This window comes from Callospermophilus lateralis, chromosome 7 (genome assembly GCF_048772815.1).
Source record: "Callospermophilus lateralis isolate mCalLat2 chromosome 7, mCalLat2.hap1, whole genome shotgun sequence".
Classification (NCBI taxonomy): Eukaryota; Metazoa; Chordata; class Mammalia; order Rodentia; family Sciuridae; genus Callospermophilus; species Callospermophilus lateralis.
The window spans coordinates 127,762,166-127,832,211 of NC_135311.1; the positions used below are offsets into that span (position 1 = coordinate 127,762,166).

The 70,046-nt window shown below is 49.2% G+C and overlaps 2 protein-coding genes across 3 annotated transcripts; both read left to right on the forward strand.

Annotated features, from left to right (window-relative positions):
• The first annotated feature begins 13,479 nt into the window (after window positions 1–13,479).
• Window positions 13,480–15,054, forward strand: Id3 (inhibitor of DNA binding 3). The gene is made up of 3 exons (XM_076863248.1): window positions 13,480–13,850; window positions 13,958–14,040; window positions 14,557–15,054. The coding sequence occupies exons 1-2, from the start codon at window positions 13,551–13,553 to the stop codon at window positions 14,015–14,017; spliced, it is 360 nt and encodes a 119-aa protein (XP_076719363.1). The 5' UTR covers window positions 13,480–13,550; the 3' UTR covers window positions 14,018–14,040; window positions 14,557–15,054.
• A 20,728-nt stretch (window positions 15,055–35,782) lies between these two features.
• E2f2 (E2F transcription factor 2) lies at window positions 35,783–54,151 on the forward strand. Of its 2 annotated transcripts, none has more exons than XM_076863249.1 (7): window positions 35,783–36,034; window positions 41,388–41,493; window positions 44,733–44,952; window positions 45,706–45,864; window positions 47,021–47,135; window positions 48,938–49,130; window positions 53,886–54,151. In XM_076863249.1, the coding sequence occupies exons 1-7, from the start codon at window positions 35,783–35,785 to the stop codon at window positions 54,149–54,151; spliced, it is 1,311 nt and encodes a 436-aa protein (XP_076719364.1). The 2 variants fall into 2 exon arrangements, with proteins under 2 accessions (XP_076719364.1, XP_076719365.1); XM_076863250.1 differs by having other exon boundaries at window positions 48,938–49,122; window positions 53,866–54,151.
• Window positions 54,152–70,046: the final 15,895 nt, after the last annotated feature.

A 70,046-nucleotide genomic window follows, 5' to 3' on the forward strand; every position in this document is an offset into this window, starting at 1 on the left:
TGTAACCCCAGTGACTCAGGAGGCTGAGACAGGAGGATTACAAGTTCAAACCCAGTCTCAGCAAAAGTGAGGTGCTAAGCATCTCAGTGAGACCCTGTCTCTAAATAAAATACATAGAGCTGGGATGTGGCTCAGTGGTTGAGTGACCTTGAGTTCAATCTCCAATAACCCACCCACCAAATTTTTTTTAAAATATTTATTTTAGTTTTCGGCAGACACAACATCTTTATTTGTAAGTGGTGCTGAGGATCGAACCCGGGCCGCACGCATGCCAGGCGAGTGTGCTACTGCTTGAGCCACATCCCCAGCCCCCACCCACCAAATTTTTAAAAATACAATAGTTTGTTTACATTATAGGTGAAAATATGAAAGCAGCTGTCACGGTGACTCTATGGTACTGCCATGAACGTGGTATGTGCTCTTGTTGCAGATGATCTAGAAATGCTGAAATGCTCACAGTGTTGGCCAGTTACTCTGTCATCGAAACCCATGGTTGCTTTTCCTCGTCCTCAAACAGCAGGACTTGAATAAACCATTCATTTTGAGTGGCACAAGGCTAAGGCTCTGGAGTCCGCGGACCTGCCCTTTCCATGTTGTATGATCTTGAGCAACACACGTAAGACTCTCTCTCTCTTTTTTTTTTTTTGTTGTGCTCGGGATTGAACCCAGGGCCTTGTGCATTCGAGGCAAGCACTCTACTAACTGAGCTATATCCCCAGCCCACACGTAAGACTCTCTGAGTCTCAGTTTCCTCAGCTATAAAATGAGAGGGATAATAACCCCTACTTCATAGGGTCGTTGTGAAGATTTTAATGAGTGACTGTGTGTAAAACTCTTGCACAGTACAAGAGGAGTGCCCATCAGTACCAACTCTTCATATTAACTATTTTCACTATTTTCTTATTTTGAATAGGGAAATTATTAAAACCCTAACAATTTAAAGGTGAGCTAAAGTTAAGCGAATTTAACTTCTGTTCCCTTAACCCTTACATGGACCCTCTAAGGGGAGAGTCATTGCCTCTGTTTCATAGAAAGGGAAATTGAGGCTTGGAGAAGATAAATTTCCCCCAGGACACTGAGTTTGGAGAAAGAAAACAGGACTTGAACTAGGTTTTCTTTTTGGTGTGTGTGGGGTGGGGGGGGGGGGGGATACTGGGGATTGAACTCGGAGGCACTGGACCACTGAGCCACATCCCCAGCCCTATTTTGTACTTTATTTAGAGACAGAGTCTCTCTGAGTTGCTTAGAGCCTCACCTTTGCTGAGGCTGGCTTTGAACTTGTGATCCTCCTGTCTCTACCTCCCAAGTGGCTGGGATTACAGGCCTGCACCACCATGCCTGGCTTGAATTAGGTTTTCAAGACTCCAACTCCCATGGTTTTCAACTTGCCCTGTTCTATGGAATGACTATAAAGTAACAAGGCCAAGGGGACAGTTGGTTTTCCTTGGTTAGTTTGGTTTGGGGTCAGCCCCTCCCCCTTCATGGTCCCAGATCCAGCGGATTCCAGGGTGGGGGTCAGGTCAAGACTCTGGTTTATATTCTGGCCTCAGTTTTGGAGCCAAGTTCCTCTCTCCCTTGGGAGACGGACAGTGTTGGGGAAGGGGGTGTCAGATCGTGGAGCTTGCCACAGATGACCGCTGTGCAGCTGCGGCCTCAAAGTTCTCATGAGGGTTTCCCAGCCTCCCAACTCTACCCCGGGCCCTCTGCTGCCTCCCCTGACCAACCCTCGCCTCTAAGAAGCAGGTGATTTGACTTGAAAATATGGCTGGTGCCAAACTTGTGAGCTGAGAGACAGAAGGCACCGCCCCAAGGATTCCAAGGAAGAACAGAGGTCCGGGGCACAGGTTTGCAGGTTTGAGTCCAGTGGTGTCAGCTTTCCCAGGTGCCCACAGCTGTGATAATAGTATCCATCCCAAAAAATGGTGGGGGAATTCTTCTTTTTTCTGGAGACAAGCTCTCCCTGGGCACAAACTCCTAGGCCCAAGCCATCCTCCTGCCTCAATCTATCAAACAGCTGGGACAGTCCATTGGGCCTGGCCCTTCCTCCTCTCTTGCCTTCCTTTAAAAAAAAATTATTGAGCTATAATTTACATATCATAAAACATATGCACTATAAGCACTATAAGTATACAATTCAGTGATTTTTAGCATATTTGCAGAGTTGTGCAACCATTACCACATCAATTTGAGGATATTTTCATCATCCCACACAAACTCCGGGCCCATTAACAATCACTCTGCTCCCCAGGCAGCACCAGGCAACCACCAATCCACTTTCCATCTCTCTAGATTTGCCTTTTATGGGAATTTCACATAAATGGAACTATTATTACATGATCCTTTGTGTCTTGCTCCTTTCGCTTTGCGTATTTGTGAAGTCCATCCACGCCATTACCTGTTTCAGTAGTCATTACTTTTTATGGCTGAATACTGTTCCATTGTATGACTATCCCATAGTTTGTTGATCCGGTCATCCACTGATGAACATTTGAGCCATTTCCACTTTTTAGTCATTACAAACAATGCTGCTATGAACTTCCCTGTTCCAGTCTTGGGGTGGACAGGTTTTCATTTCTCTTGGGTAAATGTCTGGCAGGAAGATTGCTGGGTAGAATGTGAACCTTATGTTTAAACTTTTATAATTTATCTATCTATCTATCTTTTTATTTATTTATTTTTGAGAAGTACTGGTATTGAACCCAGGGGTGCTTTACCACTGAGCTATATCCCCAGCCCTTTTGATTTATTTTTTGTTTTGATACAGAGTCCCTCTAAGATGCTAAGGGTCTCCCTAAGTTGCTGAGGCCAGTCTGGAACTTGCAATCCTTCTGTCTCAGTCAGTGAGATTACCAGAGTGCATCCCTATGCTCAGTTAGGTTTAACTTTTTGAAACATTGCCAAAATGTCCTCCAAAGTTTTACATTCCCATCAGCCATGTGTGAAGGATTATTGAGAGAAATCAATGAGAAATACAAAGTGCTCAGCATAGTGCCTGGTTATAGTAAATCCTCAGTGAACGACAGCTAGTGTTAATCGAGGTCTCCATAGTACCTGGTAAGTTACAGACCCAGACTGGCTTCCGTGACCATCTTCTCCCTTCCCATCCTGGATACTCACAGACTTTACACTTTTTAATCTGGCATTCAAAGTTCTCCAGGTACCCCACCTCCATCTATTTATCCATCCCTGGCCATGTCCACCCCACCCCCTCACTTCTGCCCAGTCCAGCCCGACAGCACCTTACCTCATGCCATTCTCTCCCTGCCCCCTTCTGTTTTCCTCCTGCCTTCTCTGTATCAAAATCCCAGCTGACTTCCAAGGCTCAACTCCTCTCCTCCCTAATGTCTACCTTGCCTTAAACCAAAGAGATCAACACTGTCCAATCTCTAGCCCCTATCCCTGTGTGGCTATTGAGCACCTGAAACGTGCCTAGTTCAGACTGAGAGATGCTGAATTATATAATGCATACCAGGTTTTAGTGACTTACTGGGAAAATGAATGTAAAAATAAAAGCCTTTTGCAACAATTGCATGCTGGAATAATAATGCTTTGTGTATATACAGTTAGGTAGAATATATTATTGAAATTAATTTTACTGTCCTTTTTTTTACACATGTGTCCTTTGAATTACTCACATGGCTTGCATTGCTCGGCTTTTCTGAGCACCTGTTGCTTACATTTTTGGTATCTGATGCAGCACTCACCATAATCCTGAGGGGTGGATATTTTGAATATCTCCTTTTTTACAGATAAGGAAAAGGAAGGTGGATGTGACCTCCCCAAGGTCATTGCTGGACATTGGTAGACTCAGGAATTAAACCCAAGTTGTCTGACTCCAAAACCTGTATTCCCCCATGGGATCTTGCTGCCCAGCCTAACAAAACCCAAGAGTTTTGGGGTATCATTGGCCAGGGTTGGGATATCTCTGGAGGTCTGTCTGGGGTGTCTTAGTTCTTCAAATCAGATCAGCTTTGCAGGGTAAATGAATCATGCTAATCCGAACCACTGACTGAATGCTTGTCTTTCATGAATAACAAAATGAGAAAGGAGATTAATATAAGCAAGATATTTGGAATAAACTGGACCTTGGGATCTGTGGGTAGAATAAAAATCGGAGGACCACTGATATAAATAAACATCTCATTTTACAGGTGGGGAAAATGATGCTCAGAGAGAAGAAGGAATTTGCACTGGTGTGTCAGCAAGTGACAGAGCCAAGTGCACAAGCTGGGTTTCCCGGATCCCAGGTTTAGCTTTCCCCCAGGACCTCCCGGTCTTGGGTCTTGACCCAAGATCTCTGCCCTTGGCCACCTGGAAGCCCTTTGTCTTGCACCCATCCCTTCCTCCCCCAAGCCAGTTCCAAGGACTAGAGAGGAGGGGGCCAACTCATTTCCCATAAGGGTCCCAAGGCCACCATCCGGTCCTGAGCCAGGAATTCCTTTCAGAGACTTAAACTGATTTGAAAATAATTCTGAACCCTTGGAGGCCTCCAAGAACCCCTATTCCCGTTCTATTCTGGTCTAGCGACCAGGTCTGCCCAAGTCTCCTCCCCGCAGTGGTCCTGGGTGCCCGAACTTTCACGTTGGGCTCTCGTCTGTGCCCACACTGGGGGGGTGTGTGTCGGGGGTGTGAGCAAACTGCCCCGATTCCGGGCTCCTTCTTCCCAGCCCTCTCCAAGGAGCCAGGAGAAAGGGCGGCGGAGTCGGTGCTAAATCCGTCACCCTCCGAAGCCACCCAGGAAACCACAGAAAGAGGCTGAGAGGGAGCCACCAAGAAATAAAGAGAGACGCGGAAACAAAGAGACACAGAGAGACTGTCCCAGACAAAGAGAAAGAATGGATGTATAGAGCCAGATAAAGACCCGAAAAGGGAGGAAAAAAAAAAAAAAAAAAAACCGAAGGGAACAGAAACGAGAAAAAAAAAAATGGAGGAGAAAAGAGGACCCGCGACACCGCGGAGAATCAGGAGAGGGAAGGAGATGGAGGAATTCGACTTTGAGAAAACCGATCGAGGGGGACAGAAAGGCCAGAGCCGATGGGCGGAGACCCTCAGCCCGCGGGGGGCAGCGAGCGGGGCGCGGGGACCGCAGGGGGCGCGCGGTCCCCGGGGTCCCCGGGGACGGACCCTCCTCCCGCCCCGGCCCCGCCGCGGCCATCCGCGCAGCCACATTCCTCCGGGTTTCCCACACATTCGCCATCAAAGAGTCCCCAAAGCCCCAGCTTTTCCCGCGCCCCTCCCCCGCCGGCGGCTGGAGAAGCTATTTTTCACCCCCTCCGGGTCTTTAATCTGTTGTGGGGAAAGAAAGCGGCTTTTGTTGAACGAGGGGCTGCGCGGGGGGCGGGGCGGGGCGCGGGCGATTGTGTGTCCCGCAGCTGCGCGCCGGGGACCGCCGGGGACCGCCGGGGTGGGGGTGGCCGCGCGGGGCGGGAGGGCCGGGGAGGGCCGAGGTGGGGCAGCCGGGGCGCTGCCCGGCACCATAAAGGTCGGCGGAGCGAGGGCGAGGAGGTCGGGCAGGGCCCGAGTGGGGGCAGCCTGGGCGCGGGGTGCAGGCGGGGAGGGTCGCGGGGTGAGGGAGTGGCGGAAAAGGCCACCCGGGCGCTCGGGCCTATTGTTCTCTTGGCCCTGTGCTGCACCTGGCCCGGAGATTGCGGGAAGATGGACTTATAATGAGGTGGGTACTTAGCAGAAGCTGCACACCCCGAGAGGTCATGTGATGGGAGGGTGGGGGTCCTCCCAGCACTCAGGGACACAGCACATATTTAAGTGGGCTGCAGCCCCCTGGGAATACTGCACACACCCTCACCTGGGCCCAGACACACTACACTCAATGAGGGTCCCACACCAGAGAGTTGAAGAACACACACACACCCAGGGATGGGGACACACACACACACACACACACTCCTGACACCACAAGGTTCTGTGGAGCAAAATGAATTTCAAATGAGTTTCCTTTCTTTTCCTTTTCCACCCCCAATGTATTAAGACCATTCCTCCCTCTGGTTGACAGCCCTGTTCTGCCTCCAATCAGCTATGTGACCTTGGGCAAGTTAGCTCACCTCTCTGAGTCTCAATCAATATGAGGATTCAGAGAAATAATTACATGTAAGATGTCCTGTTCATGGTTAGCACTCAGTAAAAGTTCTCCTTCATGAGCATGCTGACACTTGGGCTGCTGTAGTGATTAAGCCACTTTAGCCTGCAGGAGGCTCCCAGTGAACTGTGTCCCTGCCTCAGCCTTCTGGCACTCCTGCGTTTCCAGCTTGCTGCAGAGCTCTGTCCTCTTTGGGGGTAGGAGAGCCCTCTCCTCTCTGGCAGCTTCAGCTCACTCCCCAGCCAATAACTCCCCTCCCACCCAACCTTCCTCCCCTGCCAGCATGTGAACTGCTGCTGGGACCTCTGCCAAGATAAGACAATATTTGGGCAGAGTGGCCACTACTCTTCAAGGCCTTTTTTGGCCTTCCATCGCTTCTGCCTCTGAACCCCATCATCTTTCCAAGGCCTTTCCTGAACTCCCATTGGAGGGGGCATAAATCCAGCTGTGGGCATCTGTCTATAAGAAAGCACATTGTACCCAGGGTCACAGAGCCTTTCAGCACAACCTGCATTTGGATATTTTATTTTTATTCAGTTTTCCCCCCCAGTACTAGGGATTGGACCCAGGGTGCAGTACTGCTGAGCTGCATCCTTTTTATTTTTTATTTGGAGACAAGCTCTTGCTAAATTGTCCAAGCTGGCCTCGAACTTTTGTTCCTTCTGCCTCAGCCTCCAGAATAGCTGAGATTAGAGGCATGCACAGCCAGACGGATCTATTTTAAAATTATTTATTTACTTTTTCAAAACTGGGGATCAAACCCAGGGCCTTGCCCATGTTAGGCAAGCACTCAACCCCAGCCCTACATTTGAATTTTAAATCTCTGCTGATGTCCCAGAAATGGTTACTGCAATAGAACTTGCAGTAGTCTGTAGCAGGTACAGTGAGGGACACTGAGACCAGAGAGACAAATACAACTTGATTTCAAAGCAGGTCAACTCTGGGAGGTGTTTGGGATGCTCAATGAAATATTTAATGAAAGCGATTTGGAAATAGTAAAACCTTTACAATATATACTCCCCCCCCCCACTTTTTTAAAATTTATTAAGTAAGAGTTAAAAATCCCTCATAACCTACCAATGTTCTCCAAAATCTTGATGTTCCAAACTTCTTCCTAACAGAGAAATGAGGTCATGGCTGTCTTCCTCTGTCCTCAGCCCAGAAGTGCTGGGGTGAGGGAACTGGTCCTTTTTTGTCTGGACACTGCAGCCTGAATGTCTCGGTCTCTGTTTCAGTGTTTGAGTTTCAGGCCTAGGTTCAAATCCTAATTACTGGGCTTTCCCCCCATCAGCCATGTGGAAAAATCCCTTTGAACTTTAGTATCTTTCTCTAGACAATGATCATAATAATACTAATCCCCAAAATCTTGAGGAAAGATTATACAAGATAGAATTGATAATACACCCAGGATGGGACAGTTCTTTGGGAAATGACTCCTTTCCTGCTTGCCATAGGTACCCAACCCTCTACTCCAGATGCCCTTGGATACCCGATGGTCACAGCCACAGCCTACCTGCTGGAGTAAGGGGTTGATCAACTTCAGGGCAGTATGGCTGGACAGAGCTAGGCTGGCTTTGGGTTGGAGGAGGGAGGGAATAGGGAACTCAACTCCAAAGCTGACTCACAGGAGTTCATTCTGGGCTGGACACAACAGTGCATGCCTGGGAGGCTGAGGCAGGAGGATCCCAAGTTCAAGGTCAGCCTCAGCAACTTAGACACTCAGCAACTTGGCAAGACCCTGGGGATGTGGCTCGGTTGTAAACCACCTCTGGGTTCCATCCCCAGTACCCCCCAAAACAAGAGCAGTCATTCTCTACTTTAACAAAAAACACGGGGGTGGGGGGGATATTTAATGGTACACTGTGTGCTTAGCATGTGCAAGGGCCTGAATTTGATCCACAGTGCAAAACAAACGAACAAACAAAAACCAGAATAAATGTCTCCTGAAGCACAGACAACTTGAAATAGGCAAGAAATTTCCCATGCTGAGTCTCTACATAGAAAACAAAGTCTCCCTGTTACACCCCTAAACTTTATTTGTCTGCCTCCTACCTAATGTTTTGCCCTTACTGTTTTCTGTCTGATAGAATGAAACCCTCTTCGATCATCAGTGCTACCTTCCCAGGAGGTCCTTTGGAGGAGTAGAAAGAAAAGCACAGGGGACAGGAATCAACATGCTTTGGAGACAGGCATACCTAGGTGCAAACTTTGGATCTGCCACTTACTAGCTATGTGACCTTGGACAAACACAGTCACCTTTCTGAGCCTCTGTCTCATTGTCCATAAGATGGGTCAATGAGAAAACACAGGGCTTGGGGTGTAGCTTGGTTGTAGAGTGCTAGCCTAGCACGTTTGAGGCCCTAGGTTCTATCTCCAGAACTGGAAACCAAACAACACCCAACTGAAAAGTGAAACAGGTCTTAGCAAATGAGACTCAATGAATAATGATGATGATGATGTTAATAATAAGAGCTGAGTGCTTACAAGCTGTAGAATATTCAACTTGAAGACAGCTGAAGTCTCCATCCCTGTGAGGACTCAGGTCTTAGCCAGGTGTACACATCTATAATCCCAGTGGGAAGCTGAGGCAGGAGGATCCCAAGTTCAAGGACAGCCTTGGCAATTTAGCAAGAGCCTGTAAAAAAAGAGCTGGGAGTGTAGTGTAGTGGTAGAGCATCCCTGGGTTGCATCCCCAGTACCAAAAACAAACACAAAAACAAATAATAATACAACGAAAGGACTTGTGCTTTAGGTTCCTATGTTCCTACACTACCTTTCTCAGTGTTGCCCACATTCCTGAGAGCAGCCTCAGCAGGAGCCACTAAACTCACCTGGCACCTCCTATCCCACTCAACAGGGGCTGCATTCACATAAAAACAACTTCTTGGCTCTTATAGCACTTTCCATCCCTTGTCCCTTGGGATCCTCCCAGCTGTGAGGTACATGGGTTTTATTTTCCTTTCAATTTTACAGAGGAGATAACTGAGGTGGAGTGAGGCTGGGCCTGGTAGCTCAATATTTCCTTGGTGGCAAAGGTTTGAGCCTGGTCTTGACTTAGAATCTCCTGTGCTTTCCTGGTATCACCTGGGTCTCAAGCTGTACTTTGGGGTCCAGACTAACCAAGGTGTTTCTGGTTGTCAAATCCTCAGCACACTTTTACAGGCATCTTGTGAGCAAAAAGATAGCTAAAGAAACCCAACATCTGCTGGGCATGGTGGCATATGCCTGTAATCCCAACTACTTGGGAGGCTGAGGCAGGAGGATCATGAGTTCAAAGCCAGTCTCAGCAATTTAGCAAGACCCTGTCTCAAAATAAAATATAAAACAGGCTAGGGATGTGGGCCAGTGGTTTTTAAAAAAAGAAAGAAAGAAAAGGAAACCCAGTATTTGTGAATGTTCTGAGACCCCCAGCAAATACCCTCATGCTAAGAAGAGTTTACAGCGTGGTGGGGGCAGGGAGTCAAAGGAGGAGGAGATGTGGATTTTGATCACATGTTAGTCCATGACATCTCTAGTTATCCTAGCCAAGTTTCTAAGGTCCCTTGATCCCCAAGTCTATAATGCAAGTGGCGAAAAGATAGCTAAAGTGATATTAGACTAGTCTAGGCAAACAGACATCTGCAATCCTCATCATCATTACTTTGACTTTGAAATCAACAGCTCAAAGATCCCACTACCAACACATTTAAAAATGTAAAGACAATCGGTATAGCCTAATAGTTCTGCCAACTCCTTAAAAAAAAAAAAGAAGAAAAGAAAAGAAAGAAAGAAAAAGAAAATCAGAGAGCACATCAGTGAATATTTTTCTTTTCTTTCTCTCTTTTTTCTTTCTTAAAAAAAAAAAAAATTGGCAGAGGAAGATTCAGTTCCTGGAAATGCTTACAAAATGATTCCTGACACTGGGAGGAGATAGTTAAAAGAAAAAAAAAAGAAGAAGAAGAAAAAAAAATACATACATATATAGATAAAAAAGAAGACGGAAAGAAAAGGAATAAACAAAAGAAAGCTAAGAAAGAACTAAAAGAGAAAGGGGGAAAGACTTTAAAGGGCCCCAATTCAAGGAACCTTATCAAGTTCTCAGCATCTGCAATTCACAAGCCGCTCGCGGGTTGGGGCGGTGCAGACCACGCCCCTCTCTCGGGTGTCGGGCGCTCATTGGTGGGAGAGGCAGTCGCCGGCCGGTGACTGCCCGAGGAAAGGTTGCCTGGGACACGCATCCCTGTGTGAACGCATGACGTCCCACCCTGGCGCCAGGCTGTCTGGGGCTGAGTCTTAGATCAACACAGCTGTGGGACCGGGACCCACAGCTGGGCAAAGGAGCGGATTCCTCAACAAAAAATAGGATTGTGAGAAAAGTTCTGAAACAAAAACAGCGCAGACAAAAGCCTTAATGACATCCTTTCATAAAAATAAAAAATGCAAGAGGGGGGAAAAAGCTGGTAAAAGGAGCAGAACTGGGAACAGAAAGTTCAGAGGCATTTGGAATAAGAGGCTGAGGCCCCGCCACCGCTAAACAAGTTGCAGAAGACTGAGCGAGGCCGTCCAGTCTGCTGGTAGGGAAAAGAAGTCTTTGGGGTTTAAAGTATTCAGTGTTCCCAGTCCAACCGTAACCGGCTTCTTTCAGAATTAGAACCATAGATTGGAGAAGACCCCGAAAGGTCATTTGCTTCCCCCACCCCACCCCCAAAATAAGGCCCAGGAAGAACAGAAATTTGTCCCAGGGCAAGTTATTGGCACAGAGAGGACAGAATTCCGCTTGCTAATCCCACTGCATCCTTCTGTCTTATGTCACACTGCCCATGGGCATTTCAGCTTGGAAGCATCCTGGGAAATAATAAATATGAAGGTGCTTTGCAAACCATTAACCGCTATGCAAGCCTGAGGCTTCAGCAGTAATAATGGAGGAGGGGAGAATCTGGGTGGCCCTGTACCACCACACACCAGGCTCCACGCTGGGCCCCCAGGCACCAGGGAGACTGAAGGATCTGGTGGAGGGAGCAGGACAAGCACCTTACAGAGAAAAGGCATTTAATAATCATTAGTTGAGTAAATGAGGTCAGTCTGATTAGCTCCATTTTATAAAGAGGAAAACTGAGGCACAGAGAGGTGACTCAGCCATAGTTCACAGTCAGTAAAAGGGAATAATAAGATTTTCAACCTAAGTTTGACTGGCTCTGAAGACCATGATTTTTGTAGAACCTCTTGGCTTGACAATTTTGCACCAACCACAGAAATGTGCATGACCGAAAAAAAAAGGATCTTCTGTTTGGTCATCCAAGAGTCCTGATAGCCACTATCTTCTCTTCCTGTGACCAAATAGCTGGCACTTCTATAGCATCTAGAGACTGATTTGTCTACCCACAGGACCCTTTCCTTTCTCTGTCTTATATTGAAATAGCTATTCTTGAAAACATTATTATTCCAAGAAGAAAATCTTTGAAGACCTCTTTCAGAGTCCTGTGGTATGATGGAAAAGAACAAGACTTCAAAATTGGCTCTACTATTACTTGTGTATCGTACTGGACATGCTTTATATCACCTCTCTGGGCCCTTTGCCATCCCACACTTGCCTGCCCAAATTTCACAAAAGCCTAAGACTTCTAGGATTGGAAAGAATGTAAAATAATCACTTAGCACCATCTTCTCACTTTATTCACAAGGCAACTAAAACCAGGGTACCTAAGCTTGTACAAGATTTCATGATCAATAATTGATAGAGCTGGCATGTTCAACCCACGGCTTCCAATTCCAAACCCAGTGTCCTTTCCATTAAAACTTTTTTTTTTTTTTTGTACTAGGGATTGAACCTAGGAACACTCTACCCTGAGCTACATCCCCAATCCTTTTTATTTTTTATCTGGAGACAGGGTCTGGCCAAGTTGCTGAGGCTGGCCTGGAACTTTCTATCCTCCTGCCCAGCAAGTTGCTGGCATTACATTTGTGTGTGTCACCAAGTTGGGCTCTATTGTAACTACTTTGAGACTCATCCAGCTCAGAGCTCCCATTGTCCTGTTAATCAGTACCACACACTATTGAACTCTTAATTGTTTCCTGTGTTAATCTTGTCTCCCCAAATTGTGAGATTCTTGAGAAGCAGAAGCCACTGGTCTATGTGAAGTCACTCCATAAATATTTACCAACAAATTGATTAAGAAAGCAATCATTGGGAGAATCCCACTTGGTCATTTCTAAGATGGAACCCAGCATCTTGGAACAGCAGATTCCCAAATGTCCTGGGAAGTGACAAGAAGACAAGCAAAGAATACTGAGCACAATGTCCTGTTGGAATATAAGACTTAGCTTGCCTGCTCACTGGTCCCTTTCCTGGTTTCTCAGATAGAGCTGGAGCTACTTCAGCAGGGCTGAGAATAATCAAGTCCAGGTGGCTGCCCTTCCATAACAGAAAAGGGACAGACAAAAGAGTCACAAAATTAACATTGTTTTCTGCACAGTAGTGAGTGCAAAGTGGGGAGAGCAAGAGTTAAAAGAGATTTGCTGACCCCATAAAGAAGGGGATCCTAAAAATGTTTTTAAAGAAATTGTTCCCTCTGGTTCTCCATATTTGAAACTCTGTCCAAAAGTTTAATCAAACTCACTTCCAAAGCACAACTGGGCATATATTTGGTTCCTTAATGGAGTTTGTGCAGCAAACGTCTGAGCTCTTTTCTTTCCCCGTGCTAAAAGTATGGCTTTGGGCAGCTTTCTTCTCTTTTTTTCTTTTCCCCTGTTGCTCAAATAAATAGTGTTCTTTGCTCAAACCCCCTTCCCCTCCTCCTGCAATCTCAGCGCCTAGCCCAAATCTGTTTTCTTCATTGTAACCTCAGCTTCACCGCAATTAATTTTTTTCCCCTCTGGTCACAAGATAATTCCTGACGCCAGTGAGTCTGGAGGTCAGACGAACAGCAAATTGGGGAACAAGGCGGCACTAATTCCTTACAAGTTTCCCTTGAAAAATCTTTTGCCTAAAAAAAAAAAAAAAAAAAGCTTAGCTGTTCAGGGATTTATGACCTCTGAGGAGCTGTGGGTTCGAACCAGTGTTGGGCTAAGGGTGGACTGGCAGGGGGCAGGGGAGCTCAAACATCTGGGGCACTGCCAGGAAAAGGCAAATTCTTAAAGTTAATGGTTTTAAGTGATTTTTTAAGTCCTGGCTGGCGAAGAGGCCCGCCTCTCCCCAGTATCAGCGCTTCCTCATTCTTTGAATCCGCGGCTCCGCGGTCTTCGGCGTCAGACCAGCGGGAGGAAGCCTGTTAGCAATTTAAGCAGGCTGTGAACGCCCAGGCCCGGGAGAGGCGGGGCCCAGGGCCGGAGAAGGCGGGGCCCGGGCGAGCCGTTTTGAATAAAGGGGCGTGCCTTCAAGAGGGGCTCTATAAGAGCCGGCAGCGGCGTGCCTGCGCGCACTACAGCCCGCGTTAGTGGTAGCTTGGTTGGTTTTGTTCCTTCAGTTTCTTTCTCCAACATGAAGGCGCTGAGTCCTGTGCGCGGCTGCTACGAGGCGGTTTGCTGCTTATCGGAACGCAGTCTGGCTATCGCGCGGGGCCGCGGCAAGAGCCCTGCGGCGGAGGAGCCGCTGAGCCTCCTAGACGACATGAACCACTGCTACTCGCGCCTGCGAGAACTGGTGCCTGGCGTCCCGAGGGGCACTCAGCTTAGCCAGGTGGAAATCCTGCAGCGCGTCATCGACTATATCCTTGACCTCCAGGTGGTCCTGGCCGAGCCGGCTCCTGGGCCCCCAGACGGTCCTCATCTCCCCATCCAGGTGCGTGCGGGAGCCAGGGTGGGACAGGGTTGGGCGCCAGGGCTGGGATGCTGCGAGTCCCCCAGAGCACGGCGAGTTCCTTGCATAACTCTCCCCTTATTTCCCAGACAGCTGAGCTTGCTCCGGAACTTGTGATCTCCAACGACAAGAGGAGCTTCTGCCACTGACCCGGCCGTCCTGGCACCTCCAGGTGAGGATCCCCTCCCGGGGAAGGTTTACACTGCAAATTGAGGAATCAGCATGCTCTTTAGAGGGTTACTGCCCCGCGGTTTAGAGAAACCAAGCCCAAAGGGAAAAATGACTTGTCCATGTTCACTTTAAATGAATGACAAAACCATTTTCTATCTAATGTGCGTATTTCGGACTTAAACGGACATTGGCTCTGTCCTCCCCAGAGGGTAAAGATCCGGAAAGTTGATGCAGATCTGACTAAATAAAAGCCTTTTCTGATTGTTACCGTAAAGACAGCTGTGTCTTTCTGGTCCCCCTTCCAAACAGTGTCCCTTCCAAGGAGGGAGGGGTAGTGGTGGCTCCGCCAGTGGTCCTTTGGCGCCAACTGGGTGGGGGCAGTGTGGGGCGCGGAGTTATCAGCTGGAGGTAGAGACCAAGTTTCCTCCCTGGCGCCGGCCAGTCTGCGGACGGCCCCCGCCTCGGCGCGCTCGGCGGAAACTGACGGCTCCCTGCTCTTCTTTCCTCCCCCGCCCAGAACGCAGGTGCTGGCGCCCGTTCCGCCTGGGACCCGGGGACCCTCTCCGGCCGGAAGCTCAAGGGCATGGATGAGCCCTAACCTCTCCCTGCCCACTTTACTTCCCCAAACCCCTGCCTCGAGGCTGGACCTGGCGCCCGGGAGCAAAGGACTGTGAACTTGGGTGGCCTGAAGAGCCAGAGCTAGCGCTGGTCACCAGCTGGGCAACGTCACCCTGCCCCCACCCCACCCCCAAGTTTTAAAGACTGTCTTTTCAGAGTGGAGGGCTGGAGAGTGGGGGAGTGGCAGCTCTCCCGAACTCTGCCAAGGCGGCGTTTGAGCTGTCTTCTGGTCTCCCTGGAGAAAGGCTCTGTTGCCCTGATTATGAACTCTATAATAGAGTATATAGCTTTTGTACCTTTTTTGCAGGAAGGTGACTTTCTGTAATCATGCGATGTATATTAAACTTTTTATAAAAGTTAACATTTTGCATAATAAACGGTTTTTAAACACTTGGTATATGATCTCACATCTCATTCCTTGTACTAATTTTCTTACATGGCTGACTTTGGGAAAATAAATATTTTGGAACTTGGGAAGAGCAAACTTGCTTATTCCCTCAAGAGGGAGAGGAGAACTCCCAGTTGAAACTGGAGGGTGGGGTGGTGGAAAGAGGTCATGATGGGAATCCCATATCCATTGGGGGTTGGGAACAGAAAAGAACTTGGTCCTTACCCTGTATCTTAGAGAAGACCAGCACAAGCTCACCCAGCCCGTTGGGGACTTGATTATCAGGTCCCTTGAGATCTAGCAGTGTCTGTCTTCAATGTCATTATTAATGCCTTTCTAGCAGGGGATGTGGTAAGAGTGGAGCCTCCAGTTTGCCTTATCTGGTGCCCAGTCAGGGGTGGTGACTGAGACCCATTTCTGAGATGAATAAACTCGGCATTGGGCCCAGTTTCATTTCCAATCATGCTCTCTGCTCTGGCTTCCCCCAGTGCTTCCAAAGTTGGAAAAAGAAGAGCAGAGTCTCTTTTCAAAAATTTGCAGCCACTCTGACAAGCACTTGCAAGCTTGTTGGGAAGTACTGGTACTGGTCCTCTTAGTGCTATGTAGACTCAGGACCTGAGCTGGGAATTTGAGGAGGCCCCAGAGTCCTCATTACTTCAGATATTCCTACACCTCCACTGGGAACTAATTCTGTAAGCATCTTTGTGCCTGTATCAGAATGGGGAAGGTCAGACTCAGACATAGGCTGAACCAGTTTTTCCCAGCCCCTTAAGAGCAAGAATGGGATTTGAACTGTAACTACAGTGACTTGAATTGTGGTGGACAGGGGGTCAGTCCTGGGAGTGAGGCAAAAGGCAAGACTCCAACTAATGCCATCTCCAACTGCCCCCTACCTGGTAGCTCCCCAGGTGGGCTCCATCAGGCACCTAGCTTCACCGGATTCTTGTTTATGATATGATCTCATTTGTGTGTTGGCCCCTGGCATGTGTTACTTTAGTATTTCATAACAAACAAGTCACATCATTACCTTTTGTGCCTTAACCCTGGTGAGCTTTCTGGGGTGAACAGGGGCATTTGGGGTGGGGGCAACCTCTGTTTTTGCCAACCATCCTCCCAGCCTGACCATTGGTTCTTAGCATATTTCAGGTCATGATCTCTGATGCTCTGATGGAAGGTATGAAACTCTTCAAAATATACATACCCTCCCCACAACTGCAGAGCAACTGCAGACCTCCAACCCTCTGGAAGCTCATAGCATAAGTCCTTGCCCCAATCAGACTGTAAGACCCCATCTGGGTCTGCCCTGGACTGTCTGAAGTAGTGCTAAGATGGTTCTGGGGACAGCTAAACAGCTACAAATCCCTACTTTTCCTCTGGTCTCTAGCCTGCATTTTTTCTTTTTGGTACCGGGGTTGAACCCAGGACCCTTTATGGGTAAGCTATATATAAAAGCACCCCCCCACCCCCACACACACCTTTTTTAAAAATATTGAGACAGGGTCTTCCTAAGTTTCAGAGGCTGGCCTCAAACTTGCAATCCTTCTCCCTCAGTACCCCAAGTTGATGGAATCATAAGCTTGCACTAATAGGTCCAGCAAGATTGACTCTCTTGAGCCTCAGTTTCCACATCTGTGAAAGGGAACTGATTTTGAAGAAGCAGTCTGAGGTGCCTAGCTCTACCTCATTAACCAAATCAGTTATACCATTAACTGCAATGGAGTCGGGAATTTGAGCTCCATGACCTATACCTTTTTCAGCCTGCTGCCTCCTGCTTGCTCAAAAGTTGCAGGAATGGGAAAGGATTGAAAAAGTCCTAGCTCTCACCACCTTGTGACCTTGAGCAAGCCACTTCACCTCTCTGAGCCTCTTTTCCTTTGCTGCCTCCATGGACAGAAGATAATGGTGGGAAAGTTCTTTGAAATGCATCACACACCTAGGAGGTATTATTAAGCTAATTCCAAGGAAATTGCTTGTCAGGACTCCCAGGGCTGAGCTGTTCAGGTGGCCAGGACAAAAGCTTAGACCAGCACGCCAATCCATTAGTCATTAGAGAGTGAAAGCAATTTGGCCCTAGGTCAGAAAACTCTCAGAGGTTAGTGTCTTCCGTGATAATCACTTAGCAAATGCCTACTAGGTGCCACATTCCATTTTATTTTATTCTAATTGTCACTACAACCCAGGAAGGTAGGTATCATTACTCCTGTTTTACAGAGAAAACAGACTCAGGCTGAATAGCTTGATTCAGGTCACAGTAATGAAGTGGCAGAGTGGGATTCAGGAAGGCCAGCTTCCTCTAGCTTCCAAGCCCAAGTTCTCGACTTGACTTTTGATGGGCTCTTTTCCCTGATATTCCGAGTGGGGCATATATTTGGTCCCCAGAGGAACCTAAGGCCACCCCAGGTATCTCTCTTCTCTGTGCAAGGGGGATGATGGTACCTCCTTCCAGGTTTGTGATTCAGATAACAGACAATGCTCATCAAATATCTACTTAGGCTCCCTGAATTACAAGAGGCATAGTCAACCGAGTGTGTTGCGCTCATTTCGCAGGCATTCTTTGCATCAGCTCTGAAATTCAGTCATTTGGAAGTTATCTTTCCCTTGTAAATAAACAAGCAAAATAACTTGCTCGTGACCACACAGCTCCTAAGTAACAAAGCAGGGGTTCAAATTCATGCCTCTAACACCATAAATGGTGCCACTGTGGATGCGCGGGACAACCTCCAATTACCCGTCTTCTGGCCTCATCGCCTCTCATGGCCCCCACTTTTCCCCATGCCCCATGCTGCACCCTAGAAACCTCCATCAGACTCCCGCAGAGATGCTTCCAGAGCTGCTCTCTGCCCACTCGCGGGCCTCGGTGGGGAGAGCCACTCCGCACCCGCGGCTCCTCGGCGCCTGCACAGGGGAGGCGCCGGGAACACGTGGCTCAGAGCCCGGCTGGGCGGAGCCGAGCGTCCCCGCCCCTCGCCCCGCCCCCGGCCCGGCGCCCCGCGCTCCCCCCGCGGGCCCTGGGGGCCGCTCGCAGGTGTTCGCTGGCGCCCGGATGTCTGAGCTCTGGCTCCGCTCTGGCTCCGGCTCCCTCCGCAGCCCGCGGGCGGGGCTCGCAGCCCATCCGGAGCCTCGCGGCGCCCCCGCCGCTCTGCCAGCAGCGCGGCCTCCCAGTTCCCAGCCTCTCGGCCTCGGGGGGCCCCCACCCAGCGGAGTCGCTGACCCCACCGCTCTCCCGCTGCCCCCAGCTGCGCTCGGGCCGCCGCAGCTTCGGCGCGCCCCCACCCCGCTTCCTGCCTCGGCCGTTTTGCCCCGGCCGGGCGGCCGCCTGCATCGCACCCCGTTCCTTCCTTCCTTCATTCTTTCAAGCAGCTTGCATTCCTCGAGCGCCTGCGACGTGCCCCGCACAAGGCCTCTCCGACCTTCCGAGAGCGGCCTCAGGCCATGGGGCTCCTCCGGGAAGCCTCTGCCCTCGGCCTCTGCTCTCCCTCCCCGCCCCCACCGCCCGCTTCTCGCCTCTGCGCTGTCCGGTTTCACTCCGAGTTTAGCATTTAATTGTTCTCTGATTATTTCTCTTGCTTGGGGTCAGTCAGCAGCAAGGTCAAGGGGTCACTCTGCAGCAGATCCCTTTGCAGCATAGTGACTGATTAGAGTGTGGCTAGAATTGGGGTTCAGCCAGTCCGTGGCAAGGTTTGGGGATAAGTGTGGGCAGAAGTTGGCAGTCGTCACTTTTGCCTGGCTTAAATGATCAGGGTGTCGGGGTCAGTCTGTGAGTAGGGACAGTGGATAGTCTGTATCAGTGTAGGGAGGTCACCCTGACATCAGGATTTGGGAGTTGCTTTTGACAAACCAGATAAGAGGGCTAAAGTTCTCTTTAGCCCTCTGAGCTCGGATTCACATCCCTCCATGGTGGCTCACCATGGCCCATCTTACTTCCCCACCCAAGCTCTGGAGCTGTCCTTCTAAACGGGGACACTCACCACCACCCTGCTCTTACTTAGGGCCACATGCTGCAGGCAGAAGTTCTCCTTGGGCCTTACTGTTGTCAGAAGGAGCTCAGGCTGGTAGCAGAATTGGCCAGAGTAGGGAGGCCTTCTGCTTCCCAGGGATCCCACCCTGGAGCCACCATGGATAACAGGCAATTGATTGTCCTCTTCCCTTCATTTGTTCATAAATCTAAAGCCCATCAGAGATAGAAGGGTCCTCAAGGTCACACTTAAGGCCCAAAGAAGGGCAGGGTCTGCTCAGGTACATGTAGCAAGTTGGTGGTCAAGACAAATCTGGAATCCAAGCTTCTCAGCCCTTAGGGATGGGACAGTTGAGGCCATGAGAGGCCAAGGCTCTGGAAAAGCAAAGTCAGATGGTGACTCCTCAAATCAAGGTCCTCTTGTTATTGCCCACCCACCCCTCTCCTTCCCACAGTCATGAAGAGCCAAAGGAACAAGGGTGGTCAAATGTGAGTTTGAAGCTGGGGAGGGAGAGAACACTGTGAGAGCTGCTGGAGAAAAGCTTAGCTGGTTCTCACAGAAACATATGGAACTCATTACCCCAAGTCAAGGTGGTTGCTGGCCAGCTGGCAGTTGGTGGGTTTGGGGCTCAGAGTGTGTGTTGTGTGGTAATGAGGGTACTCTAGCCCAGTAGGCTTCTAAGAATAACCCGTCTGCTTGATGATCCTGGTTTTTGCTAAGCCTTGTTTTCTTTCCAGTCTACGCCACTTCTAGCATCCAAAAAAGTTTCAAGACACGCCCAGGGAACTGAGCCACTGCAGATAATGCAAGGAAGGGGTGAGGACCTGGGGACATCAGACATATTCTCCCCAATGTAACTTCCTTCTCTATCAAGACCAGAAACTGGTACGGCTTACTGTGGGTCCAGATGTGCGAAGTGTGGAGCCACTGTGATCCTAGCTTCCTTCTGTGTTCATCCAGGTAAGCCCCAAGGGGCCTATCTATTGGTCCAATATCCCGTCAATCACATTTTCCAGTGCAGATTCAAGTCCACCTACAAAGAGAGTGGCAAGGACAATGTTCAAAAGAGGCCATTTATACCAGCTGGGTGTGGTGCCACATGCCTAAAATCCCAGTGGCTCAGAGGCTAAGGCAGGAGGATCTGAGTTCGAAGCCAGCCTGAGCAACTTAGTGAGGCCCTAAGCAACTTAGTGAGACCCTGTCTCAAACAAAAGAAAAAGAGGCTAGGGTCAGGGGGTTTGCTGGGGATGTGGCTTAGTGGTAAAGCATCCCTGAGCTCAATTCCTGGTGACAAACAAATAAACAAAATGCTTATATATTAGTGCCCAGCATTTTGCAGTCTTCCTGGTAGCAATGCCAACAGGGCAGGGGCAGGCTGCTTCCATTTCAACCCCTATGAATGCACAGAAATTAGGAAACCTAACCCAGTTTGCCCTGAAGGTCAAAATCCAAAATTTTGCTCTCTGCCACTCTTTTAAAGCTTTGTACAACTTGGAGATGTAGCTTAGTGGTAGAGTATTTTCGTAGCATGCACAAAATCTTGGGCTCAGTCCCCAGAGCCACCAAGGAATTAAAAAGAAAAAAATCTAATTAAAACACTGTACAAACCAATACATCCTACAGAATTGGCCTCTCCCACCCACAGCAGCCCCCCCTGGTACTTTGTCTCTGTGAGTCTGGGAATCAAACCTGTGGGTTGAATCCTAGCTTTGTCATTTATCAGCTGTGCCATCACAAGTGAGTTATTTATCCTCCCGGAGCCTCACATGATTGACATGATGATTAAATTAGATGACGTATAAAAAGCCTGGCCCTTGGTCGGCCCTGAGTGACTCCCACCTAGGAGGTTGCAGGACTTGGTGTCAGATTCCTGCTGGAGGAAAGACATGCCTGTCTTTCCAGGCATGGTATCTCAGTCCCTTCCTCACACCCAGGAGCTTCCCAGTGCCTCAGACTCCTCCCTGTGATGCTGTGGGAATCTTGAAAGTGATCTTGAAAGTGCAGAAAGAACTGAATGCAAAGCACCTAGAAGCTAGAACACGAGTGACATTCAAGAAATGACAGCTAGCCAGACACGGTGGCGCACACCTGTAATACCAGCATCTCTGGAGGCTGAGGCAGGAGGATCATGAGTTCAAAGCCAGCCTCAGCAAAAGTGAGGCACTAAGTTACTCAGTGAGACCCTGTCCCTAAATAAAATACAGAATGGGCCTGGGGATGTGGTCAAATATCCCTGAGTTCAATCCCTCGAACCTCCCCCCCTCCAAAAAAAAATAATAAAAAGAAAAGAAATGACAGATAAATCAGGCTCTGTGGCTTATGCCTGTAACCAAGACAGGAGAATCACAGGTTCCAGGCCAGCCTGCACAACTTAGTGAGACCCTGTCTCAAAATAAAAAATAAAGTCAGGCATGGTGGTGCATGCAGGTAATCTCAGTGATGGGAGGCTGATGTAGGAGGATTGCCAAATTCAAGACCAACCGGTAACTTAGTGAGACCCAGTCTCAAAATAAAAAATTAAAACAAATTGGGGATCTGGAGCTATAACCCAGTGGTAGAGCAACCCTGGGTTTCAATCCAGTACTGAAAAAAAACAAAAGTGTGTGTGGAGGGGGGTGGACCAGATCACACCCAGCTACTACCTTCTCATCCGGAATAATTTCATGACAAGTGTGATTTCAGCTGGTGGAGGAACAGAGCTTTAGACCCTGTGAACCTGGGCAGGCTCAGCCTGACCCAGAACCAGCTCACTGGTGAAACTCCCTTCTCTAAGGAGCACAGGAGTTAGGGGAAGGGGACATATGACCAAAGGGCAGAGGTCCTGGTGGCCAGCGATGGTGAGAGCAGCCGATTTGCCATCAGAGAGACCTGCCTTCGAAGCCTCTCTGGGGCTGGGGACATGGCGCAGTGGTAGAGCACATGTTTAAGACCCTGGAAATGGAAAAAAAAAAAAAATCTGTCTCTGCCACTTCTTGGCTGTTTGACTGGCTAGATGACACCCTTCTCTGTTTTTCACCTGTAAAACTCTCAGTGGTACCTCTCTCATAGGATAGAATTAAATCAAATGACAGAGAGAGCACATGGCACAGCTGAGCTGCTTACAGTGGGCAGCCTGTGCCATTTTACCAGGAGGAGGCCACCGTGTGTGTGGGGTGCCTCTGCTTCACTGTTGTCCCCTCATGAGTTAATTTTGTTCACTTTGCATGGAACAAGCAATGGTCAATACAGAGGTATCCAGACTCCTGCCATCTTCCACTTACCAGCTGTGTGAACTTGGACATGTGACTTCACTTCTTTGGTCCTCAGTCTTTGCACCAGTCCAATGGGGACAATAGACTCTCTACCACACACAGTCATGGTTGAGGACGGGTTCCCGTACAGGCCCCTTAGATTAGCACATGGAACACACCTGCAAAAGCTTGTCCCTTCGTGACCTCAGCCTACCATGGCCGTGTGTGTGTTCTCAGACACTCTGTAGCCATCTGTGTCTTATAGAAAACCTTGATGCCTCTCTATTATTATTTTTTTGAGCAAAATTGACAATTCAGAAAGATGTACCCGATTTTTATTCACATGGCTTTGAGAGACCCGGCACGGGGCCAGCTTCACACAGAGTCATATATGTGCCTACCCGAGCCCATGTGCCCGCAGATGCACACACTTCGAGAAGGCCCTGCTACGCCCTCTGCTTCCCAAATGGACCGAAACAAACCGTCTCGCTGTGAAGAGCTGCTCTGAAGCCCACTCAGTGCGCTCCCTGGCAAGGGAGCTGAGGGCCTCAGCAGCGTCTTCCTTGACAAAACTCATCTGCAAGCTAAGTCCTGGCCCAGGTCCCAGCCCTGGCTCTATCCCTGCCTTGCTGTGCAACCCTGGGCATATAATTTTACCTCTTTGAGACTTTTTCATTTGTGAAAGGGAGCTAACCATTTCTACCTTTCAGGGTTCTTGTGAGGATTAGAGAAACATGCTGCATGAACCCAGGGCCTTGCCCAGGCGAGGCAAGCACGCTATCAACTGAGCTACATCCCCACCCCCTGGCTTGTATTATAACTCGGTGAAAGACACATTTCTTTCAGTGTGGGGGATTGAATGCACAGCCTTCGGCATGCTAGGCAAGGGCTCTGCCACTGAGCTGCGTTGTCAACCCTTCTTAGAGATTTTAAAATTTCGAAACAGGGTATTGCTAAGGTTGATCAGACAGACCTCGAACTTGAGATCCTCCTGCCTCAGCCTCCCAAGTAATGGGTTGTAGGCGTCAGCCTTTTATATATTTTTTAATAAAATGAAGCTGTGAGCTATGTACCTTATATAATTTATACATGTCATTGCTTTCAAACATGTCTGTTAAGCCAGTAAAATTATTTTCCCCCTAAGCTTGTTGTATTCCTTATTTTATTCATATTTTACCATGTCTGGGCCACTCACTGAAGCCCATTGGAGCCTCAGTTCTTTTATCTCTAAAATGGGAAGAAAAAAACCTCCCAAGGCAATTTTGAGAATTCTATGAGGTGGGGTATATTGAAACAGAGAGGGATTGGTTTTTTGCTCTCCCCTCTCCCTAGGCTGAATTTCTTTTTTTTTTAATACTTTTTTAAAAAAATATTTATTTATTTATTTATTTTTTAGTTATCGGTGGACACAACATCTTTATTTGTATGTGGTGCTGAGGATCGAACCCAGGCCGCACGCATGCCAGGTGAGCGCGCTGCCGCTAGAGCCACATCCCCAGCCCCCCTAGGCTGAATTTCTCAAAGTCAGGAAGGAATTTTCTTTGCCTCTGTGCCCTCAATATTGAATACCATTTTTTTCTGCTTAACTATTGCCACTGTGTTTTTATTACATCCTGTTTTTTTTCAATCCCCAAATTGGCTTATAACTTTTGATAATCATGGCATGATATCATTCTGTTCCTTGTGTCACTTAAAAAGCTAAACAGAGCAACGATATGTTCCCCGTGTGTCAATGTGCATTTGTCTTCCTGTGCACTGCTGGTTCCAGCCCCAAGTCCTCAGCTCACGCTCATTGTCAGTATGTTTCTGAAAGTTGAGTCATGTGGTTTGTTGAGAGTGCTGTGGTACCAAGGGTAAACACAGCTTTTTTCTTTTTTCCTGGTACTAGGGATTGAATTCAGGAGCACTTTACCCCCGAGCTACATCCTGAGCCCTTTTTATTGATTTTTTTTTTTTTTGACAGGGTCTTGCTAAGTTGCTTAAGGCCTTGCTAAGTTGCTAAGGCTGACCTTAAACTTGCCATCCTCCTGCCTCAGCCTCCTGAGTTTATTCAATTTTAACATTCATAAGTATACTCCTGAGTATTCTGTGTATCCTAATTTGTCACCAGTTTAGTAATGTATGATTCTTATTATCAGAAAAAATTTTTTAAAGTTCACATAATGATTTCACCCCACATTTTTCAAAAAAATTGGCATAAAATCTGTGATAATATATGGTAAAATATGGTATGCATAAAAAATTCATTAATAACGGTGATGAGGACGAGAACTTTCACTTATTGAACATTTACAGGGTGCAAGGCTCTGTGTTGTGTGCCTCATAATGAAAGGAGTAATAGACATTTAGAAGTTTTCACTTTGCTGCTTTCTTAAACATGAAGAAGTTGTTTTATTTTTTTCCCTTAGGCACGTTCTGTATTCCATATTGCAGACAAAATAATTTTATTATTGGGCCTTATGCATTTGGGGGCCAAGTCACCTGGATAACAATAAAAGCCATCCTTAGTTTCCTTGTCTCTAAGATCGGCTGGCCTTATTTGAAGACGGATCCTGCAGAAAGTGCCAGGGCCCTATGATCACATGGCACACATTCTAACTCGATGGAAGTCCTAGAAGGCAGGGTTGTGTGCTAGGGACTGATTTTTTATTTTTCCAAGCCCTCCCGTATTGTCATGTCACTTCTTCCTTTATAAACTTTTCAAGTCTCAGAGTCATCGATGGAGCAGCTGAAGCCCAGAGCGAAGGGGCCTTGGCAAAGGCCTGGGTTGCAGAGCCAGTCCTACATCCCGACACCAGGAACCCTCTGAGCTCAGGCAACTCTCTGAGTTCCTATGTTGGCACTCAGCTTTGGGCCTGGTGCCTCTCCACAGCAAATTATAAAATGGGTGTTGTCCCCACTTTTCCAGAGGAGGAAACTGAGGCTTGTGCAGGTAAAATAACTCCAGCCAGCCAGCCTTCACCCAAAGTGTGCTTTTTGCATAGGGCCCGGACACCCCTGCAGCTCTGCCTTCTGGGAGCCTCAGGTTTGCTAAAGTGGTCTTGCACCATCCTCTCTGAGTCCCTGGAGCAGTACTCTGGTACCCCAAAGCAAGGAATGATCACCAAGGCTGACCTCTGCACCCAACTCCCTGGACCCCAGTAGCTGGGGTCAGGGGGTTCACAGAGCAGGGGACTCAAGGCCCCTGTGCAGAAGTGATTTACATAGTGTCCCCCATCTCCAAAGCCCATTGTCTCCAGAGGAGACAATACAGATAAAGGACCCAGCCTAGTGGGCTGCCTGCATCAATCTGTAACCATGGAAACCCCTAGGGAGACAATTCGAAGCCCTCCCTGCACCCCCACCCCCATCCTGCAGCTGTGGCTCCAGGAATCAAGCCTCCAGCAGGGGGGGGAATTGCTGATAATTGCCACCCCCCACCACTGCCACCACCAAATGGGACACAGCTGGGTCTCCCTCAACATCCATCCCCCACTCTCTCCAACCCAGAACTGGTGTTGGTAAAGGGGCTTTGGATGGGTCTAAGGTCTAAGCCTTATGGGTCAGCTTCTAGAGCTCCACACTGGTGAGAAACCGTCCTTGATCCCAGAGTTGGTCACCGGGCATAACAGCTCAGGCGAATTCTCAACCTTGGACCCGTCCACCAGGTGCTTGGGAAAGATGTAGGTTTCTGGCGCATGACTTCCCTCTGGTGGCGAGTTGCTGCAATTGTGGAGAAGAACAAAAGTAGTGACTTCAGAATCAGGCTTGGTGGCGCCCGCCTGCCTGTAATCCCCGCCACTGGGGAGGCTGGGGCAGGAGGATCACAGGTTCTGGGGCCAGCCTCGGCAATTTAGCAAGACCCTACGCAGTTTAATCTCAAAATAATAATAAAAACGGCTGGGGATATGACTCAGCACCCCTGGGTCCAATCCCTAGTACCCCTCCCCAACAAAAAATAATGACTTCTTTGACCTTCAGTGCTGCAGATGTTCACAGGCCTTAGGTCTTTTCCCTGCAGCCACCTGTGAAGTGGGTGCACTTATCCTACTTGCACATGCTGAAGCCAATATGCCTGGAGGAAGGGAGTACTGAGATGGTGAACCCAGTCTATCATGGCTCAAAACCAGCCTCAACCAGCATCACCTGCCCTTGGCCTTAAGTCTCAGTTTCTTCATCTGTAAAATGACAGTGTATACCTCCTTGGATATTCTGGGGACCATAGGTATGAAGCTTTGTGAGCCTTCAGAAAGGTGACCCTCTCATAGCAAATACATATAGTCCAGGGCTCTGACATTCCCAATGTGATTTGCCTGTAGGAGTACCACTGAACTACTCCTGGCTCGGGCGTAACTCAGGGCTCCTGATATAACTGGAATGGCTCTGGGGTGTGAATGCACTCAGTATCCTTTATCTAAAATGCTTAGGAATAGAAGAGTTTTGGATTTCAGGTTTTGGCATGTTTGCACATACCTACAGACATGTCTTGAGGACAGTACCCAAGTCTAAATGCAGAACTCATTTGTGTTTCATACATACCTCATGAGCACAACCTGAAGGTGAAGGTGATTTTATATATTTTTTAGCGTGCCTGCAGTTTGGCCGTGACCTGCAACACGAGGTCAGGTGTGAGATTTTCCATTTTGCTGGTAGTATTGTTACTGGATAGGGATCCCAGGAGGTCTCCCAGAAGGGAGAAGGGGATCTCAACCCCACACTGGCAAGTTCTTGAATTAGGCCACAGAAAGGAATTTCAGGATATGTCCAAGGGGGCACAAAGATAGAAAGCAGGGAGATGTATTCAGGAAAAGAGCAACAGAGCAGGCCATGTACTCCGAGGAAGAGATACCAGCACTCAAGTGTGAGATGTGCTTTTGAGATCCTGGATTCTCCTTCTGTTCCTCCTCCTCCTCCTCTTTCCTCTTCTTCTTGTCTGGGAATCAAACCCAGGAGTGCTTTACCACCAACTTATGTTCTAATTTTTTTTTTTTTTTAATTGAGACTGGGTCATACTAAGTTGCTTAGATTGGCCTTGAACTCATGATCCTTCTGCTTTAGCCTCTGCCTGGCAAGAGTTCTTCTTTTCAAAGGAATATTTGTAAATACAGTCTTTGTAAGAAGCTCTGGGGCACCATAGCCAACCCGTGAGTTTTGTTCTTACTTGAGGTATACAGGGGGAATTATAGGATCTTTAGGTGGGTGTCATCCGGTCAATAGATAACGATTGGAATATGCTCAGATCATATTTTCCCTTGGCTTTATTTTGTCTAAATAAAATATGTTTTGTAAGCTAGCAATGTCTGTAGGCATTAGGCACCTATACTCTCAGTAACATTCAAGGGCTTTTTAAGAATTTAGGAGTGAATGGTGCTGGGTTGTGGCTCAGTGGTAGAGTGCCTGCTTAGCATGCACTGCTTAGCATGCACTGCTTAGCATGCACTGCTTAGCATGTCACTGGGATCGATACTCAGCAACGCATAAAGATAGATAGAAACCGGATGGGGTGGTGCACACCTGTAATCCCAGTGACTTGGGAGGTTGAGGCAGGAGGATTACGAGTTCAAAGCCAGCCTCAGCAAAAGTGAGGTGCTAAACAACTCAGTGAGACCCTGTCTCTAAATAAAATACAAAAGAAGGTTGGGGATGTGGCTCAGTGGTCAAGTGCTCCTGAGTTCAGTCCCCGGTACTCTGAAATTAAATAAATAAATAAAGGTATACAAAAAAAGAAAGAATTTAAGCATGGAGGAAAATGGGCTTGTGGTGGGTGGTGACGGTGTTACGGGAACTTCCCAGAGTTAAGACTATAGTTTCTTCCCCTTTCCCGTTAATCTCCTTTCTAGGGCTGGGGATGTGGCTCAAGCGGTAGCTAGCTCGCCTGGCATGCGTGCGGCCTGGGTTCGATCCTCAACACCACATACAAACAAAGACGTTGTGTCCGCCGAAAACTAAGAAAAATAAACATTAAAATTCTCTCTCCCTCTCTCTCTCTGTCTTTCTCTCTTTAAAAAAAAAACAAAAAAACATACTTCTTCCCTACCAACTTAAAAAAAAAAAAAATCTCCTTTCTACCTATCCTCCTTTTCTGCCTACCTCAGTATGGCTCGGTGGTGGAGCACCTGCCTAGCATGTGTGAGTCTCTGCTTTCAATCCCCAGCACTGCAAATAGAAGAAGAAAAGTTTTGTTCTTTCTTGGGGTGTACAGATCTGGAGAAGGGGGTTCCTGGGAATTCCAGCCCCCATGATAGCCTCCAGGACCTCCAGCTCAGCATTTCCCTCCATGCAGAGTCACAGGCCTTCTGCGTGGTCCCTTCTGGGAAGGGACACTGTGAGTGACCTTTCAACTGTTCCAAAAACCGCTCATTGAGATCAGTACCATCAGTTCAGTTCTGTGTGTCCAGGCTGTGGGAGGCGCTGGGGTGGGAAGATGAAGACAAGGAGCAACTTCAATCCCAGGGGGAACCCAGAGCTTCAGAAGGATCGCCATTGCCAGGTGAACTGATGACAGGTTAAGATGGCTAAAGGAGGTGGGCAGCAGAGATCAGGGACAGCTTCGGAAATGTGGATGGCATGAGTGCTCACCACCCGTCCTGTGGCCAACACCCCAGGATTCCAAAGGCTGAATGTCTTGTTTCCAGAGAGTTCTGAGTTTTGTCTTTCAATGTTAGCAATTGATCTGGTGCTGGGGATCAAATGGTGTCGGGGAGTACCTGGGAGATAAGAGCACATGGTAGGCAAGACACCCAGCCCTGATCGGGATTTTTTTCTTCTTTTTTCTGTCTTTTCCTGTTCCCTTCCCCACTTCCCCTCTCCCTCTCCCCCTCCTTCCTTCCTTCTTTCTTTCCCTCTTTCTTTCTTTCTTTTCCTTCCTTCCTTCTGGGAAAGAGGCCTTGCTGTGTTGCCCAGGCTGGCCTTGATTTCCTGGGCTCTAGTGAACCTCCCACTTTAGCCTGTCCAGTGGCTGGGATGACTTCCACCACTTCCTGTTTGATCTAGAGTCTTGATTTTGCTTTTCTGATTTTCGATTCTGTTGTTTGCCTTTTCTTTCTTTTCTTTTCTTTTTCTCAGTATTGAGGATTGAACCCAGGAGTGCTCTCCCACTGAGGTACATCCCCAGCCGTTTTTATTTTTGATTTTGAGACAGGGACTTCCTCCAGCCTCAGCCTCACAAGTCCCTGGGATTACAGACCTGTGCCACCAGGTCTTTAAATCCCAGCTCAGGTGTGGGATTTAAAGAAGCCCCTCAAGAGAATAAACTGACGATTCTGTAAATTGTAGGTGAGATTTTCCCTAAGCTGCTCTGGGCACCTCTACTGGGACTTGAATCTTATGACCCTCCTTTTAAGTGGGCCACCTCCACAGGACTCAACATCTGGGAAAAACACCTCCAGGGTCTGCAAACATCTGGAAAGAATCTGGTCAAACTGGTGGCCCTGGCCTTCCCAGCAGGGCTGCTTCCTTGTATCTTTGTCTCCTACCCAGCTAATCACAGGGGCTTTGGCAGGTACCGTGGCCACCTCTAGATGGCAGCCTTAACCCTTACACTTGGACAGCCTCCACCCAAAGGCAGGAGAGGGGAAAGAAACACACCCAGGACTCCTAATATTCAGAGATACTACTGGGCTCCATGGCCCACACCTGTAATCTTAGCAGCCAGGAGGCTGAGACAGGAGGATCGTGAGTTCAAAGCCCAGCCTCAGCAAGACTCATTGAGACCCTGTCTCTAAATCAAATACAAGGGCTGGGGATGTGGCTCAAGCGGTAGCGCGCTCGCCTGGCATGCATGCAGCCCGGGTTCGATCCTCAGCACCACATACAAAATAGAGATGTTGTATCCGCCGATAACTAAAAAAATAAATATTAAAATTCTCTCTCTCCTCTCTCACTCTCCTCTCTCACTCTCTTAAAAAAAAAAATCAAATACAAAACAGGGCTGGGGATGTGGCTCAGTGGTTGAATATCCCAGAGTTCAATTTCCAATACCCCAAAATAATAATAATAATGCTATGAATTTATGTATTTTTTTAATATATATATATATATATATTTTTTGGCACTAGAGATTGGAGCCAGGGCCTCACATGTGCTAGGCAAGTGCTCTGCCACTCAGCTACCTCCCCGCCAATTTTTATTTTTAATTCTGAGAGGGTCTCATGAAGTTGCTGAGGCTGGCCTTGAACTTGTGATCCTCCTACCTCAATTGGGACTACAGAGTGTGCCCTCTTGTCTAGCTCTTATACACATTTTTATGGGGACATGTGTTTTCAGTTCTCTTGGTTATGTCCCTAGGAGCAAAATTCCTGGTTTATATAGTATCTCTGCCGTGACTTTCTGAGAAACGGCCAAAGCAGCTGCACCAATATACATTCCAACCAGCAAGGGATGAAAGCTCCGATTTCTCCACATTCTGGCCCAAAGGACATGATTGCCCATTTCTTAGATGGGCCATTCCAGGGAGTGTGGAGCTGGATTGCGTTGTCTGGATCATTTCCTTAATGACCGATGCTGAGCATCCTCCTGGTGCCTCTTGCCCTCTGTCCATCTTCTCTGGGGAACTGTCTGTCCAGATCTTTTGTATTTTCAATAAATTTTCACACACACACAGAGCGCATTCATGTCCCATCCCAGATTCCCTTCAACACAGTCACCCTAGGAGAGAGCCACAGCTAGCCCCATTTTTCCAGGTGAGGGAACTGAGGCTCAGACTAGTACAATGAAACATAGCATAAGGAGGGCCAAGGTTGGGGCTTTATGCATTTAAGAAGCACTCAAATTGTACCAGCAGTCCCTGTTAGAAGCTGTGAGCCCCACCATGAGAATTTTTCTGTAAAGTATTATCATTAGCTAAACTTCCTGGAAGCAATGACTCCTTCCTACCCTCTCTCCCTCCCTTCTTTCTCCCATTCTCTCTTACTAGCTGCAGGGAAGGAACTCAGGATCCTGCGTATGCTAGGCAAGTGCTCTCTCACAAATCTATGCCCCCAGCCCTTGAAACAACTTTTTCTCCAGTGACCACAGAAGAGTGTGTTTGTGGTCGAACAGGAGAATCACAAAAATGGGGCCGAGATTCTTCTCCCTTCTTTCCTACACTCCTGATCTGGTTTCTCTCTGGCTTTGGATTCATCTGAATAGGTACCACGCTGAGGTGCCTGGAACAGGAGGGCTGTGCCTTCAGGAGGCCTGTGGCAGGTGTGTTGTATTCTGATAAACAGGGATTATTGTGCAGGGATCTGAGACTTTTTCGGGAGAAGATATACCAAGGATAAGCTACACCAGCAGGAATGGAAGTTTGCAGCTGGGCGCAGGAGAGCATGCCTGCAATCCCAGCTACTAGGGAGGCTGAGGCAGGAGGATCACAAGTTTGAGGTCAGCCTCAGCAACTTCGAGACCTTTTACTATCTGGAAAAAAAGAAAGAAAGAAAGAAAAGAAAAGTGGAAGTTTGCATTGGTTTGGGGACTTTTCCAGGGCTATTTGGGCCTGACTGGGCGAGGGGCTTCCTCATCCATCAGCTCCGTAGCTGCAGGCAAGGCACTTAATGCCTTTTTGCCTCAGTTTCCTCCATGGAAAGATAGTCCTAAGCATCCCTAACTCACCTAGTCGTGGGACACACTCTCCATCTTCAACAGTGTCTGTCTGCAGCCCTGGAGCTCCAGCTCAGGGGGGAACATATCCGCCTTCACAGGTGTTCTGGAGCTAGTTCTTTGTTCAAAAGATCAAAGGAGACAGATCTAAGCTCAGATCCTGATTCCATTTTTTTTTCTTTTTCTTTTTTGGGGCTGAGGATCAAAGTCAGGGTCTCACATATGGTAGGTAAGTGCTGTACCCTTGAGCCACATCCCCAGACCCCCTGATTTCTCATCTTTAACCAGCCCTTAGCCAAATCCCTTTGCATGTTTCAGCCTCAGTTTCCTCCTCAATCCAAGTTGACCCTGTGTTGTAAGGTAGTCAGGAGATTTCAACAAAATAATGTGTGTAACATGTGCTCCCTCCCTGGCCCTAGGGCTCTGCTTCTTCCCCAAACCTGCTACCCACACCAAGCATGTGGCTGCCTGGCACCCTCCTAAAGACTTCATATCCAACACCTTATTGAATCCTCACTGTAAATGGAGAGATCACTTTTGCCATCCCCATTTCAAAGATGAAGAAATTGAGTTCAGAGACGTCCAGTGACCCGACCAAGATCATAATGTTTGGAATAGATGGAGCAAGAATTGGAGTCTAGCCTGGCATGGTGGCATATACCTGTAATATCAGCGACTCAAGAGGCTGAGGCAGGAGGATCACAAGTTCAAAGCAAGCCTCAGCAACTTAGGGAGGACGTGAGCAACTTAGTGAGAAGCTGTCTCAAAATAAAAAAAGAAAAAGGACTGGGGATGTGGCTTAGGGGCTAAGCACCCCTGGTTTCAATCCCCAGTATTAAAAAAAAAAAAAAAAAAATTCAAGCCCAGGGAGACAGGCTTCAAATCTGTGCCCCACACCTCTTGCAGGAATTTCTCAGTTCCCAGAAGGTGAAACTCTAAAGTCAGCCCCAGCTGCCCGAAACTCAACCACAGGGAGCTGGCTCTTGGCCCCCTTGCTGGCTCTCTTCTTTCCTCTCAGCCTCACCCTGCCACCCCCATTTCCCTCCCTGGCCCTAGGGCTCTGCTTCTTCCCCAAACCTGCTCTACCACAATTCCTTCCAGGTTCCCTCATCTGTAAAATGGGGATAATAACAGTACCTGTCTCAGAGGTATGTTGTAAAGATCAGAAGAGATGCTTGAGGTACAGTGCTTGGAGCCTGGCACATGGCAGATTCTCAATAAATACAAGTGATCATCATCACTATCATTGTTTTAATAATGTCTCAGAAGTCCTGGGAAAGAGGCTCTGGATAAGCATTACCTACAGTTGATGGTTGAGGAAACTGAGGTTGAGAGGGTAGAGCAACAGCTGTCCACGTGCTCAACTAGGAAAGAGAGAGCAGGATTTTATTGGGGCCTCCTGATTTTCCGATTTCAGATCTCATTAACTTCTGCTACTCTCTGCTGGGCAGATGAGTGAACCATAATCAATATTTATTATTTACCTAATGTGTGCCAAGCCAGGCTCTGGGTGCTGAGGAGCATTCAGAGATCTGACCTAGACCCTTAAAGGAGCTTAGAACATGACAAACCAGGCATGGAACCAAAGCCTTGTTTGTTGAGACAGAATACACTAAGGGTCCAAAGAGGACAAGAGGCACTCTAGCTGAGAGAGAAAAAGCAGGCAAGGAAGGCTTCCTGGAGGAAGTGGGGTTTAGCCTGGCCACCAAGTACCAGTGAGATACGCAGACTAAAAGGGTCTGTACAGGGTAGATAAGGTCAGAGCTAGAGCAACAGCTGCCGATTCTTGAAGCCCCTTATAAACTGGTCCTGGGCCAAAAGCTTCACATGCATTATCTCATGAGATTTCCCCACACTCCCATGAGGTAAGTGGGATTAGAGATGAGAAAACCAAGGTTTGGAGAATTTTTAAAACCTGCCTGGGGCCAGGCATGTGGCTCATGTCTGTAATCCCAGAAACTCAGGAGGCTGAGGCAGGAGGATTACAAATTCAAGGCCAGCCTGGGAAACTTAGCAAGACCCTGTCTCAAAATGAAAAGTTAAAAGGGCTGGGGATGTGGCTCAGTGGTAAAGCGCCCCTGGGTTTAACCTGCAGTACCAGAAAACAAACAAACCTTGCTTGGTGTCACACAGCTAGTAAAGCAGCAGGGGTTCAGTTTCAACCCAGACAAGCTGGCAACAAAGCCTGGGCCACCTCATCATCAGTGATCCGATGAGGTCTGGAGCTGGGAACAGACTCTGGAAGGTTTTGAATGTCAAGGCTCAGACTTTCCTACAAACCACACAGTAGACAGGCAGGAATCTGCAGATCTGGAATGAATGGCACCTCTGGCACTCACTACCAAGGTCACTTCTGAGCCTCTCTGAACTGGAGAGCTGAGGACTAGAAATAGATAATCAACAATGAAGGGTTTAGAATGAGGGAGGGAGGCTCTAGTGACAAAAGGATTGTTTAGGAGAAACTTAGAGATGTGCAATTATCTGCCAAGTGCTGGGTCCTCAGAATACAATTGAGCTTTTTTGGGGGGGAGGGGGGTACTAGGGATTGAACTCAGGGGCGCTCAACCACTGAGCCACATCCCAGCCCTATTTTGTATTTGATTTAGAGACAGGGTCTCACTGAGTTGCTTAGGGCCTCATCATTGCTGAGGCTGGCTTTGAACGCACGATCCTCCTGCCTCAGCCTCCTGAGTTGCTGGGATTACCACTGTGCCCAGCCTCAAAATACAATTGTGAACAAGACACAATCTGTACTCTGGACCCTCACTCCAGCTGTGCCTATGGTGGAATAAACAGGACTCCAGAGCTGGATTGTCTGATTCCACTGTCAGTTCTCAAATCAGTAATTTTTCTGTATGACCTTGGGCACGTTACCTAGCTTCTCAGCCTCTCCACATTTACCACAAAGATAATCATTGCTCTTCCCAGGATTGTTGGTGTAAATTAAATAAAACAACACATTTAACGGTCTAGCATGGTGTTTGGCATACAGTAGACACTCAGTAGATATTAGTTTTCCCTATGAAGAGGCATAAATGTTGGGATCCAGGTCTTGCTCACCCCCCCCCCCCCCCCCCCCCGCCATTCTGCCAATTAAAGTTACTGGTTCCTGGCTTTCATTTTAGCAGAAAGGGGGATATAAATGTATATAATACAGTCCAACCACCCAAACTAACAAAGAGCCCTGTGTCCTGGGAAATGTACTGCAGCGTCTAGGCTCAGATCTGGACTCCAAGCCAAAACATTTCTCCCCATCCCCAGGGAACCCGGGCCCATTTCTCAATGCACTATGAGCTGCTCAATCCTGTGCTGTGTTTCTGGTAACCGCCCTCGGTCTCAGTTTCGTGGGCTGCTGGAGTGAGCCTACAGGGACAGGGGCAGGTGTCCTGGCCCCTTTAAGCTGTAAAGCTCATGTTGCAATCGCCGCTTCTAAGGCCGGTCCTTTCCGGGGGGCGGAGCCTGTGCGTGTTGCAGCAGCCAACCAAAGCGCCGCATTTTCCGCGGGAGATCTGAATTTCGCGGCACGCAGATTGGCGCTAAAAAAAAAGAGAGAAGAAAAAAGAGACTGAGAAAGGCTTGGGGACCAGAGAGCGAGCCAAGAGCGAGTCGGGGCTCTCAGGGCCCCTGCCGCGTCCGAGCACTCCGCGTCTCTGCCGAGCCCGTAGGCACCCGAGGCTTCTCCCCGGAGCGGGCCAGACCCCAGGCGCCCCAAGGCCTTTGGGTCGCGGGGCAGTCCCGGGAGGCGGCCGCCCTCGGGGCGGGACAGCTCCTGGTAGTGCCACCGCCGCCAGGCGGTCTCCAAGCGGCGATCTCCAAGCGCTGCTCGGCCTTGGGCCAGGAGGGGAGGGTCCGGCCTTGCCCGGTAGACGTCCATTGGCGGCTTCCCCCGGCCTCCGCGCCATGCCGCCAGCTGTGTGAGCCACTGCGGGCTCCAGAGCCCCCAGGTGCCTGCGGGCGCGCCAGGGCCGTTGGGTAGGGGGCGCCGCACTCGCCATGCTGCGCGGGCCCCGGGCTCTGGCTCCGGCCGCTGCGCAGCCCGCAAAGGGGGTGCCCTCTTTGAGCCCCACGGAGCTGTGGCCGCCCGGCCTCAGCAGCCCCCAGCTCTGCCGGGCCACCACCACCTACCACACCTCGCTATACCCGCAGACGGTGCCTCCTGCCGCGGCACCTAGCACCTGCCTCGACGCCACTCCCCACGGACCCGAGGGCCAAGTTGTGCGATGCGTGCCGGCAGGCCGGCTGCCGGTAATGCTGGGGACCCCCACTGCTTCTCCCTGTGCTTTCTGGGTGGGGAAAAGGAGGGAGGAGCTCCTGAGATTCAGTTTGAGCGAAGCAGGTTGAATTTGGGGAACGGAGAAGATGAACTTTCAGTTTCCAGAATTTTTTTTTGCCCCTAATTACTGAGGGGGAAAAAACCCAACCCCATCATTTTCGGAGTTCGGATGAAATCGTCTTATCCACTGTCGTGGGGTGTGCTGCGTACTAAATTGGGAGTCTGGAGACCCAATCCAATGTCCCGAGTGCACTGGGTGACTGGAGAAGTAACTCCACAAGGCACCCATCATTGTCACTGTTCATTCATTTCTTTATTGTACTGGGCACCTGCTACTTGTCCTCAGGGTTTGGCCTGGGGATACCTTGGGGACTTAAGGCAGGAGTATAAGTCTGGTGGCTCTCTCAGACCCAGTCTGGCTTGGACAGACTCCAGACTGTTGCTCCAGCCAACTCCTTCCCAGGTATATGCCCTAGGTCTTTCCCCAGTCTTCGCTCCCAGATGGGCAGTGGCAGATGCAAATACAGGCAGCCCCCGGGTTCCTGTTCAGCTGGGGTATGCCCTCTTGCTCCTGCTCGTGGCCAGGGAGGGTCCAAAGTATGGTGGCATCCAGCAGCACGGGGTGTGTTTTGTGGGAGTGGAATTCCTGGAGCCGAAACAATCTTAGTCTGGGGGTGGAGTGGGAAAGGGCCTGGGGGACTGGTGACAGGGCGGGGTTAGGGGAGCCTGTTTTTTTAGTCCTGACTGCCACTAATTCACTGTGTGTGTTTGAGTCTGGGCCTCAGTTTCCTCTTCTTGAAGATGCATGTGTGCCTGTGGTAGCGCTGGGGCCAGCTCACCTTGGGTCACTTCTTGCTCCAAGTCCTTGGTTTTAGAAGCTTGCTCCAGGGAAGGAAAGTGGGGGTGTTGTAGTTGGCTTAGTTGTGGTTGTAATAAGTTTGGGTGTCCCCCACTCCCAGGCCTCTGGTGAGAGCTGTGCCAATCAGTAAGCATGGATCCCTGGCCATCTCTTGCTGTAGGTCATAGAGAGAGATTGCGTAGAGTGACCTGACCCACAAGTCATCTTCCTATACAGCCTTGACTTTCTCCAGTACTGCCCGAGTTAGATAGAAGGGCCAGTCTCTCCTCTGGCCAGCTGCTTTCAAACTCAGAGTTTCAGTAACAGCTGTGGTTTTGAACTTCTTTGAATGCTCCCAGAGGATTCCGGACTGCATCTGTCTGAAACTCCCTCCAGGAGGGGCTCAGTGATCTTGGCAAGGACAGCTCTCTTTTATTCAATGCCTCTCATATGCCAGATACTGCTTGGCACTCTTCAAAATCATCATCTTGGTCAAGATACCCAGGATGAGGCACCTTGAAGGTAAGGAAATTGAGCAGAGTAGTGAAGTCACTTGCCCAAGTTATGAGCCAAGGAGTCGGGGAGTCTGCTTGCATAGATACCTCTAGAGGCCTGCCAGGTCCAGAGCCCCCTCTCCTGTGGGCTCCCAGATGCCCAGGGCCTCAGCCCCATGGGCAGGCCTGCCCCCTGCTTACTCATTTTACAAGGGTGTGACCCAAAGCAGCTCTAAACCCAACCCTGGGTGTGGCTGCCTGCTTTGTGGCCAGGCTGCAAAGTGCAGGGTGAGCAGGATTTGTTGGGGAGCTGTCCTTTAAAGGGTTGGCAACCAAGAACAAGGGCAGGATGAAGGCTAGACCCCAGGTCTGCCTGTTCCTTGTCCAGTATTCTTGCCACCACTTGGAGAAGACTCAGGAGATAGTCCTTCAACGAGTCCCTCCTCTGCCCAGGCACGTGATATTCTTCTGTTTCTGCTCTTTAGGGACCTAGGAAGACAGTGGAATTCTGCAAGATTCTGCAATGATTCTCTTGTTGTTTTGTCTATATTTTTAAAATTTCCTCTGAGAGCCGAAAAAGAAATAAACTTTTTATTTATTTACTTTTTGAGGTGGTTGTGGGGTCTGGCTATGTTGCCTAGGCTGGCCTTGAACTCCTAGGCCCAGGCAATCGTCCTGCCTCAGCCTCCTGAGTAGCTGGGACTACGGGTGTGTGCCATGCTGCAAAGGCTGAAAACAAACCTTCTATTGAGCTGCACAAGGCAGATCAGAAGGGGAGAGGTAGGCTCAGAGGGGTGAGGCCATGACACCCTAAATCCCCATCTGTCTAGCTACCAGGTGGCACCGATGGGGGCTGAAAGTGAGGCTCAGCCCCTTACTGTGCTTCTGCGCCTCACTGTCTAACTGAGGGCTTGGGAGAGACTTGGCTCCACTCTGTGTGACCTTGGGCAAGTCACTTCCCCTTCTGAGCCTGAGTTTCCTTTCCTTGATGCCAGTAAGAGGCTTGGCCTGGGGCTTCCGGTAGGTCGCTGTGTTGCTTCCTATAGGTCACTATGTCTTCTCTCTGAGGTTTGGCAGGATGTATTTGAATTCTAACCAGGTTAAAGGGCTGTCAAAGACGTTGAAGTAGGAACCTTGCTGGCCTCTGGGTGTGCTCATAGACCTTTGCTTTCCTTGGCCCCTCACAGCTATCTCTTTCAGCTCACCCTTGAACTTGGCCCTTGCTGGTACCTTAGTGCTGGCAGCTGCCCTGGGTGAGCACTGGCCTGGGCAGGCAGAGCGCTTTTGCTGCACCCTCTCGCTCACTCCTCAGTAGAAGTGGAGTGGACTGTCTCCATTTTACAGGTGGCCCAAGAGGCCAACTGACCCTGCAGCTCACCCAGCTAATAAGGGGGAGGCCGGGCTGTGCACCAGGTTGGTGTGCCCCAGGCCTGTGATCAGCCTCTCTTTGGGATTATCCTCTGTCACCTCAGTTCTGCAGGCTCAGCCCAGTCACATGCTGACTTCTGGGCAGTGCCTATAGGTGTCAGGGAGGTGTCCCAGGGTGGGGGTCTTGGCTGCTTAAGGACCCTGGGAGTAAGGATTATGGTCAGGGGGATTAAGAGAAGGGAGGGGCCCCTAGGGTCAGACAGACCTGGTTTGAACCCTGACTCTGCCTTTGTGTGAGCGTGGGCACGTGCCTTAACCCCTGAGCCCACTGTCTGCCGAAGTGCCAGTCCCAGTGTTGCAGAGCTGCGGGAGCATGTGCCCAGCCCCCTGCAGGTCTCCTGTTCAGGGTCCTCTCTGCCACCTCTGGCTGTGCAGGGGTTGAGCTTCTGGTGGGGGAGGCTCTGGGCTGCCCCGGCTCCGCCTCTCTCCCTGACCTTCATATTCCTTACGAGGGATAGATGAAGGTCCTGGGCTGGACAACCTTGACCGGCTGGACAAAGGCCTCAGAGCTCACCAGCCTCAAGTCCTTCAGCCATGAAGTGGGGTCCAGTGTGTTGGGAAGGTCTAGTGAAGTGGATGTCGAGGCTTGGCTCGGGGAATGGGCAATGCTTGGGTCTTTCTCTATGACAGGATGGGGCTAGATTCTAGAAATTTACCAGTTGAGAGGCAGATAAGGAATATTCAAGAGAGGCTTTGAGAGGAATGAGCAGGGAGGTGTCTGGGTTATGTCCAGGCCTGGGCAGGGGTGGGTGAGAGAAGGGTCATATCCAGGCTCCTCCAACCAAGGAGCAGAGTTCCTCCACTCAGTCCAGGAGGACTTCCTGGAGTGAAGGTCTAAAGGAGGAGGCAGGAGTCGGGGAGGGGAGCTGACAGCAGAAGGAGCTGTCACCCTACCCCCCCCCCACACACACACCTGTCAGTCCAGCTGTGCTCAGCAGCGGTTAGAAGACTCAGCCCTGCTGAGCATGACCTCACCACCAAGTGTTAAATTAAGCCCTTAAGTCAAGTCGGGGTGACTCGGGACAGGGGAGGAAGGAAATGGGCCCAGTAGCCCCCTGAACTTTTGTCAAGGAAGATGGTGAGCTTGAATTTTAGCTGGGGGACTGTGTATTTCCTGAATGCCTACTAAGTGCTGAGCCACAGACTGAGAATTTTGCAGATGATTCCTTCTCAGTCTTTACAATAGCCCTGCAGATATTTTCTGCCGCATTTTACAGAGGAAGAAACCGAAGCTCCTAGAAGCAGAGCATTTTCCCAGGTCACACAGTGAGGCTGAGAGGAGCTGGAGACTCCAGCTGGTTCTGACCTGTGTCCCAGTGCCCCAGTGCCCTATCCCTGCCCCTGCCCCTGCCCTGCCCCTGCCCAGCCCTAACCAGAAAGGAGGCCCTTTCCGGGCTGTGAGGAGGCTCTGGGCCGGGTTGGGGCCAGTCATGAGGAGCAGATGGGTCTGCGGTTTGATTTCCCCAGCAGGTGTTTCCCAAGCTTGGTGGGGGGATGGGGAGGGGCAGCGGGGCCTCAGCTGCCTGTCCTTAAGACACTGGGGAAGGCTTATTGTCTGCTTCTCAGCAAAGAAAGAATAGCTGAATGTCTCTTGAGGGGACCCTGGATCCCTCAAGCCAGAGCCTGATCATGAGGGCGGGGTGTGTTTGCACTGTTTCCCAGTGTGGGTGCCTCCCTGGGGTGGGGCACCAAGCCAGGAAGTCCCTAGGGTCTGGGCGGATGCTAGGCCACACCCCGATAAAGACCAGCTGTGGGGTTGTGATGGGCACCAGCTGGCTGGGTCAGCTGTTTTTTGCAGAGGGGCTGGTCCCCAACCTGATGTGGATGTGGTTTAGGCCTCACCTACTACTTCCTCCTTTTATGTCTTCTGGGCCTGGGGTTGGGGGTAGAGGCAGCTTGGGGCCTGTGGTTAGGAACCCTGAGCCTCTGGCCACACTGGATTTGGTAGGGTCTCCAGTACCTGGGCCTCAGAGATGGGATTTTCTTTTTTTTGGGGGGGGAGGGTATGAAATTGAACCCAGGAGCACTTAACCATTGGATCCTTTTTATTTTATTTTATTTTATTTTTTTATTATTTTTTTTTAGTATTTATTTTTTAGTTATCGGTGGACACAACATCTTTGTTTGTATGTGGTGCTGAGGATCGAACCTGGGCTGCACGCATGCCAGGCGAGCGCAGTACTGCTTGAGCCACATCCTCAGCCCCTTTATTTATTTTGAGACAGGGTTTTACTAACTTGCTTGGGGACTTACCAAATTTCGGAGGCGGGCTTTGAACTTGTGATCTTCCTGCCTCAGCCTCCCGAACTGCTGGGATTACAGGTGTCTGCTACCATGCCCAGCTCAAGAGTGGGATTTTTATTTGCCCTCAGGAAACAGGACATCCCCCTTCTGAACGATCACCTTTCAGGTCATTGATATTTCCTTACCAGTGAGTGTGGCCATGCTTCACCAGGACTGGCAAACTGGAGGTAGCTGCTAGTGGCCTCTGCACCTTAGCCCCAGGTCAGGGAAAGTCTAAAGAAAGGCTGATTCTTACTGCACCTCTCTCCCTGTCTCTCCAAGGCCAAAAGGAAGCTGGACCTGGAGGGAATCGGGAGGCCAGTGGTTCCGGAATTCCGGACTCCCAAGGGGAAGTGCATTCGAGTGGATGGCCTCCCCAGCCCCAAAAGTAAGAACTCCCGATGGGCATCTCAGGGTGGGGTCGGGGGGCAGAGGGCAGCTACCCTCTGCTCAAGTGACTTGCCCAGGGTTACACAGCTAGTAAGTGGAATCAGGACTAAAGTCAATGGAAGTCCTGGCACTGCTTCCACACCACATACTGTTCCCTTGTGCGAAATGGGATGCCCGATGCTTTGGGAGACTGCTACTTTTTTAAAGTTTTTGTATTTAGCCCAGTGTGGTGATGCATGCCTGTAATCCTAGTGGCACTGGAGGCTGAGGCAGGAGGATCTCGGGTTCAAAGCCAGCTTCAGCAAAAGCCAGACACAAAGCAACTCAATGAGACCCTGTCTCTAAATCAAATACAAAATAGGGCTGGGGATGTGGCTCAGGGGTTGAGTGCCCCTGAGTTTAATCCCTCAAACCCCCCCCAAAAAAATCCAATCTGGCCTTTTCTAATAGAGAAAGCAGATCAAGAATAGGGCTAACCAGGCTCTCTTCCACACATACAAACAGAGGGCTAAATATGATTCAAGGGGACATGAAGCTTGGATCAATCTAGCCTCTGCCACCTATGAGGTTTCTTTTGTGTTTGTTTTTGGGTACTGGGGATTGAACTTAGTGGCACTCCACCACATCCCCAGCCCTATTTTGTATTTGATTTAAGAGACAGGGTCTCACTGAGATGCTTAGCACCTCACTTTTGCTGAGGCTGGCTTTGAACTTGCAATCCTCCTGCCTCAACCTCCCAAACCGCCTGGATTATAGGTGTGCATCACTGCACCTGGCTTGGGTTTTTTTGTTTTGGTATTGGGGATTGAACCCAGGGACACTTTACTACTGAGCTGCATCCCCAGCCTTTTTTTTTTTAATATATATTTTTTATTTTGAGACAGGTCTTGTTAAGTTGTTTAGGGTCTTGCTTAATTCTGAGGCTGGCCTCGAACCTGTAATCCTCCTTCCTGAGCCTCCCGAGTTTCTGAGATTACAGGCATGCACCACTGTGCCTGGCCACCGGTAAAGTTTTTAAGATCCTGAGAGTGCCCAGATGGACACTTCCAAAAGCTAAATTAGAGGGGATTTCTGTCTCTTGAGATTTCAGTGCATAGTCTTGTTAAATTGGCATTTTAAGCAAGTGTTTGTGAGGAAAACTAGTTTTTCCAGAGAAATAATGCAAAAGGTATGTAACTAGGTGTGTGTTAGTCAGCTTTTTGTCACTGTGACCAAAATACCCAACAAAAACAATTTAAGGGAGGAAAAATTTATTCTGGGCTCATGGTTTCAGAGGTTCAGCCCACTCCATTACTCTGAACCCGAGGTCAGGCAGAACATCAGAGCAGAAGGGCACTGCCTGGCTCATGACAACCAGGAAGCAACTAGAGAGAAAGGGGAAGGGGCCACAGGGAAGGTGAACCCTTCTAGGATGTGCTCCCCGTGCCCCACCTCCTTCAACCACACCCTGCCTACCTACAATTACCACCCAGTTAGTCTCTTCAAACTGGGATGGACCGATTGGGTTACAGGTCTCACGAGCTAATCGTTTCACATGTGAATATTCCTGCATTAACACGGGAGCTTTGGGGGGACACCTCATATCCATACCATCATAAGGTGGGACATGTGAGGAATCTGAGCATCCAGGCAGGGCTCTAACTTGACTGGTCACTCTTCTTCTGTGAACCTTAGTCATCTTATCTGTAAAATGAGATATTACTAGATCAGGAATGATGTGAAAGGTTCCTCTTCAATTGATTGGTAGAGGCTGCCCAGAGCACTGTATTGAAGGATTCTAAATTCAGCAGGATTAGTGAAAAACTGTGCTGATCAATTAGCGATGTCTGCCATGAGCACAAGACCTATTAAAACAGTCTGTATGCCAAACACGTGCTACCTGTGCATTAAAGAATTCTGCAGTTCCCTTCCCCAGGAATCTGAGGCTCTCTAAAATTCAGGTTCCAGAACTAGTTTGACCACTCTCTTGCTATGTGACTTGTAAGTCACTTGATTGCAAAAGGCCCCTTATGGTTTAAGATGCTGCGGCTGAGATATGGTCTTGTGACATCTACTTCATTGAGAAAGGGATTTTTTTTTTTCCATGAATTGCCCTATTTGGTGTTATATGACTGATTCCCTCAGATAACCACTGGGCTACTCATGGAAAGAGAAGGCCAATGTGTGTCTATAAAAATGATCTCAAAGGGCTGGGGTTGTGGCTCAGTGATAGAGCGCTTGCCTAGTATGTGTGAGGCACTGGGTTTGATTCTCAGCACTGCATATAAATAAATTAAGGTCCATTGACAACTAAAAAAATATTTAAAAAAAATGTTCTCAAAGTCAGTTTTGTCTCCAGGCACAGTGGCACTTGCCCGTAATCCCAGTGACTTGAAGACTGAGGCAAGAGGATTGCAAGTTTGAGGCCAGCCTCAGCAAATTAGGGAGACTGTTTCAAAATACAAGAAGGACTAGTACCAGGCGTGCTGTAATCCCAACAGCTCGAGAGACTGAGATAGGAGTATTGCAAGTTCAAAGCCAGCCTTAGCAACAGTGAGGCGCTAAGCAACTCAGTGAGACCCTGTCTCTAAATAAAATACAAAATAGGGGGGAAAGAAAAAAAGAAGGACTGGGGGTGGTAAAGCACTCCTGGCTTTACTCCCCAGTACTGAGAAGGAAAAAAAAAAAAAAACCCCAACAAATTCAGGTTTGCCATTCTTTCCCTACAGTAAATTTAAATTCTTGGCTTAACTGGTGGGATAGGGTAATGGTTAGGAAGGAAGACTGGAGCCAAACTGCCTGGATTAGAATTCCAGCTTCTCCACTTTCTAGCTCAGGGAGCTGGTGACTTAACCTGTTGGTGTCTTTGTTTTCTCGTCTACATCATGGGGATCCGTGCACACCAACCTGATGTGTCCTCAGAATTACCTATATTCATGTATGGAAAGTGCTGGCAACAGTGACCTGCACATAGCAAGCAGCCGTAGTTGATACAGCTGCTCTGAGCTGTGGTGGAAAGGGGCTCCCAACCAGGAGTCAGGACAACTGTCTTCCAGTCTGACAGTTCCCCCTGATACCTACTATTTTGCTAGGAATCAGTTTCCCTGCCTGAACAAGAGCGGTGAACAAGTCCCTACCTCACAGTGTGCCGTGGACTGGAAAGTGGGTGACAGAGGGTGGTACTTAGTGGGTGCAGATCGGTGGAGAGTCCCCAGGCTGGTCCTCCCGGAGTTGTGAGTGGGCCTCTCTCCTTCTCAGCCCCCAAATCCCCCGGGGAGAAGACTCGGTATGACACATCGCTGGGACTCCTCACGAAGAAGTTCATTTACCTCCTGAGCGAGTCTGAGGATGGGGTCCTGGACCTGAACTGGGCTGCTGAGGTGCTGGATGTGCAGAAGCGACGCATCTACGACATCACCAACGTGCTGGAGGGCATCCAGCTCATCCGCAAGAAGGCCAAGAACAACATCCAGTGGGTGTGAGTGCCTGGGCCGGGCGGGTCAGCACCGTCCAGTGGGTACACTGCAGTGGGCGGAGCCAGGGGCAATAGCCAATGAGTGTGATTGTCAGGGGGCGGGCTGAAAGGAACATCCCATGGGCGCAAGGGCAGGTTGACATGCTTGGGGCGGAGCCAAAGTGTCTGAGCGTGGGATGGAAGAGCGCTAGTGCTTGCTGGAGTGATAGAATAAGGGTGGGGACAGTGGAGAAAGATTGCTAGGAGGTGTAAAGGCCTGCAAGGACCCCAGACCCTTCCTTGTGTCAGAGATATCAAGATCCCCACCTCTTAGTTCAGGAAAGTCCCCTGGGCGCTGAGTAGGCGTAACCCACGTTGCTCTTCCCATTCTATAAGGTCTTAAAGGACCGACCTGCAGCCCCTGGCGTGAACCCTAAGAAAGCCCTAGCAGGGGCGGCAGGACTGAGGCCATTCCAGTTCATTTGGGAAAGACTGGAGCACAGAGATGGACAGAATGGAGCGCTCTCCAAAACTGGCAATCAGTCCTTCACTTGTTCTCCCTCGCCCATCCTCAAGCCTCGAGTTCCAATCCACAGCCGTTCCCTGGGAGTGTGCATGACCACTAATGTGCACAGCCCAGGGGGACACCCTTGCTGGCTATGTGACCAGCCTTGTCCTGGAGTTTTGCCCACTCCGCTGGTGCGGCTCCGTGCAGCTCTGGGGTTGGGGCTCCCTGGATGGGGTTGATACTGACACTGGAGACTGCTCTGTTCCCAGAGGCAGGGGACTGTTTGAAGACCCCGCTCGGCCTGCGAAGCAGCAGCAGCTTGGGCAGGAGCTGAAGGAGCTGATGAGCAAGGAGCAGGCGTTGGACCAGCTCATCCAGAGCTGCTCCCAGAGCTTCAAGCACCTGACCGAGGATAAAGCCAACAAGAGATATCCTGTTTGCGGTGGGAAGGGGTCGGGCTGCCTGTTGACAGCTGTTCAGGTGTTGCAGCACCTCCCTGCAGGGATTCTGTCGTCCTAGGGGTTCGATGGATCTGTTTTCTCCTTTCTTAGGCTTTCTTCTCAATCCTTTTAAAATTACTTTCTCATTAAAAATAAGCCAAGTGGGGCTGGGGTTATGGCTCAGCGGTAGAGCGCTTACCACATAAAGATACATAAAGATATTGTGTCCAACTTTAAAAAAATAAGCCAAGTACATTTCTAGGTTGCTGATCCTGGCCTGGAACTTGGTGAGCCTTCTGCCTCAGTCTCCCAAGTAGATGGGGCCACAGGCAGGAACCACCATATCAGCTAGTGCATTCCTTTAAGTCTAGAAAACAGAGAGAAGTGAGCTTCCACCTTCATGTAGCCATTGTTCCTTCACTCTTCAGCTGTGTGTGTTATTTTAACAGTCGAGTGTCCCTGTACATTGTATGTGTTATCCAGGTTTTCTCCACTTGGTGTATTAGCGTAGATATCGTTCTATGTTACATATCCTTCCTAAACTATTTGGTTGACACATGTGAAATCTTTGGTTTTTGACTACTTTTTAATCTTTGAAAAAGAAATTTCATATTGTTCAACTTATTTATTTAGGTACTGGGGAATTGAACCCAGGGCTACTTTACCACTGAACTACATCCCCAGTTCTTTTTAATTTTTTGTTTTCATTTGTTTTGGTTTGGGTACTGGGGATTGAACCCAGGGCCTTGCGCATGCAAGGCAAGCACTCTACCAACTGGGCTATATCCCCAGCCCCTTAATTTTTTATTTTGAGAGGGAGTCTTGTTAAGTGGCTTAGGGCCTCGCTAAGTTGCTGAGGCTGGCCTCGAACTTGTGATCCTCCTGCCTCAACCTGGAAGCGCCTGGCATAAAGTAGCATTTTAAGATGATTTTTTTTCCTCTCCATTTGCTTTCTAATGGGATTCAGGGTGGCTTGTGATATTGAAGAGCAAAAGATACTTTTGAGGTATTTCTGAGATGTTTAAAGAGTTTTGAGAAGGTGATGTGTGGAGGCTTTGCAGCGGTGGGTGGAGGCCCTGCCTGGGGGACTGGAGGTGTGACTTCTGACCAGACAGTTACTTTTCTTGACTCCCCCTGCCCCTACACTGGCCTATGTGACCTACCAGGACATCCGCGCCATGGGCAACTTTAAGGAGCAGACGGTGATCGCTGTCAAGGCCCCTCCGCAGACGCGACTGGAAGTGCCTGACAAGGCTGAGGTGAGAAGGCGAGCATGCCATGAACCGTCAAGTGGGACCGGCCAGGCGGCTCTCTGGACTCTGTCCCTGGCACTGCCCAGCCCCAAGTTATGCTGTTCCATGCTGGTGCCCATGGCAGTACTGGTGGCCTCCAAGCTGGGGCAGAAGTGGCAGAAGCTGGAAAGGGCAACAGAGACAGAGTTCTAGCCCGAGGAAATCTGTCCCTCCAGAGGCTCTGTTCTGTCTGCATCCCACCTGCCCTGGGCTCCTCCACATATGCATGTGTGGGTCCACACGCCACCATGTAGTACTCACAAAAATTCTTTCCTGCGGACTGTGTGCTCCCAGGTTCAAGATCAAAATTTGTGTGTGTGTGTCTTGGAGATTGAACCCAGGGGTGCTTTACCACTGAGCCACGTTCCCAGCACTTTTTAAAATTTTGAGACAGGGTCTCACTAAGTTGCTGAGGGCCTCACTAGGTTGCTGAGACTGGCCTTGAACTTGCATTCCTCCTGCCTCAGCCTCCTGAGTAGCTGGAATTATAGATGTGCACCACGGTGCCTGGCAAGATCAAAATTCTTAACTTTCCCTATGAGGTATCTAATGCCCTGGCCCCAGCTGACCTGCCAATTTCTGCTTCCATGCCTGCCCCATCTGCCTCTGCTTTGGCCACAGTGACTTATGAGCAGTCTCCTACCACACTAAGCACATCTTTATGCAAGACCTTCACACGTGCCATTCCCTGCAGCTGCAATGCTCCTCTGTCTCTGCCTGGTTTTCTGCTACTTATCCTCAGGTCTCGGCTTGAACATGAGTCACTTCCTTGAGGAAGTGTTCCCTGGTCACCCTCTGACCTCATAGCCGCCTGTGTTTTCCCCACACACTCAATCTCCATTCCCTGGGACGTATCTGGCATGATGGCATGATCGCCTCCTGCTTCGTCTGTTAGAGTGTAGGCTTCATGAGAGAACAGTCTGCGTGCCTGGTGTCTGCAGCCCAGGGTCTGGCACATACAGAGGGCTCTAGAAGGGATTTGGTTGAAGGAAGAAGTAGAGGCTACGAGATTGATTAAGGCCTCATTCCTCCCTTGGAGGCGCTCAGGACCTCGTGGGGAAGAGACCCAAGCAAACAGTGGTGCTGTCATTTGTAACTGAAGATAGGCTTCGAGGGCAGAATGTTCAGAGAAGCATCCTGGGGGGTGACAGTTGAACTGGGTCTTAAAGACTAAGCAGGTTTTGGAGACTTACCGTGTGCCCGAATGGAGTGTGTGTAGACACTTGCTGGTTTTGTTTTTGTTTGTTTTTATTATATTTTTTAGTTGTGATGGACACAATACCTTTGTCTTTTTGTTTGTTTGTTTGTTTTTAATGTGGTGCTGAGAATCAAACCCCGTGCCCCACACATGCTGGGCAAGTGCTCAGCCACTGAGCCACAACCCCAGCCCAACACCCACAGATTGTAGCAGGTGTGTGGTGGGGAGGGGCTGAGGCCTCGTGGCAGGACTGTGTCACTCTGCCTTTCCACGTTGCATCACAAGCTCAGCCACTGGAGCTGGGAAAAGGGCGCTTCCCTAAAACCACATGACCTGAGGCTGGGGAGGGGGATTTCCCAAAGGAAAGCCAAGGTGCTCTTCCTAAAAACAGCTGGGGTCTGACAGCCAGAACAGCACCATCTGCCGCGGGCCAGGCAGGGTGTACGTGGAGCCCAGAGTTTGAGCTTCCTCACTAGTCGGTGGCAGCCACATGTGTTTATACAGTCACACCAGCCTATACATCAGTGTCCAGCTGCCCAGGGCCATGAGCTGCCTTCTCTTCCTCTTCCAGGAGAACCTGCAGATATACCTGAAGAGCACCCAAGGGCCCATTGAAGTCTACCTGTGCCCAGAGGAGGTGCAGGAGCCGGAGAGTCCTGCCAAGGAGCCCCTCCCCTGCACCTCCGCCCTCAGCCCTAGCCCTGACTGTGCCCAGCCCAGCAGCAGCACCGACCCTGCCGTCTTGGAGCTTGAGCCATCCTCAGGTAGGGCCCTCTGCGCAGAGAGACAGAGGGGGGGAGCAACTGGCCTTGGTCTCTTCTTCCGCGTCTGCCTTTGTTGGATGCCCATTCAGCTGGGGGTTCGGTCGCCTCCCCAACATATGTGCACTGCACTTTGTGCTGTGGAAGCACGGGGGCACCACTCACTGGGGAGCCAGTGCTGTTCCCAGGCCCAGGAGGGCTTGGATCTGAACCCAGCTCTGCTGCTTCCCAGCTGTATGCATTGGGCAAGTTCTTGAAGCTCTGTTGGCCTTGACTTCATCATCTGTAGCAAGTTGGGTACAAGAATTAATGACAGCTAGTTCCTGGGGCCAGCCCAGGGCTCTCTCCGCAGGCAGAGAGTCAGTCAAGGAAGGGGCCCCTGGCTGGAGGGGCTCACCCTTGACTGGGAGGTGAGAGGTGCAGTTGGTGACACTGATGGGACGTTTCCAGGGAGCAGAGAGGGAGGGGAAATCCCCGGGAGGATGGAAGGCCTCAGATACGGAGCCAGAAAAGGGCCCTGTTGCAGGATGGCTTTTGTGTTACTGGCGCACACAGCCGGCTGGACCGCCAGGATTCCTCAGGGCCACGTGAGCCAGTGGTCTACTGTTTGTTTTCTTAGGAGAATTCCTTCAGGTAGAACCCTAGGGTTTCAATAAAGGTAGAGCTAAAACTGGTCTGATGGGCATCTGGTGGGGTGTTCTGCAGAACGCAGGTTGGATTCCATTTCTCTAACTCGGAGCTTGACAGACTATTGCCTGCAGATCAGATCTGGCCTGCTGATATACGACCCATGAGCTACGAATGGTTTTTCTTTTGTATTTTTTTTTTCTTGTGATGCTGGGGATCAACCCCGGGGCCCTGTGCAAACTAGGCAAATGCTGTACCACCTAGCTATATTCCCAGTGTGGTTTTAACATTTTTGGAGTTGGGGAGGTACAACTGCGTTACAGAGACCCAAGTGTCCTGAAAAGCCTAAAATGCTATCCAGTCCTGTAGAACGTTTATTGACCCTGATCTAACAACCCTTCATTTTAGACGTGAGTAAACTAAGGCTCAGAGAGAGCAAGTGGTTTCCCTAAGGTCACACAGCAAGTTGATGGCAGAAATGAGACAAGAGCCATACTCTCACCTCTTCTCTAACCATCTCCCTTCTGTTTGTTGGCCTTGCCCGGGAGCCAGGCTTCTCCGCATGCCGGCCATCTGTTCCTCTGGGCACCTCCCCAGTGCCTATCTCCTACCCCAGGCTCGTGCCCCACCCTGTCTTCCCTCCTCCTGTTCTGCCTTCTCACTTGTCTGTTGGCATGTACAGCAGTGTCCCCTGAGACCCTGCGTGGAGGCGATGACCCCACAGGAAGATGGCCAGAGTGGCTGGAGGGTGGGGTGGGGTGGGGGATGGAGAGGGAGGCAGGGCGGGATGGCACAGGGTCATTTCAGCCCTGACCAGAACCTGGGTTTTCCTCCAAGCCAGAGGGGAGCCATTAAGGTTTTAAGTAGGAACACAGACTTCTGAGGAGGCTCCTGCCGTGATGCAGGTGCGGGGGCCCGACAGGGGTCAAGACCACAGCAGTGGGACGGAAGAGAAGGGCAGGGTGGGGACTGTGGTCGGTGTGGCCATGTCGGTCTCGCTCCAGGACCGCAGGCTGGAGGATGGCAGGATCCTGGAGGCTTCTTGGCAGCCACAGGGCCACTGAGGTCAGCTGGGGAGGAGAGTGCCACCAGAGGAGAGAGAGTCGGGTGTGGAGCCGGAGGCCTTTGAGGGTTGGAAGGGGGAAGAGGAGGATCCAGCCAAGGAGACTCAGAGGGAGTGGCCAGAAAAGGAGAGGAAAACCAGTGGAATCTTCCTGGGCAGCCAAGTAAGTGGAGGCCAGAGAGGGGCTGGGATGCGGCTCAGGTGGAGAGCTAGGCCCAGTGAGGCCCTGGGTGCTGTCCCCAGCCCTGGAGGGACGAGGAGAGGAGGCCAGAGAACAGAGCAGAGGATTCAGCAACATGGAGGCCATGGGTTCAGTGACGCGGTGAGGAGTAGGAACAGTGATGGGAGAAGCAGAAAGCAAACAGGCTTCTCAAATTCGAGAGGGAGTTTACGATGACAGGGAGCGATAAAATGGGCTGCGAAATAGGTGGGGTCCTGAGGCCAGGTACACTTTTTTTTTCCTTCTTCAAATTGGCCACTTTAACCATCTTCAAGTGCAGTACAGGGTTTATTAGCACATTCTTGCTTCTGGGCACCCCTCACAGCACCTGCTCGAAACTAATCCATCCACAAGAACTCCCACTCACCCCTCCCCCACCACCATTCACAGTCTGTGATTTTGACTGTCCCGTGGGATCATGCGGTATTTGTCTTTTTGTGACTGGCTTATTTCACTTAATATAGCACCCTCAAGATTCCTCCATGTTATAGCACATGTCAAAATTTCCTTCCTTTTGAAAAACAAAAATTTCTTTCCTTTTGAAGGCAGGATAATATTCCATTGACTGTATGTATAGATGACACATTTTGCTCTCCATCCATCTGTCAACAGACCCTTGGGCTGCTTCTGTGTTTTAACTATTGTGAATATGTTTCCATGAACATGAGTAGGAAAGTGTCCTTGAGCCCCTGTCCCTTTTTTTTGTACCAGGGATTGAACCTAGGGGTGTTCAACCACTGAAACACATCCCCAGCCCTTTTTAAATATTTTTTAGAGACAGGGTCTCGTTGAGTTGCTTAGGGCCTTGTTAAATTGCTGAGCCTGGCTTTGAACTCTTGATCCTCCTGCATCAGGCTCCCAAGCTGCTGGGATTACAGGCCTGAGCCACAGCACCTGGCTCTTGCTCTTTTTCATTTTTGGGGGGGTACATATCTGGAAGTGGAATTACCAAGTCCTACATCAATTATATTTTTATTTATTTATTTTTTGTGGTGCTGGGGATCAAACCCAGGGCCTTGTGCATGCTAAGCATATGCTTTGCCACTGAGCTACATTCCTAGCCTCTTGGGTTTTTTTTTGGGGGGGGGGTTGTGGTTTTTTTTCTTTCTTTCTTTTTTTTATGGTACCGAGTCTCAGACCCAGGGTCTCATGCAAGTGGTCTACCACTGAGCTCCACCTCCGACTCTATTTTTAATTTTTTGAGAATTCACCATACTGTTTTATTGTTTTTTTTACTGATTTTATTTTTTAAATACACAACAGCTGAATGTATTATGATTCTTATTACACATATAGAGCACAATTTTTCATATCTTTGTATAAAATATGTTCACACCAATTCATGTCTTTATACATATAACTTTTTTCTTGCATTACAATTCTTATTGCACATTTATACCACAATTTTTCATATCTCTGTATATAAAGTAGGTAGACACCCAATTCGTGTCTTCATACGCATACTTTGGATAATGATGTCCATCACATTCCACCATCCTTGCTAATCCCCTGCCCCCTCCCTTTCCCTCCCTCCCCTCTTCCCTATCTAGAATTCATCTGTTCCTCCTGTGCTCCCCATCCTACCCCGTCACCATGCTGTTTTCCATAGCAACTGGACCGTCTTACATTCCCACAGTGAAGCACAAGGGTTCTGGTTTCTCCATCTGCATCCTTGCTGGCACTTGGTATTTTTCTTTTTTGATAGTAGCGTCCTAACAGGTGTAAGGAGGTGTATCATTATAGATTTTTTTTTTTTTTTTTTTGCTTTGTTTTAAACAGTACCAGGGGTTGAACCCAGGGCTGTTCTAGGAGTCACACCCCTAGCCCTTTTTATTTTCAGACAGCATCTCACTAAGTTTCTGAGGCTGCCCTTGAACTTGGCAGTCCTCCTGCCTCAGGCTCTTGGGTTGCTGGGATTACAGGTGTGCGCCACCATGCTTGTCCATCTTTAATCAGGTTTTTTGTCTGTTGAGTTATAGGATCGCTCTGTATAATTTCTGGATAGTAATCCCTTACCAGATCATGATTTGCAAATATTTTCTCCCATTCTATGGGTTGCTTTTTTTCACTCTGTTGATTCTGTCTTTGGTGCAAAATATTTTTAATTTTTTGAGCTGGGTGTGGTGGTGCATGCCTGTAATCCCAGCATCTCCAGGAGGCTGAAGCAGGATCCCAAGTTTGAGGCCAGACCTTGTCTCAAAATTAAATAAATAAAAAGGGCTGGGAGTGTAGGTCAGTGGTAGAGCACTTGCCTAGCATGTGTGAGGCCCAGGTTCAATCCTAGGTACTGCAAAAGATTTCTAAAAATGTATATGAAGTTTAGTTTGTCTATTTTTTCTTCTAGTGCTTGTGCTTTTGGTATCATATCCAAGAAACATTGCCAGATCCAACATTATAAAGCTTCTGTTCTGTGTTTTCTTCTAAGAGTTTTAAGTCTTAGGCCTTATGTTTAGGCCTTTGATCCATTTTGAGTTCATTGATGTTAGATAAGGGTCCAGCCTGATTCTTCTGCATGTGGGCATCCATTTTCTCAGCATCGTTTATCAAAAAGACTGTCCCTTAGGGGAACATGGCTTTTGAAAGTTATGAGTCAGTAGAGTACATCTATGTACTGATGGGCAGGATCCAGGTGATGCCGGAAGAGGAAATGAACTCGGAACAGGGCCTCCAAGTGAGAGGTGGTGGGCTGGGTGTCAAAGCTGGGGGTGGGTTTTGAGAGTGGAAACTCCACCCACCAAAGGTGAGGGAGAGAGCGTGGGGGAATGCTGGAGGTTTCTGGAGTGGGAAAGGCAGGAAGGCTGTCCCGCCTGCTCAGGTCCAGGCATGACCTCTGTCTCTTTGTCTCCAGAACCAGCGCTGACTCCACCACAGGTGCCACTGCCACCGTCACCATCCCTTGTCCCCTTGGAGGCCACCGACAGCATGCTGGAGCTGCCGCACCCACTTCTGCAGCAGACCGAGGACCAGCTCCTGTCCCCGACCCTGGCGTGCAGCCCCCTGATCAACTTCTCTCCGCCCCTGGACCAGGATGACTATCTGTGGGGCTTGGATGGGGGAGAGGGCATCAGCGATCTCTTCGACTCCTACGACCTTGGTGACCTGTTGATTAATTGAGGGGCCGCAGCAGCCCACCCCCATCTCTACCTCCTCGCAGACAGACTGACAGGTCCTCTGCCTGCACAGGGACATTGGACACAAGGTGCCACCCTCAGGGCATGAGAGTCTCCTCTCCTTTCTGACCTCCCTGCCAGCAGAAGCTGTCTGGGGACAGGTGGAGGGTGTGGGGGAGGGGCACATGAGGGGTTGGGTCCTGTCCTTCCTCTCTGACCTCTGACCTCTCACGTGAAGGACCACAGGTGCAGGTTATTAGGTTCAGGGAAAGGCCCCGCCACCTCCTTTTGGGGAGTTATTAGGACCCTTGATTTTCCGAGAAGCACTTAACGCCCTTGTATTTATTTCAGGTTAAGTTGTGTTTATCATTCTTCCTGAGTTTTAGCAGGGAGATTGTTCTAGTTTCTGGCAAGGCTTCTCCTCAGATAGGTCCATTCCCGCCCACTGTCCAAGGGCAGGCCTTCCAGGGGCCCAGACCAGTTCCCGGGTGTCCCCACAGTGGTGGACACTGGTCTCTGAGGAGTTGTCCAGTTTACCAGAAAGCTCATTGCACTTAGGCCTCATGATTATCGCAAGTGCCAGGCCCTTGACCTCTCCAGCCGAGGTGTCAGCCTGGGACTCCTGGTCTTCATCTCACAGAAGGTTCCAGCGGCCATCTTGGGGCAGGCAGCTTTGTGGTTCCTGTGGAAATAGGAGCAGCTGGCCCAGGAGACTCCTTTCCTGGGGAATTCCTTACCTCTTCCTCACCTTAGAATGTAAAAGTGATCTCCCAGGGAGGCGGCAGAGAAGACTCTGAGGACAGACAGGGGTGTGCAGTGGCCACTCTGGCTGCCGTGGACACCCGGGCCCGGGGAGGCAGAGGCAGGTCCACCAGAGAAGAGGAAGAGGCGGGAGCAGGGGCCTGCAGGAACCATGGCCCCGTGGCTGCTGGTGCCCTCCCCACTGTGCCTGGGAGCACGCACGTGTGTGCCCCGTTGTTGAAGGGGATAATGTTTTAAGGACATCCCCTTCCCTCCAGTTCTCACAGATCTCTAAGGACAAAGGTGGCCAGGGCTTGGTGGCACGTTTGCTCCTTTTTGTCACTGTAATGCTGAAGGGGTCTTCACGGCAGACCAGGCCTTGGCAGTTAACAAAATAGGTTTGTGTCACCCTTTCAGGCGTGGGGACTTGAGAAGCTCTTTTGGCTTTTCCTGCCCAGTCCCCCAGGGGCCTGACCATCCCTCCGTGGCCCTGCAGCCTTCTCACCCAGCCCACCTGGGCTGAGCCAAGGCTGTGCCTTTTGGAGAGAGGCACCCAGGGGTGGTGGTCTGAAAGACCTTCCACCCACCTCAGGGAGCTAGGGTTCCTCAGGAGCTCAGCTGGGCAGCACTTTTTTTTTTTTTTTTTTTTTAATGTTTGTAGCATTAAGTTGATTTAAAATATGAAGTTGACTTTGTTGAGTTGAAGTTTGGGGTGTGAGCTTGAGGGTGGGGCCTAAGATGAGCTAATGCCCAGTTGGAGGCAGCTATGCTTTGTGGTTGGCTCAACTTCCTGGGCCCCCAAGTTAGCCCTCCCAGGAGTAGACAGCGGCTCACAGATGCCCTTCTCTCATTTTGTATGCTTTATGGACATGTATTTGGTCTCCACTCCCCAAAACCTCACAGGGGTCTCATTAGAAGCCCACTGGAGGCCTGGGCTGGGTGTGGCTTTGGCCCCTTCCTGGGGGGTGAGGTCTGCTTTGGGGCAAGTGGGGCTGGAGGGAATGCTCCTGTCCCAAGGTCTCTGCTGGGCTGCCACTGAACCATGCACAAGCTCTGAGGACAGAGATGCTTGACTTCCGTGCCTTGGGCCCTGTCTGGAGTGTTCTAGAATCAAATTGCAGGAAAGGGAAAAGAGGCCTGCAGGACCCATTTGAATGAGTCGCATGCTGAAGTGTGGCCAGAGTTTAAGCTCATTTCCCCCAGGCCCATCCACGGGGCTGGACAGAGGGCCTTCCTGAGCAGCGGCCTCTGCCCACTCCTGGGCTGTCCCCTTCACACCCTGCCTGAAGGTCGAGGGTTGAAGCCTCTTTCTTGCCAGTAACCCTTGAAACCTCCTAAATTCTGTAGAGCGCTTTTGAGAATGCCATTTTGAGTGTTCATTTCCTTCCAGGGCCACGTGAACTTTAAAACTAGGGCGAGAGAAAAGTCGGTTTCTTTCTGAAGTAAATGATTTCTGCCAGGAAATTTCTCAGCCCCACCAGCAGCCCCTAAGTCACTCATGTCCCTAGGGATAAAGGCTTGGGGACTCAGGGAACTGAGTAGCATTAAATTGTTAGTAGACTTGAAGATTCAAAGAGCTTTCCTAACGAACACCATTGAAGGTGTCAGGATTCCTTTCTCCATAGTAGGTGGTCAGCTATGGCTGCAGGGAAAAGGGAGATGCCGTGGGGTGGCTTGACTTTGTCCCTTTCCCAGCCTGTGGTGTTCTCCGCTTTGTTCTGCACAGTGTTTAGGGTTAGAGTGAATCTGGGTGCGCCAGGTACCCCAGTGTTGTGTGGCTTAGTGCATTTGAAGAGAGAGCCTTTGGGGTTGTTTGTAAATGTCTTCCGGGTTCTTGTCATTGTATCCTGAGGTCCTGCCTCATCCTGGGACCGCGTTCTCCCATGAGGGCCCTCGGTGACCAGGATGGCCACAGGCCCAGCTAGCCTACTGACTGCTGGGCGACATGAAAAAGCCTTGCAGCTGTCATTTGTCTTGAGGGTGAACTGGCCGGAGGGAACTTGGTCCCTGTGCCTGGGACTCCATGCGGGTCACTCACCTCTGGGCCACTCTCCCTGGGTCCTCCTTGTTGAGTACCAGCGGGGCCTCCTTGTGTTGAGATGTTTGGGCATTAAAACATGGCAGCCTGGGAACTCTGGATGCTTGTCCTTGTCCTGCTTTCTGAGTTACACTCATTATCAACTGTGGGTCTGGTCCCCTGCAGGTGGGGGTGGGGTGCTGTGCCAGGAGCATGTGTTTACCTGGCTGATTTCTCCCCAGAGGCAGCCTCCCCCCACCCCACCCTGGCTTACCACCATACCCGAAATCTCAGCATCAAGACATCAAGAGGTTAGCAGCACCCGGACCTGAAATGTGACCGCCCTGCCTCCGTCACCCTCCCCTGGGCTGTGCCAAAGGTTTCCCTAATCTTCTCTTTGGTTTGATGCTCTCTTCCATGTTGTCCTCTGCACCAGTGGTTCTGAGTAGAGTCCCCAGACCAGCAGAACCTGGGGTTACCTGGGAACTTAGAAGAAACGCTGTCCCCAAGCCTGGAGACAACTTAGGGGCAGGACCAGAATTCTGAGTCCTGATGAGCCCTCCGGATGGTGTTAGGGGAGCTGAAGTTTGAGGGCATATGCCCTCCTCTACCCAGAGAGCTTTCCAAAGTGTCCTCAGCGGGCCCCTCTACTTAATGCTCCTCCGTTCCCTCAGGAAGACCTTCCCTCCATCCTTGACCTCACAGTCCACCCACCCTACCACTCCAGCTCCCTTGGCCGCTCCTTCCCACCATGCACAGCCACACGGCCCTCGATATCCATGTCCCCTCTTCTGGGCCTGTACACACGCTCTCCACTGTACCCAGGGTGCCCTGTGCTCCATTTCCACCAAGCAGGTGCCTGCTTATCCCCAAGGGCAGGTTCGGGAGCCTCTCAGGTCTCCTCATGAACACATCCTCATTAATGCTTCGTATACAGATTGGTTATTTATGGGTTACTGTCTATTACGTGTGGGGCAGTGGGGAGATGGAGGTGAGACCCAGCCCCCCTCAGCAGGCTTCAAGACAGAAGCGTGATTACTAATGACAAGACAGTGGGGAGGGGTCATTAGGGAAGGCCTCCTGGAGAAAGTGACAGCTGAGCAATGCCTTTTTTTTTTTGGTACTGGGAATTGAACTCAGGGGCACTTAACCACTGAGCCACATCCACATTTGTATTTTATTTAGAGACAGGGTCTCACTGAGTTGCTTAGTGCCTCGCCATTGCTGAGACTCTCTTTGAATACGCGATCCTCCGGTCTCAGTCTCCCAAGCCACTGGGATTACAGGCATGCGCCACTGCGCCTGGCCTGAGCAACGACTTAGAGGGGACCCCAGTTCCTGGCAGAGCAATCAGTACTTTCTGTCCTGTCTCGGCAGACAAGGGCAGATATCACAGGACACTGCCTGCTGCCCCTGAGGAGGGACACTGACAGCTAAGAGCCAAAAAGAATGACCCAGAAAGCCTGCTGAGCCAAAGAGGTTGACATAGACCCGGAGGGCACTGGGGTCAGGGGACCAAGTCTGGGGGTTCTGTCAGACCACAAAGACTAGCTGACTAAGGAAGAGGGTCTGGAGTTTGACATGAAGAAGTCAGTTTGCACGGAAGGCTTGAGGGTGAACCCGTCCAGGCCCGTGCAGCAGGGCCTGAGGTTGGGGCACTCACAGGACAGGGGCTGTGTAGGTTAAGCCCTTGCGTTATGTCTGGGCCCAGCGCGGTCCTTCACACAACATCATCTCATTTAACACCCACAACAACTATGAAGATAAAGAGAACAGATAAAAAGAATCTGAGCCCAGGTAACCCGATATGTCATTGGTGGGGATATGAGACGGTGCCACCCACTTGGGAAACAGTTTGACTGCTCCTTAAGAAGATAGGCCAGGCACAGTGGTGCCCACCGGGAATCCCAGTGACTTGGGAAAATAAGGCAGGAGAATTGCAAGTTTGAGGCCAGCCTGGCGACTTATTTGAGACCCTGTCTCAAAGGCTGGGGATGTAGCTCAGTGGTAAAGTATCCTTGGGTTCAATTCCTGGTTACACCACACACACCCACACACACCCACAGACAAGGGCTGGGGTGGGGAACTGGCTTAGTAGTGGAGTTCTTGCCTAGCATGTGGCAGGTACCCCAGCACTGCAAAAAGAAGGGAAAAAAATGAAAAGATGCACAAAATAATCACAGGATTTAATAATTCTAGGGGGTCTACCTAAGAGAAATAAAAACAAGATTGCACATAGTGTTCATGGCAACATTATTCAAAATAGACCCAAATCGGAAAGACCAAAATATCCATCAACTGGGAACAGACAAAATTATTAGGTCTGTAAAGTAGAACACTATTCAGTCATAAAAAGGATTGAAGAACTGATACAGACTACAATATGGCCCCCAAAATATCAGACTAAGTGAAAGGAGCCAGTCGCACAAATCACATTATATAATGACATTTATGTGAAATGTTTAGGGTGGGGCAAACTGTAAATATGCATGAGAGCTTCTAAGAATAGATATGCAGGGCTGGGGTTGTGGCTCAGTGGTAGAGCACTCGCCTAGCATGTGTGAGGTACTGGATTCGATCCTCAGCACCACATAAAAATAAACAAAATTTTTTTTGTGTTCAACTGCAAATATATATATATATATATATATACACACACATACATGCATACATATAGATACACATATATATTTTAGAAAGAATAGATATGCAAAAATCCTCAACCAAAAATATTAGGAAACCAAATGCAGCAACATAAATAAGAATTATACCTCATGAAATTTGTCCCCAGGAATGCAAGCTTGGTTTAAAGTCAAAAATTCAATTAATGTACCATATCAGGAGAATAAAGGACAAAGTCATGTCACCTTGATAGACACAAACCTTGAGCTTGCCATCCTCCCCAGCAGCTGGGATTCCAGGCATGTGCCACCACACCTAGTCAGTGGTATTTTGTAAGATCAGAAGCCAGATAAGGGTGTCTGCTCCTTTCATTTCTAGTCAACTTGTACTGAAAATTCTAGCTAGGACAATTAGGCAAGAAAATGGGAGATAGGGGGAGGCATCCAGGTTGATAGTAAGAAGTAAATGCCGATAACAAGATCTTTCATAGCTAAGTTGCTGAGACTGGGTTTGAACTCGTGATCCTCCTGCCTCAGCCTCCTAAGTCACTGAGGTTACAAACGTGGGCCACTGTGCCCGGCCTAAGGAATCTATTTTTCAAAAAATTAGAACCAATGGCTGGGTACATTGGCACACGTCCATCATCCCAGTGGCTCCCGAAACTGAGGCAGAAGGACTGCAAGTTTGAGGCCAGCCTCAGATCAAAAATAAAAGGGACTGGGGATATAGCTCCGTGGTAGAGCAGCACTCCTGTGTTCAATCCCCAGTACCAAAAAGCAAAGGATTAGAATAGACATTTTTCCAAAGAAGATATAAAAATGGACAATAAGTGAGTAAAAGAATTTCTAATATCATTAGCCATCAGGGAAACATAAATCAGAAGTAAAGATACCACTTCACACCCACTAGTAATGAGAAAACAGTAAATAACAAGCCCTGGCATGGATGTGGAGACATTGGAAGCCTCAAAAAACTGCTAGTGAGGGGCTGGGGTTGTGGCTCAGTGGTAGAATGCTCACTCAGCGTGCACGAGGCACTGGGTTCAATCCTCAGTACCACATAAATGAAAAATAAAGATATTGTGTCCACCTAAAACTAAAAAATAAATATTAAAAAATGCTAGTGAGACTAAATTGCAGACACTCAGGAAAAGAAAGTTTGTTCATTCCTCAAAAGTTTAAACAGAAGCACCATGTGACCCCCTAATTCCACCCCTACGTATATACCTGAGAAAACTGGAAACTTATGTCTACATGAAAATGAGTACCTAAATATTCATAGCAGCATCATTCACAAGAGTCCAAAATGGAAATGGCTCAAACGTCTATCAACTGGCGAATGGGTAAATAAAATGTGTCTATCCAGTGGAATATTACTCAGCAATGAAAAGACATGAAGTTCTGACACATGCTAAAATAGAGATGAATGTTGAACACGTGCTAAGCAAAAGAAGCTCCATGCAAATTACATGGTCTCAGTTATAAGGACTGAGTAAGCAAATCTGGAGAAACAAAGTAGATTCGTGGTTGCTGAAGTCTGTGGGGAGAAGAAAGGAGAGCAACTGCTAGAGGCACAGGTCTTATGGGGACGATGAGCCTGTTCTAAAATTGACGGGGTGATGGTTTCACGACTCAGTGAATATTTTGAAAACCATTGAATTGTACACTTTAAGTAGGTGCACAAGGCATACAGCCAGTCAAGGACAAGGCAAAAAAAAGAAAATGGCAGTTTAATTCTTTTAAACATAGAGGCACAAATCAGAAATAACAATTAACCAATTAAATATAACCTTGCAGGGACTAGGTTTGTGGCTCAGAGGTAGAGCGCTTGCCTTGCACGTGTGAGGCACTGGGTTGGATCCTCAGCACCACATAAAAATAAATAAATAAAATAAAGGTATTGTGTCCATCTGCAACTAAAAAAAATATGATAAATAAATAAATATAACCTTGCAAAAGAAGAAAAAAAAAATCACAGCCAAATCAGATTGACCTGGGAAGGCAAGGACATTTGCTGCAAAACTCTCAGCTTTTCCATGTGAGATAGAGTGTGAGATAGGAGAACCTTTGGGGCCTGGGGGTGGAGCCTGTGCTCAGGATACTGGAGGCCTTGCCCAACTGCCAACCCCCTCCCCCAACAAAAACAGATAAGAAGGAGCCTGGAATGTTGGGGCACACTGTAATCCCAGGCGGAAGTCAGGAGGATGGCAAGTTGGAAGTCAACCTAGGAAACTTAGTAAGACCGTGTCTCAGAATAAAAATACAAAGGACAGGGGGTTGTGACTCAGTGGTAGAGGGCTTCTGGATTCAATCCCCAGGACCCCCCCCCCACACACACACCCAAGACAACATGCCTGTCTACCCAAAATCTATGAATCTACTTTGCTTTCTTGAACAAGGGTCATTTATTTATCAGACTTTTATTGAATGTCTATCCCGTGTCAGGGTAGGGTCATAACTACTACTCCCTTGTCAAGGGTGTGTACCTGATGAAAGAGTTTGCTTCCTGCTCCGGTGGCTGGCCAAGGCCTGGCAGGTCGGTGCAGGTCTCTAGCAGAACCCTTGAGGGACCTGAAATTCTGAGTGACATCAGGGATAAAAGAGCAGGCCTTTCTGGGGTCCTACAGGAGAGTTTCTAACAGGACTCAATAGTGGGACCTTACTTTCTTGTTATGTATATTCAGATATTTAGTTTGCCTGTTGATCCTTCCATCAATCCTGGGAGAGAGAATAAAGCTGAAATTTAGAAAACATAAGATACTTTTCTAAGAACCATAGAAAAACGGAGAGTCTTCATTTATTTGTTCCACAAACATTTTTTTGAGAACTGACTATATTTTTGCATCTTCTGGTGAGTTTACAGCCTATTCTGATGTAAACCCCAAAGTTGACAGATTTGCACGTACACCTACACAAACAGCTTTGAGCCTCTGTGTACTACAGAATCACCTGGAAGGCGCGTTAAAGTACAGATTTCTGAGCTGTGGCCCGGATGCTTTTGTCTTGATTTGTGTGCAGTGCTGGGGATGGAACCCAGTGTCTCTCAAGTGCTGGACAAGCTTTCCGCCACTGAGTCACACACCCTCAGCCCCTCATCAAAGTTTCTGATTCAGGAGATCAGGGGTGGGACCTGAAAATAAGCATTTCCCAATGAACTACAAGGTAATAATGGCTGAGGACACCACTTTGAGAAGCACTGCATCAGACAACATGGGCGCAATGTAAGTTCCTGAGGAGCTTGCGGCCTCGTGCATGTGAGGCAAGCACTTTCCCAACTGAGCTATGTCCCCAGCCCACACCCCAGCAGGTTTTGATAGACTTTCATTCAGCAAACTGAGGTCTTGCATGCCCTAGTTTTCAGGAAAACATTTTGTTTCTAGGAATTTGGGGGGAAGGGGTACCGGGGATTGAACTCTGGGGCACTCAACCACTGAGCCGCATCCCAGCCCTCTTTTGTATTTTATTTAGAGACAGAGTCAGTGATCACTGAGTTGCTAAGCGCCTCACTGTTGCTGAGGCTGGCTTTGAACTTGCGATCCTCCTGACTTAACCTCCTGAGCTGTTGGGATTACAGGTGTACACCACCATACCAGGCTCCAGAAAAATTTTTGAAGTGGGTTTTTATGGGTATTGCTTTTGACTCTGTTTACTATGAAGAAACAGAGTTACAGAATGTACAAAAGATCCCTCAGTAAGTAAAGGAACCCAGGTTGAGGATCCCCAACTCTTCCTACACTTTTTTTTTTTTTTTTTTGGTGGTATTGGGGATTGAATCCAGGTATGCTCTTCCATGAAGCTGCATCCCAGCCTTTTTTTTTTTTTTTTCAATTTTAAGACAGGGTCTCACTAAATCACCAAAGCTGACCTTGAACTTGTGATCCTCCTGCCTCAGCCTCCCAAGTCACTGGGATTACATACATGTGCCACCACACCAGGCAAGACTCTCCGCTCTTGACCTCTTGTCAAACCTCTTATAAATATGCCATTGAATGAAGGGTTATAAATGTCACCAGGAGGGAGGAATGGGGTGCACAGCAGTCCAGAAGGACTCCCCCATGGAAGAGCAGACTCTGGGTGGTCACATTGGGGACAGGACCTGAAGGAGAGTTTTGCCAAAGGGTAAAGAGGAGAGGGCTGCACAGCAGGCAGCAGGAGCCATTCTGGGAAGAGTTTGGTGACTTGGCGGTTAAATATACAGCCTCGTGCATCCAGTGAATCCAATTCCCTGGTTCCTAGGCTTGCGCCAGTCCTCGAGCAACCACAGGGGAGAGTGACCAGCAAGATGCCCCGTGTATCTGTTTGGCTAGTGCCTGTGTTGACCCAAACAAGGCAGCACTACCCTTCCTGGAATGTGTGGTTCCTCAATCCAAGAGGTCACCCACCTCCGCGGGATGTGGGCCTGGCCAACTCTGGCCCGGCTTCTGCGGTTATTTTTCCCAAAGTGGGCACCACTGCCCTCTGCTGGCTACTCCGTCAAATGCAGAAATAGGAAAAAAGAGCCGTTCTTCACGGAGACCTCAGTAAGGATAGATTTTATTCCATTTAATCCTTCCTCAAACCTTATAGAATCGGTATTATTATCGTCATGGAGGTAAACTTACTTGTCACACAGCAGGGAGGTGGGGAACCGGGCTAAGGCAAAGACAGGTAAGCAGGACTCCTCGTCTCCCTCCCCCTAGTCCAGGGAACCAGGCTCAGTCTGGTCATTTAAACCCCAGACGCTGTGGCCCAGCCTCCTCATTGGCATCATGGGGGCTCCGCTCTGATCTTAGACATTTCCTGTGTGTGTACAATGTCAGAAGCTTAAGGGAAAAAAAAAAAGAGCTTTGCCTGTAAGAGTGAGATGGGTCCCCTCAAAAACAAGTTGCGAGGAGACATCCAGCTTCCGGGGGAGCACAAGGTGAATGGTGTGTGTGCATGTGACGTCCTCCAGGAATGGGTTCTCAGGAGAGCCTGCAGGTGGTGTGCAAAATCACAAGGAATCTTCTTGCTAGCAACGTGCCCCCTGCAGCAATCCCTCCCAAACGCCCACTGAGAGCTGCACTCCCAGGCCCTGAAGCGGAGCCTGTTCTCTCTGTTTTCTCTGCTGGCAAGAATCCTCCCCGGCAGTCTGAGAGCACCAGCACCCTCTCTCTAGCTCTGTGACCCTGGCAGGACTTTAGAGATCAAAAAGATCATTAAAATACCTGCCAGGTAGAGCAGAGGTAAGGAGGCCAGAAAGGACCTGTTTATAAAATGGGGACAGAGGCCAGTTCATGGAAGGACTTGCCTGTCAGGATGAGAGGTCGGACTCTTGTTCTGCAGGCAGCAAGGGGCCAGGTAGGTGGCTGGGCACAGGATGCTCACGACTCCAGTCCCTGCACATCACTGCCCAACAACAGAGCTTTCTTATTTACCACAAATGCCCCTCCCCAAAGATGCCTGTGTCCCAATCCCCAGAACCTATGCATATATTATGCTCCATGGTGAGAGAAAATTAAGATCATAATTGGATTTAAGCATGCTAACTGGCTGACCTTGACATCGGGAAACTATCCTGGTTATCTGAATGTGTATGCATATCTCAGTACCAGACTTGGAAGAGGGAGGAAGGGGTCCTGAGCCAAGGAATGCGGGCAGCCTCTAGAAGTTGGAAAAGGCAAAGCCCCCAGAGAAGCACAGTCCTACCCACACCTTGATTTTAGCCCAGTAAGACCCATCTCAAACTCCTGACCTGCAGAACTAGGTCTCCAGAAAACTGTATTGAATTTTCTTCTTTTCAACTCCTCACGTTGGAGACAGACTGGCACATGCCTGTAATCCCAGAGGCTCGGGAGGCTGAGGAAGGAGGATTGAAAGTTCAAAACCAACCTCAGCAACTTAGCAGGCCCTAAGCAACCCAGTGAGACCCTGTCTCTAAATAAAATACAAAAAAGGGTTTGGGATGTGGCTCAGTGGTAAAGCCCTGTCCTGGGTTCAGTCCCCAGTACCATTAAAAAAAAAAAAAAAAAAAAAAAAAGTCAACATCTTCTGAGTGCTTATGGTGTGTGTCTCTGTGTGTGTGTGTGTGTGTGTGTGGTATTGGGGAATGAACTTAGCAGTGCTGTATTACTGAGCTACATCCCTAGCTCTTTTAATTCCTTTTATTTTGAGACATTCCTTTTATTTTGGCCTTGAACTTGCCATCCTCCTGCCTCAGCCCCCTGAGTATCTGGGATCACAAGTGTGGGCCACAGCACCTGACTTGCTGGTGTTTTATGAACATGCTCTCCTTTAACCCTTGACAAGCATTGTTATTTTCCTTGTCTATATGGAGAAACTGAGACTTGCCCAAGTTAGTAAGAAACACAAAGAGATTCAAAATCTGTCTCACCAGTCTCAAGAAAAGACTTCAGGGGTGGGGGATGTAACTCAATAGAAGAAGCACTTTTCTAGCAAGCACTAAGCCCTAGGTTCCACCAGCAGCACTGGAAAAAAAAAAGAAAAAAGAAAAGAAAAGACTTTAGATAACCCACTGTAGCCTCCACTTGAGCCTTCCTGGGTGGGCTTTGGTCAGAGGTGTTGGAGGAATTTTCCTGTGTTTTTTTTTTTTTTTTTTTTTTTTTAAGAGAGAGAGAGAGAGAATTATTTATTATTTATTTTTTAGTTTTCTGCGGACACAACATCTCCGCTTGTATGTGGTGCTGAGGATCGAAGCCGGGCCGCACGCATGTCAGGTGAGCGCACTACCGTTTGAGCCACATCCTCAGCCCCTTTTCCTGGTTCTTGCAGAGACAGAAGTTGGAAGACCTTGGCCCTCCTTGCCCTTCTAATGAGGAAGACAAACTTGGACCTCTCCACGTTCTTCCTTGCCTTGGGTTTATTTTAATTAGACCAAGGGAGCTAGAAGCACAGACCCTGAACAATTACTTGCTTGCTGTTGACCTTGGGCAAGTTCTTTACTGCTCACAGTCTTAGTTACCTTATCAGTAAAATGGAGATAATAAGCCAGGTGTGGTGGCACAAGCCTTGTAATCTCAGGTACTCTGGAGGCTCTCAGGAGGATCACAAGTTCAAGGCCAGCCTGGCAAATTTAGGGAAACCTTGTCTCAAAAGAAAAAAGACCGGGTATGTAGCTCAGTGGTAGAGCATGCCTGGGTTCAATCCCCAACACAGGATGTTGCTGCAGAATGTTCAGAGGTGGAACGATCGGATTATGAGAGCTATAACCTAATCAGTCCATCCAACTCTGAATGGACTAACTGGGTGGTAACGTAGGAAGGTGGGGCGTGGCTGGAGAAGGTGGGCCTCTGGGGCATGTCTGAGAAGGGTTCATCTTTCCTGCAGCCCGCTCTCTGTTTTCTCTGCTTCCTGGCCACCATGAACAGTGGAGCAGCACTCCTCCCCCAAGCCCTTCTGCCATGATATTCTTCTGCCTCATCGTGGGCCTCCAGCTATGGATCACCCCATTGGGGACTGAACCTCTGAAACCATGAGCCAAAATAAACTTTTCCTCCTCTAAGTTGTTCTTGTCAGGTGTTGTGGTCATAGCAATGAAAAACTAACAATTATTCACATGTCATGGACTTAGAAGAGTATCTGTATAAAGTAAATCTTTGACAAATTTTATCATTGTCATGGGACACCAACCTCACTCCAAGCCCACTTCTTAGTAAGTATGGTGGTGCCCAGTAGTGCAGATGGATTCTCATACATGCTGTTACATGGATCTTTTTATGTGATCACCAAAGATCTGTTTAGAAGGTTCTAATCTTTTATGAGTTCACAGACTCTTTGGGAATCTGATGATAACTATCAACTTTTATAATATCAAATCTGTCCACTCCTTCCTCTCTGGAAATTGCCCTTGCGTGCCTGAGAGTAGTTCTAGAGATATGCTTGTGCTCTGGGCATGAGCGTGAGCCCCACAGGTCCCTGGAAGCCTAGCGGACCCTAGTGGGCACTCAGGGCTACTGCTCCGGCCTTCCAGCTGTGCAGGTGGCGCAGTGCCCAACACTCAGGCTCCAAGATGAAGCCTAGGAGTCACGAACCTGTAATTGAGCAACATCGGGGCTTGGGAGCACCCGGTCCAGCCTGGGACTACCCAATTCTCTCTCAAGGGAGTTTAAGAGTTGAGATTCTAAGATTAGCGTCTGCTAATGGCTTAAACTCAGGATGCAAACAAAGACCACCAGGCCCTGAAGAGTAGCTAGCTGCCTTTGGCTCTTGGGTCCTTTTCAGTTCTTTGTGGGATCCTTAGGTAGGAAACCAATTGTTAAATGAATCCAGATCATCATGGAGCTCATGGTCTAGCAGAGAGTGTTTTTATGTACATTGGCAGATGCAAGAAGAAAAGAAAAACAAGGAAACAAAGTAAAACATGGGAATTAACTTTGAGAGGATTGTATGTAATGGGTTATGTAAGAGTACCTACACAAAGCCAGCTTTTAATAATTGTTATAATTTTTGTTATTATTTTATGTCCTGGGAAACCCACCTTATTCCAAGTTCCCCTGTTAGAAACTGTGGTGGTGCCCATTCGTGCAGATGAATTCTCATACATACACTCTCAACATGGATATTTTTGTGTGCTCTCCAAATATCTCTCAGAAGTTTTCAACCTTTGAGATTCAAGATGGCGGACAGAGGAGGGCTGCATGCTCCAGTGGCTCTGTGGCTTGGGAGTCAAGTAGCAGGAGTACTGCACCTCACAGAGAGGGGTGACTGAGGAAATTCACTGAAATTAAATATTGAGACCCAGAAAACCAGGTGCTTTGAACAGAAGACAAGAAAGAGTACATTGGAGCCAACCCAGTGGCAACAGCAGTGGCCAGCTCACCACAGAGGGGAGACGTGAGACACGTGGACAAATCTGGCACAGAAAACCCTGCAGAACTGGGACGCAGTCCCCAGCTGAACCAGAGGCTACATGGTGAGCTGGTAAGCAGAGAGGGGAGGCGGGGGCCCTCTTGAGGAGGCAGGAGCCTGAGAGATGGTAGCAAATGTCCTGGCAAATGCCTACTGTGCGCCGGAACATAATTGGAACAGGCACAGAGAAGATGGTACTGGAGGGATTCAGCTCAGAGATATGGAGGGGAGTGCAACTGGCTTTCCCTTGGAGCCTGGTGGCTCATGCGGCCAGCTGAAGAGGGTCAGGAGAAGGAACAGGCAGGTATGATCACACTCGGTTCTGCACCTGAGGAGGCTCTGTTTGTGGGTGGTGGAGGGTGAGAGAGCTGTGGAGGGTTTGCTACCCTCTCCTACACATGGAAGGCTCTGGAGGCCCCGGGAATCCGAATGCCCAGCAGAGATCAGCATCTGCCTGCCCCTGGGGAGTGTGTTGGTCTCACCTCTGCAGAGCAGGTACCACCTGAAGAAGTTCCAGGGGTTGGTCAGAGGGAAACTCCAGCTGCTGAAACTTTCCTTTTAGAACTCTGTGTCAGCCCCTGTCTGGGAGAGTCTTGGTCTCATCTATCGGAACAAAACTCCAAAGACAGTACTCCCCGTCTGTCTGTCCCACCTCATCCAGGTGAGAAGGGAGGCGGAGAGCTGTTTCAACTAGCCTCGGTTTTAGGTCACTTTAGCTGTCATCTCAGTGAGCAGCACAGACAGAGGAAGGTCCTTGCCCTCTGAAGTGTACACAAGCCAGGAAGAAATGGGAAGAGAGGCAGTTAGCATCCAGCCTTGTCTCACCCACCTCCGTGGAGACAGTGCTTTCGTTTTTCATTAAGAGGTTCTTTTCTTTTTATTTTATGTATTTATTTTTTTAGTTGTAGATGGACACAATATCTTTATTTTATTTATTTTAATGTGGAGCTGAGGACGGAACCCAGGGCCTCACGCTGCTAGGCGGGTGCTTCACCGCTAAGCCCCGCCCCTCCTTTGGGTTTGGCTGCTCTTGCTGTGCTGATTGGTTTGTGGATCCAAACACACACATGCATATTTTCCCTTTTTTCTATTTTTGTCTTTTTAAAATCCATTTGTCATTTTGCTTTGTCTTTTGAGGGTTAGATATTTTTGAACTGTTCCTCTCATTGCTCGTTGTCTTCCTTCTTCTCCCTCTAATAGCCAAATTCTCTTGTTCTCTCTTTTGTTTTTTTCCCCTCCTTCTTTACAGCTATCGCTTCCTGCCTTTCTTCTCTTTCCTCTCTGTTCACATTTTGAACGTTCTAACGTTCTTTCGTTTACCTTCCTATCACATTTTCTTTTCTCTTAATGAACTATAGTCTGCACATCTCTCAGAACCGTTGGGCCTGTGTAATTCCTGCCCATCGCACTCATATGGCTGAGGTTATCAGGCTGCAGGTGGCACAGGTGATCCCTGCTATTTGCTGGAATGCTAGATCTGGTTCACAGCTGTTTGTTGTTGCTGCTGGTGTTAATTGCTGACCCTGCCATTCCTGATTCTGGGGTAAGGAGTGCTGTGGACATCATGGTCGGCACCAGGTATTCATTTTAATGCTGTATATTTTTTGCTGCTGCTGTTGCTCTTGTTTATTCCCCTTCTCTGTGATGTCCTGGGAACCTATTGGGGGCACCATGGGGCGACAGGTTAGAGACTG

Coding starts and splice junctions, on each gene's coding strand:
- Id3 (XM_076863248.1), top strand. CDS start 13,551: ATGAAGGCGCTGAGTCCTGTGCGCGGCTGCTACGAGGCGGTTTGCTGC. Junction 13,851..13,957: donor GTCCTCATCTCCCCATCCAG/GTGCGTGCGGGA, acceptor CTTATTTCCCAG/ACAGCTGAGCTTGCTCCGGA.
- E2f2 (XM_076863250.1), top strand. CDS start 35,783: ATGCTGCGCGGGCCCCGGGCTCTGGCTCCGGCCGCTGCGCAGCCCGCA. Junction 36,035..41,387: donor TGCCGGCAGGCCGGCTGCCG/GTAATGCTGGGG, acceptor TGTCTCTCCAAG/GCCAAAAGGAAGCTGGACCT. Junction 45,865..47,020: donor GAGGATAAAGCCAACAAGAG/ATATCCTGTTTG, acceptor CCCTGCCCCTAC/ACTGGCCTATGTGACCTACC.